This window comes from Jaculus jaculus, chromosome 1 (assembly GCF_020740685.1).
Source record: "Jaculus jaculus isolate mJacJac1 chromosome 1, mJacJac1.mat.Y.cur, whole genome shotgun sequence".
Classification (NCBI taxonomy): Eukaryota; Metazoa; Chordata; class Mammalia; order Rodentia; family Dipodidae; genus Jaculus; species Jaculus jaculus.
The window spans coordinates 295,291,552-295,350,408 of record NC_059102.1 but is presented as its reverse complement, the minus strand read 5'-3'; the positions used below and the strand labels follow the sequence as shown (position 1 = coordinate 295,350,408).

At 45.9% G+C, this 58,857-nt stretch overlaps 2 protein-coding genes and 1 pseudogene across 5 annotated transcripts; 1 reads left to right on the top strand and 2 right to left on the bottom strand.

The window, feature by feature from the left end:
* Window positions 1-18,609: 18,609 nt before the first annotated feature.
* Rnasel (ribonuclease L) lies at window positions 18,610-38,153 on the bottom strand. Of its 3 annotated transcripts, XM_045131966.1 has the most exons (8): window positions 37,957-38,153; window positions 36,972-37,242; window positions 30,650-32,293; window positions 27,731-27,816; window positions 26,009-26,214; window positions 25,632-25,764; window positions 20,556-20,686; window positions 18,610-19,572 (listed from the first exon to the last, which is right to left on the bottom strand). In XM_045131966.1, exons 3-8 carry the CDS (start codon window positions 32,127-32,129, stop codon window positions 19,404-19,406), a joined length of 2,205 nt encoding a protein of 734 aa, XP_044987901.1. In that variant the 5' UTR covers window positions 32,130-32,293; window positions 36,972-37,242; window positions 37,957-38,153; the 3' UTR covers window positions 18,610-19,403. The 3 variants fall into 3 exon arrangements, with proteins under 3 accessions (XP_044987901.1, XP_044988020.1, XP_044987951.1); XM_045132085.1 differs by lacking the exon at window positions 36,972-37,242; XM_045132016.1 differs by lacking the exon at window positions 37,957-38,153 and having other exon boundaries at window positions 36,972-37,944.
* Window positions 35,745-35,937, top strand: LOC123458056 (annotated as a pseudogene).
* Window positions 38,154-46,507: 8,354 nt separating the features above from the next.
* On the bottom strand, window positions 46,508-51,890 carry Rgs16 (regulator of G protein signaling 16). Of its 2 annotated transcripts, none has more exons than XM_045159622.1 (5): window positions 51,766-51,890; window positions 50,851-50,961; window positions 50,186-50,250; window positions 49,720-49,886; window positions 46,508-48,244 (listed from the first exon to the last, which is right to left on the bottom strand). In XM_045159622.1, the coding sequence occupies exons 1-5, from the start codon at window positions 51,807-51,809 to the stop codon at window positions 48,005-48,007; spliced, it is 627 nt and encodes a 208-aa protein (XP_045015557.1). In that variant the 5' UTR covers window positions 51,810-51,890; the 3' UTR covers window positions 46,508-48,004. The 2 variants fall into 2 exon arrangements, with proteins under 2 accessions (XP_045015557.1, XP_045015564.1); XM_045159629.1 differs by having other exon boundaries at window positions 50,186-50,247.
* Window positions 51,891-58,857: the final 6,967 nt, after the last annotated feature.

Genomic DNA, 58,857 nt, shown 5'->3' with positions numbered 1-58,857 from the left:
AAATCCTCAACTCAGAGCTGCTGTGTCCACATATACAATGAAGGCGGGATCAACTCCTTGGAGTCCTTGCTCCACGTTCTGCCACTCCGTGCATGTAGAGCCAAGTACCTCTAGAGTACCGGTAGCTGGGAAGGGATTTCTCAATAAGGGTCCTTCCTCACCTCCAACTAGGATAGGCCCTTTAAAAATTTTAATTTGGAGCTGGGCATGGTGGCATATGCCTTTAATCCCAGCACTTGGGAGACAGAGGTAGGAGGACTGCTATGTGTTCAAGGCCACCCTGTGACTACATAGTGAATTCCAGGCCAGCCTGGGCTAGAGTGAAACCCTATCTCGAAAAACCAAAAAGCAAGAAAAAAATTTAATTGGGGGGCTGGAGAGATGGCTTAGCTGTGGCGCATGCATCTAGAGTTTGTTTGCAATGGCTAGAGGCCCTGGACCACCCATTCTCTCTCTCTCTCTCTCTAATAAATAAATCAAAATAGAATATTTTTAATATTTATTTATTTGACAGAGAAAGAGGGAGGGAGAGAGAGAATGGGCATGCCAGGACCTCCTGCCACTGCAAACGAACTTCAGACATATGTGCCACCTTTTGCATCTGGCTAATGTGGGTCCTGGGGAATCAAACCTGAGTTATTTGGCTTTGCAGGCAAATGCCTTACCTGTTAAGCCATCCCTCCAGCCCAAAATAGAATATTTTTTAAAAGTGCTTGCTATGCAAGCCTGATGACTGGAGTTTGGGTTCTATTCTCAGAACCCACGTAAAGCTGGACACAAGCAGCACCAGGTCCATACTTCCAATGTGCTGGCGACAGTGGGAGGAATAAACAGGAGACTCCTGGAGCTTATGAGCCAGCTGGGCTGGCATTTGCAGCAGCAGAAAAAAAAATTAATTTCGTGCTATGCCATTTCTCAAAGAAATGACAACCAGTTACATCATTGCCTTTGTGATAACTAGTTTTTTTCCTCTTCTTTTAGACAAAAAAGCCCTAACACCAAAAAGAAGAAGAAGAAGAAGAAGAAAAAGAAGAAGAAGTGATCAAGTCAGTCTCTCAACAGAGGCAAATCATCCCTTCACTGTCTCCCATCACCGACAGAACCTTTTCTGGTGAGAAGTAAAATGCCCTGGTACCATATGAAAAGATCAAAAAAGACATAGAGTGACAATCCGGACACAGGAGCACCAGACTGCAGTGGGTGAGGTGTGAGTAGAAAGCAGAAGAGAGAGCCTATCTGCCCTCCCTAAGCCCACGACCTGTCTGTGATGCTCCTTCCATGGCAGGTGGGCTCAAGGTCTTAGTATGCCCTTCCATGACCTTGGACAAATCCTGGTTAGGGTTACTGATGGATGGATGGAGATGTGATTGAACACCACAGGAAGCAAAGTGCGACTATTCTCTCAGTGATCGAGGAGGGTCTTTGACAATGCATGGTTCTCTCATTGGCATAGTCACATCCATTGCCTCAGTAAATATTCACAAAAGCCCCATGAACACCCATGCCAGAAATCACTGAATTTTTTTTTATAAATTATTTATTTATTTGACAGAGAAAGAGGGAGAGAGAGAGAGAATGGGCACACCAGGGCCTCCAGCCACTGCAAACAAACTCCAGACATGTGCGCCCCCTTGTGCATCTGGCTAACTTGGGTCCTGGGGAATTGAACCTGGGTCTTTCGGCTTCACAGGCAAACACATTAACCACTAAGCCATCCCTCCAGCCCTCACTGATTTTTTAAAAATATGTTTTGTTTTATTTTACTTATTTATTTGATAATGACAGACAGAGAAAGAAAGAGGCAGATATAGAGAGAATGGGCATGCCAGGGTCTCCAGCTACTGCAACTCCATATGCATGTGCCACCTGTGCATCTGGCTTACGTGGATCCTGGGGAGTCCAGCCTCAAACAGGGATCCATAGACTTCACAAGCCAGCATTGAACCACTAAGCTATCTCTCCAGCCTCGAAATAACTGAATTTTTAAAACAGATGAAGAAACAGACCCAGAGCTGGTCAGTGACTTTCCCTAGACTACAAGGTGGGAAGTCAGAATCAGCAAGCACCACTTGCCATCCTTTGCCCTACCCAAAACCTGTGGTGAGCACCCTGAAATGTTCATGCAGTCTTCTGCACCCCAGTTTTCTGCGCCTGCCAACTGATGGAGTCTTTGTAATGTTTTGACCTGAGGACCTAACCTCTGGTCTGAAGTTTGAAGTAACTCAGTTTATTTCCTACCTCATTCAGATTTTCAACCTTATTCAGATTTCAACTTAGGGAACTTTAAAGAGCTGCTGATATGGCCTGATGAGATCGTTCAGGTGGCAAAGTGCTTGCCTCACAAGCGTGGAGACCCAGGGCTGATCTGCAGGAGCCACATAAAAATGTCGGCTGCAGTGGCGCAGGCTTGCAATCCCAGCACTGGGGAGAGGGAGACAGGAAGACTCCTGGACCTCACTGGCCTTCCAGCCTAATTAGTGAGACCCAGGCCAGTAAGTGACCCAGAAAAAGATGGACCTCATTCCTAAGGATGACACCCAAGATTGTCCTTTGGCCCCCACGTGCACCTACATACACTTTAAAAATGAAAACCTCCTAATGCATAGACCCCCAACCCAGACCGAGGGAATCACTCCAGGTCCCAGAATGTTGAAAAGCTCCACAGGCCAGCATGGTAAGGATTCATTTCAATGGGAAAAATCATGATGTAGAATTATGCCTACCCTTGTGCTAGTTTTAATTAAAACTGTACCCTGCCACCTAGACTACAGCAATGGCATCACTTGTATATGCAAAATAGAATTTTTCTAAAACCACATGGTGTAGGTTTTGAGTGTTAACCCTTCAGAGTAGACTTTCTGGACAAGAGACCTGTGCTCAGGGAATAAATAATAGAATGGCCACATCTGAAATGTGACTTGTACTTACAATCCAGTTCTTTTGTTTGTTTGTTTGTTTTTGTTTCTTCAGGGTAGGGTCTCACTCTGGCCCAGGCTGACCTGGAATTAACTATGTACTCTTAGAGTGGCCTCGAACTCATGGTGACTCTCCTACCTCTGCCTCCCAAGTGCTGGAATTAAAGGCATGCGCTACCACGCCCGGCCTACAATCCAGTTTTTATTAACAAGGGAATAATAGTTTCCACATAAATACATAGTGAATGTATGAGTAAATGAATTGTTCTCACTGCTGGGAATTTAGCAGAGAAAAATAAATTATGATGCTTATGACTTTGCTGACCTTAAACAGTGTTATTAGTAGAAAATCAAATCAATAATCAATTACAATTACGACTATATCAAGTACTATTTTTATGGAAATTTTTGTATTCTTGGTTCTTTAAGAACTTATTACTTTTTTTTAAGGAAATTCAGAAAGCCTTTCATAGAAAAGAGTGACTGAAGGAGACAGAAGAGAGAAGAAAGGGCAAGAGAGACTGAACAATCCACTTCCGCCTTCAGAGAGCATTTTCACATGCACGTGTCAGAGTGACAGAAATGTGAAGACATCTGTCCTCATTTCTAACTGATCCTAGTGTTACCTCAGAGAAGGGAGGGGCCCAAGTATATATATATATATATATATATATCTTGGGGTGGTAGTCTTCACCCCTATGTGGCAACCAGGTGTGCTAATCATTAGCCAAAATAAAGGGATGTGCCTACTTGCCACTGTGAGCTGCTCTCCTGTGCTTAAGGAAGGACACAGGAAAAACAATACACTTTTCCCCAGAAGCTCCCAAGGTCATTTCTAATTCAAGAGCTTAGTGGACATACCATTTCCCACCCTGGATCCAGACTGTGGGCTAGCCAGTCTCATGCAGTGGCTTTGATGGATGGGCCCAACCATGACCCAAAGAATCCAACCCAAGACGCCCTGGTGCCATTCCTTCAGAGTTCAAGGTTTTCCACAAGGCAGGTTAGTTTTAAATCCTGTCTCTGCTCCTGAGTAACTGTGTGATTGCCAGCAAATTACTTACCCTCTCCAAGTCCCAAAACCCGAGGGACTGTTTGTGACACAGAGCTGACAACAGATATCTCAAAGGGTTGTTTGAGGAATAACTTGAGGTAATACAGGTCACGTGCACAGACACGCAGTGGTGGGCTGGAGACATCAGTTGCCACCCCTTTGTGTCAGTAAGGTTTCTCCTTGCTGTGACAAATGCCCAGGTAAAATAAAGGAGGGAAGGTTTATTTGGCTCACAGTGTCAGAGGGCTCAGTCTGTGTTTGCTGGGCTCCATTGCCATGTGGTGCAGATGGTCATCATGATGGGAACATGTGGCAATGGCCACTCACCTACTGGTATCAAGAAAGCAGAAGGAATGAAGGGGCAAGGGCAGGATACATCTTTCCAGGACATGCCTCCAGTACTTCCTCCACCTAGGCCTCACCTCTTACTTTCCAACACCTCCCAATAATGCCAGTCATGAATCCTTCAAGAGATGCATCCACTGACTAGGTCAGACACCTCAAGGTCCGGTCACTTTTAAAAAGCCCGTTAGCGGTAGAAAGAATGTAAGAGCCAAAGGAAGGGCACCACTCCTTACAATGCAACTGCCCAGACAGAAATTGGCTTTGATATCTATGACCTTGCAGAGCCTAACAATACCTATACAAGACCCTCATAATAGGAGAAAATGATGATGACATCAAAATAAAAGGTAGAGAGAGGGGATATGACAGAGAGCAGAGTTATGAAGGGGAAAGTGGGGGAGCAGAGGGAAATATCATGGTTTATTATAAGTATAGAAGTTGTCAAATATATATATATGTGTGTGTGTATATATGTATATGTGTGTATATATGTGTGTATATATATATGTGTGTGTATATGTGTATGTGTGTATATGTGTATGTGTGTGTGTATGTATGTGTGTGTATATATATATGTATGTATGTATGTATGTATACACATATAGTCCATTAGCTGGGAACAAAACCTCCATCACATCTGGATTCAATCCATAACACCCTCTTTCTACCTTTTCCTAAAACTTCCCAGAACATGAGGAAGTAGTTGATATAGAATGGTATAGTCCATTCCAAGGGAAATTCTGAGTGCCTTTTCTCTAACAGTCCATATGATCCAGGAACATAGAGAGGCTAGGACATCACTTGTGTCACTTTATTACCCTGTCTTTCTGACCTAAATCACAGTGATCTGAGGATACAAAAGCAGTGTCATTGTCAACTTCTTGTTGCTGTGCCAGAAAGCACCTGACCAAAAGCAGTTTATGAGAGAAGGGGGTTTATTTTGACTTATAGACTCAAGGGGACATTTCATGATGGCCAGGGGAAACATGGTATGGGCAGAAGTTGGACATCACCTCCTGGCCAACATCAGGTGAACAACAGCAGCAGAAGAATGAGCCAAACACTGGCAAGGGGAAATTGGCTAAAACACCCATAAGCCCACCCCAACAACACACTGCCTCCAGGTGGATCCAACTCCCAAATTGCCCTCCAGCTGGGAACCTGGCAATTAGAACACATGAGCTTCTGGGAGACAAGTAGCTCAAACCACCACAAGAAGCTTCAACAAACCTGGTTCATTTCAAACACTCTCGAGAGTCAGGCAGTGTCAAGCTGCACACATCACTATGATGGTTTTGTCTGTTTTGTAGAGTGCTGGAAAACAATGCAGAGAAAAGTAATAAGGGCTACTAAGGGGGGCAATCATGGCCATTCAAACCCAAGATTATTGCAGAGCAAGCCAGCCAGGAGATCAAGGAACTAGACAAGGCAAAGAGAGCATCCTGGGAAATTCCAGGCTGACCATTTAACTCTGGGGGAGAAGGGGATGCCTGGATGTTAAATGCTTGTGGACCACCATGTGACTATGAGATACCTCAAGATCACCACTGGGTTTGAAGCAGCTGATTGCTGAATACTGTTTGGCTCTCATAGTAAGGAAGGGCAGCATGCTGCTGCCACTGTGGAGTGGCCATTGCTGTGGCTCATCACTTGGTCACCAAGTGTCCATCTGGCTAATAAAGAGAGAGTAAGGAAATTAGGAAAGGGGTTATAACTTTAAAAAAAAAAGATATCTGCCTCCCTCTCTCTTAGTGTCTTTATTAGTCAGAGGATGAGAACTGACAGAATGAATGATTTAAAGAGGAGTTTATGGGGGGGGGCTGGAGAGATGGCTTAGCGGTTAAGTGCTTGCCTGTGAAGCCTAAGGACCCCGGTTTGAGGCTCGGTTCCCCAGAACCAGATGCACAAGGGGGCACACGCATCTGGAGTTTGTCTGCAGTTTCTGGAGGCACTGGCACGCCCATTCTCTCTTTCTCTTTGCCACTTTCTCTGTCACTCTCAAATAAATAAAAATAAACAAAAAATATTTAAAAAAAAAAAAAGGGCTGGAGAGATGGCGTAGCGGTTAAGTGCTTGCCTGTGAAGCCTAAGGACCCCGGTTCGAGGCTCGGTTCCCCAGGTCCCACGTTAGCCAGATGCACAAGGGGGCGCACGCGTCTGGAGTTCGTTTGCAGTGGCTGGAAGCCCTGGCGCGCCCATTCTCTCTCTTTCCCTCTATGTGTCTTCTCTGTCTGTCGCTCTCAAATTAATAAATAAAAAATGAACCAAAAAAATTTTAAAAAAAAAAGAGGAGTTTATTGGATTAGTTTACGGCAGTCCAACAATGGCAGTTTACAGGCCCGAGGGTCAAGGAACTGGCAGCTGCTCAGTCCACGAGGTCAGATGCCTCAGCAGTCCCAATCCAGCACTGAAGGCCTGGATTTCAATCCACACTGGTCTTCAGTCCACACTGGTCTTCAGTCCACGCTGGTCTTCAATCCACGCTGGAAGGCAGCGAGCAGCTCTGGTATCCAAGTGGAAGGAAGGAAGGAAGGAAGGGGGGTCTTTTCACCTAGGGCTTCCTTTTATAAAGTTCCCCTCTGAGAGGGGCTACCCATTAGGGAGGAAGGGCTCACTCTGAGGAAAGGACTTCCTCCTTCAGTTAATACTTCCTGGAAGCAACCTCAGAGACCCGTTCCGAAAGGGGTTACTAAACAGATCAACTTGACAACGCCTTAACCATCACAGTGTCTACCTTTCCTGAGAAAGTGGAAGACAAGAATGCCAAGTGAAGAATCCCAATTTACCATTTTAGTGGCAGGGAGGAACAGCTAGAAGAGGAAACAGATAGGAGCAATCATGTCCCAACCAGAATGGGATGCAAAGGGTTAGAATCCGTAGGAGAAAGAGTGAGGAAGATGTCGAGACTGAAGTGCCAGAGATGCCCCTGTCCCTGGGCTTGCGCCTCTGTTTCACTGTCTTGCTGTGCAAAGCAAAGGCGCACACGCGGTCCTCAGATGCAGCGCTGTCCCTCTCACTGAAGAAACCGTGACCATTTGTTCTGCCGCAGAGTTGTCCTGTGAATCTGATGGCCTAGATGGTGATACTCGGAAACATGGGAAGGGAAGGCTTCCCCTGGTGGGAAATGAATCTGTGAAAATCAGTAATAGCGCACTCACTAGACTCTTAAGCAACACCTACATAAGGATACTGGGCCCAAGGAAATCGTTCCCCTACAGATTGGATCATCTCGGGAATGAGGCAAATCTGAATTCAGAGGATCTACTAGGACATACTCCCATGGAAAGGCTTTGAGGAAGCCTTCAGAGGTCCTTGGGGACTGGACATGCAATAAGCCATGTATGTCCAAGAGCCTCAAGCTATTATTTACAACTGAACTTAAATACAAGGTGTTGCACAACCCTTCAAGAATAGTGTGTTCAAGTACAGTAGGGCGTGGTGGCGCACGCCTTTAATCCCAGCTCTCGGGAGGCAGAGGTAAGAGGATCGCTGTGAGTTCAAGGCCAGCCTGAGACTACATAGTGAATTCCAGGTCAGCCTGGGCTAGAGTGAGACCCGAAAAAAAAAAAAGTAATCTTGGTAGCCCTGAGGAAGGACTTTAAGTCAGAACAATAGCTCCAATCTTTCTCTTCCACTCTTCTCAGGGTGGCCTCAAACTCAAAGTGATCCTCCTACCTCAGCCTCCTGAGTTCTGGGATTAAAGGCACGCGCCACCACGCCCGGCCTGCTCCCTCTTTTCATTAAGATGAATCATAAAACCCAGGTTGCAAACCATTACTACCTACCCCTCAATGTCCCTTCTTCTCTTCTTTAAGGAATACACTCCCTACATTTTAGGTAGGTCCCAGATTACCCAAGTAGAAACTAATTCCAATCTCCTTTGCAGCTAAGCAGGGATGTAGGATGCATAAGAAACAGAAGGAATTGCCATCTTTTCTCTCTTCCTTCTTTTTCTCTTGTGTCTGCAGTCATTTTCCCAATAATCATTTCTCCCCTCATGCCCTTTTTTTTTTTTCCAAGATAGGATCTCGCACTAGCCCAGGCTGACCTGGAATTCACTATGTAGTCTGAGGGTAGCCTCGAACTCACTGCAATCTTCCTACCTCTGCCTCCTGAGTCCTGGGATTAAAAGCGTGGGTGGGCCAGCTGATTTGCTAATTTATTCCCAGCTAGACTTTACTTGAAGTGACTCACTCTGAGGCCCCAATAGCCTCTCTGTTTAAATATGTCATAGAAAGATCACATTTAGCATATGCAAAATAAAAGGCCTGGTCTTCCCTATAAACCTGCTCCTCCTAGAACCTTCCATCCCTTATGAACATCAGCTTTGTTTCCCCATTCTTCAGGCCAGAATGCATAAAGTTGTCTTAGTCTCTTTCTCTCCTACCCACCTTAACCTTCATCAGAAAATCCCATTGGATTGGCCTTCAAAACACATCCATGGGCTGACTGTTTGAAATAAGTGCCACTGCTTTCACCTAAGGAGATGACACCATCTTCTGCATGACATATTTAATAGTCTCCCAATTGACATCCACCCCTGTTTTCACTTACCTTGTATATTCAGTCAGAGTGAGTCTTCTAAAACTCAAACTGAAGGGCTAATGACTCTCCCTGAAAACTAGAGGGAACTAAAGAGTTAATAACCAGGCATCTAAGACTAGCAGGCAATAAAGAAGCCACTGAGGAATTTGGCTTTGACAGGCCTGAAAACTCCCCTCACTGATAAACTTCCCTTAGCTCAGGAAGCCTTGAAGTACCAGGGACCATCTGGGAATCCTCCCTTACACAATCCTGGCTGAAGGGCCTATTGTGAACAAGGACACAAACAGCTACAAGTTCCTTATCTACTGCTCCTGGTACAGTCTGTTTCTTGGGATCCTCCTTGTAAGCTTGAACCCCAGCCTGACTCAGTGCTTCAGCCTTCATCCCACAGGAAGGTCGCTGTCCCTCGTTGTAATTCTCAATAAACAATCTGTCTACAGAGATCGAGTCTGGTGTCCCCTTTGCCTTTCTCTTATACCTTCCTTACACAAACATGTCATGCCAGTCCTTGAACACAGTCAACCAAGGGCTTCTTACACTCACTCGGTAAATACACAAACCCTGACCTTGGAGCCTCATTTCACTGGCTTCCTCCTTCTTTTCTCTCGTCCCTATTGCAGCCCTCGCTGGCTCCTGTTAGGTTGGGAGAGGCTCCCCAAAATTGAGTCACCAAAGACAGCAGGATAGCGACAGACACAAGGAAGTGGTTCATCCACATTCAAGAAACCATTCAGCCATCACCCCTTCCTTGCCTAACAATGGCCCCCTCCAGGTCATGATTTCCTGCCCCCTTTTCTTGTCTGATGTCACACCCTGGCTATCTCAGATCACCTCTAAAGGAACCTTTTTTTTTTTTTTAAACTTTTCCCTTCCTCACCTTCCCCCAACTGAAGAGCTTTATAAAGGACACTATCTGGAATCTCAGGTTGACTGTGCTCTGCTCTCGAGAGTCAGTTCTGGCAGCTTGTGTTTCTCCCGAATGAATAAAAAGCCTCCATCTTTGCCTCAGAGTGGTTTCTGTGGTCTTGGTCACTCCCGAACCTTACATCTTCCTCCGCATGATATACCATGCTTACATTCCTCACCCAAGTCTGCTGTGAGCATGCCTCAGGGCCTTTGAATTGGCTGTTCCCTGTCCTTGATCCATTACGTATCTCTACAGTTTACTCTCTTGCTTCCTTCTGGTTTTCATTTAATTAGCGCCCTCTGATGAGTTTAATATTTAACTTTCATCCATCCTCTCTGACTACCTAGCCCTTTACCCTGAATAACTTTTTTTTTTTCTGCATAGTACTACCATCGAATAAACTCTACCTTTGTTGCTACACCTCTACACTATAGCTCTCCACCCACAGCAAGCTTCAAGAGGACAGGGAGCAGGAAGTGATTTCCCCCCTGGGGTGTCTGTGATATTTAAAACGAGGCTGGGCACCCAGTTCTCCAGATGACTCATGCGCAGAACTCCGACTTCCTGGGCTGCTGAGTTGCTGAGGCTTCTGCACACCAGAAACAAACCTGCCTGTGTTTCACCAAAGACCTAGTTGCCATCACTAGACCTCCTGTAAAACAGGCAAACAAAACACTATCTGATTAATTCAACTTTGCAAGTACACATGAACTTTACAAAATATAAATACATTTATGTATGTATGTATGTATGTATATGAAGCTATCTAATATGAAAAGAGGACAGGATTTCCAGGAAACAGAAAGTGAAATTCTTCATGTGACTTACTGCTTTCAGTTCACTCAAATCCCCTCAAGTGTCTCATGTTAAATTTCATAGGCCAATATTGGTGACTAAGATAATGACAGTATTTTTAAAAATATTTATTTAAGCCAGGCGTGGTGGCACACGCCTTTAATCCCAGCACTTGGGAGGCAGAGGTAGGTGGATCCTCATGAGTTAGAGGCCACCCTGAGACTACATAATGAGTTTCAGATCAGCCTGGACTAGAGTGAGACCCTACCTCAAAAAACAAAACAAAAAAAATTTTATTTATTTATTTATTTATTTGAGAGAGAGAGAGAGTGGGTGCACTAGAGCCTACAGCCACTGCAAACAAACTCCAGACACAGGCGCCACCTGTGCATCTGGATTAAGTGGGTCCTGGGGAATCGAACTGGGGTCCTTTGGCTATGCAGGCAAACACCTTGACCACTAAGCCATCTCTCCAGCCCAACAGTATTATTTTTGATGCTTTAAGAATAACATAGATAAAGTGTAGCAGACAGCTTCAGGCTCACTGAGATGAACTTCAAGACCAGGCACAGTTATGGAGGAAGGGATTTATTGAAGCTTACAGAACCAGGGGAAGTTCCATAATGGCAGAAGAAGCTGGCCAAGCAGAGAGAGAAACCACAGCCCAAAACAAAAGGCCATACAGCACACTTCAGGAACTCCAGGTGGAACTAGGCACTTTGCATATCTTAAGATTAGAATTTCAACCCATCACCACACCTTAGGGCTGGACCCTAAGATCCACCCAGTGATACCTCCTCCATCCAGGTGGCTGCAGATCCAAACTACAAACTAGTAAAAAAAAAAAAAACACAACATATTGGGGGCCATCTATTCAAACTACCACAAAAGACTAGAAAAATGACTCAATCATTAAAGTGTTTGCCTCACAAACATAAGGGCCTAAGTTTGAGCCCCAGAATCCTCATAAAAATATTAGGTATAGGGCTAGAGAGAAGGCTTAGCAGTTAAGTGCTTGCCTCTGAAGCCTAAGGACCCAAGTTTGAGGCTCGATTCCCCAGGACCCATGTAAGCCAGATGCACAAAGTGGCGCATGCATCTGGAGTTCATTTGTAGTGGCTGGAGGCCCTGGTGCACCCATTCTCTCTCTCTCTCTCTCCCTCTCTCTCTCTCTCTCTCTCTCTCTCTCTCTCTCTCTCTCTCTCATGCCTCTTTCTCTCTGTTGCTCTCAAATAAATAAATATAAATTTTAAAAAATACTAGGTATAAGGGCATCTAATCCCAGCTCTAGGGAGGAAGAGACAGAAAGAGCTTTGGGCTCGTTGCCCAGCCAGTCTATGTATTTGACAAGCTCCAGGACAATAAGAGACCACATTTTATTTTTATTTTTATTTATTTATTTATTTATTTGAGAGCGACAGACACAGAGAGAAAGACAGATAGAGGGAGAGAGAGAGAATGGGCGCGCCAGGGCTTCCAGCCTCTGCAAACGAACTCCAGACGCATGCGCCCTCTTGTGCATCTGGCTAACGTGGGACCTGGGGAACCGAGCCTAGAACCGGGGTCCTTAGGCTTCACAGGCAAGCGCTTAACTGCTAAGCCATCTCTCCAGCCCAAGAGACCACATTTTTAAAAAGATAAATGGTATTCCTGAGGAACAGCACCCAAGATTGTCCTCTGGCCTCCACACATACACATATACCTGCACACATACAAATATGCACATATACACACATAAAAACAAATGAATAAAAGTAAATATTATTTATATCTAATCTTGAATTTTTTTTTTTTTTTTTTTGAGGTAGGGTCTCACTCTGGCTCAGGCTGACCTGGAATTAACTATGTTGTCTCAGGGTGGCCTTGAACTCACATCGATCCTCCTACACCTCTGCCTCCCGGGTGCTGGGATTAAAGGTGTGTGCCACCATGCCCAGCTAATCCTGAATATTTTTAGTTTAATTTTATTTATTTATTTGAGAGAGAAAGAGGTAGACACTGAGAGTGAGCATGGGAGTGCCAGGGCTTCCTGCCACTATAAGTAAACTCCAGATGCATGTACCACTTTGTGCATCTGGTTTTACATGGATACTGGAGAACTGAACTCAAGTCCTTAGGCTTTGCAAGGCAAGTACTTTAACTGCTGAGGCATCTTTCCAGTCCCTGGAAATGTTTTTTTTTAAGCCTCAGAAAAATCCCATTCCCTGCTTCTGCCCCACTCCTTCTCATCCCTGGCCAGAATCATCGCTTGTTCTTAGTCTAACTATATAGGCCATACAGTGACTCAAAAATGAAAACCATTGGAAGAGAAAAAGTCACATCATTCTTCCTGCTAGAATATTTGATTCCTGTGATATGAGAAAAGAGGAAGCCTAGCACCACCTTCACAAGACCCTCATAATAGGAGAGAAAGATGATGACATCAAAATACAAGACAGATTAACTGAAAAAAAAAAAAAAAAAACACCGGGCATGGTGGCACATGCCTTTAATCCCAGCATTCGGGATGCAGAGGACCACTGTGAGTTCAAGACCACCCTGAGACTACAGAGTGAATTCCAAGTCATCCTAGGCTAGAGTGAGACCCTACCTGAAAAAGAGAGAGAGAAAAAAAAGTAAGAAAGAAAGAGACTAATAGAGAGAAGGAGGGGATATAATGGAGTGTAGATTTGTGAAGGAGAAAGTGGGGGAAGGGAGGGAATTATAGTGTATTGTCTGTAAGTATGGAAGCTGTCAGTAAAAAAAAAAAAAAATTAAAGAAAAAGGAAGGCCAAAAACATTTTGGAAGCTGAGAGATTGCTTAGTGGTTAAGGCACTTGCCTGTAAAACCTAAAGACCACTGTTCAATTCTCTAGAGCCTACATAAGCCAGACTCACAAAGTGACACATGCACGCAAGGGGGCTCATGCACGCAAGGGGGCGCACGTGTCTGGAGTTCAACTGCAGTGGCTGGAGGCGCTGGTGTGCCAATTCTCTCTGCCGCTCATTTAAAAAAAAAAAAAAAAAAGGCCAGTCTGTTGAGCTTGCCTCAAAAGAAAAAAAGAAAGAAAAGAAAAGCTGGAAAAGTGCTGCATGAAGCTCTATGGGAAAGAGAGAAGTTACCAATGAAGATAAACAATAGTAGACACTCCAAGCCTTAAGTTTGGCCATCCTGGCCAAATGAGCCAATAGGTACAATAATGGCACATTTGTTATGGGGGAAACCAACCACTCTCTAATTGGACTGGAGGCCCACTCCATGGAAGGGAATACATGCCTGGTATGAACACCTGACAGGGGAAGTCATAAGCCCTAGGGGTGTAATGCCTGCTGCTGTCCGGCTAAATGCGTATATTGTGCTTACCAAACTGCCCAGTGAGCATTTCTAATATCCATACCCATATATTAATGCTACTCTCACTTTTGGTTAGAGAAGCTTCTTTTTTCAGACGGCAATGACCTTGGGATGACTCAAAAGGCACCATAGTGCTGAGAAGTGACAGAAGAGTGCTCAGCACTGAAACATCTCGATCACACCTTCCAAGGCTCAGGGTCCATTGTGGAAGAGATGGCAGAAAGAATATAAGAGCCAAAGGAAGAGTAAGCCTCCTTATAATACACTCTTCCAGACACAAAATGGCCTGGATATCCATGACCTTGCAGTGTCTGACACTACCTACACAAGGCCATCATAATAGGAGGAAAAGATGATGACATCAAAATAAAAGAGAAACTGATTGAGAGGGGGAGGGGTTATGATGGAGAGAAGAGTTGTGAAGGGGAAGTTGGGGGGTCAATTATCATGGTTTATTGTCTGTAATTGTGGAAGTTGTCAACTATAAAAACTAAAAAAAAAAATAAATTTTTAACCTGTCTTTTAAAAATTATTTTATTTATTTATTCATTTATTTTTTGGTTTTTCAAGGTAGGGTCTCATTCTAACCCAGGCTGACCTGGAATTAACTCTGTCATCTCAGGGTGGCCATGAACTCATGGCAATCCTCCTACCTCTGCCTCCCGAGTGCTGGGATTAAAGGCGTGCGCCACCACACCCGGCTTATTTTGTTTATTTTTACTTATTTATTTGAGAGTGACAGACAGAGAAAGAAGCAGATAGAGAGAGAGAGAGAATGGGCCTGCCAGGGCCTCCAGCCACTGCAAAGGAACTCCAGACGCATGCGCCCTTGTTTATCTGGTTTACGTGAGTCCTGGGGAATCTAGCCTCAAACTGGGGTCCTTAGGCTTCACAGGCAAGTGCTTAACCACCAAGCCATCTCTCCAGCCCTAAAATAAATAATTTTTTTTAAATGTGTGTAAGTTTTAGCCAAGAACTGGAGACAAAGGATTGGCAAGTGTTTGGGGATCTACTCTGGGGGAGGAACCAACTAGATTTAATGACTTGATTGTGGGAGGAGTGGAAGAAATAAAAAACAAACAAGAATAAAAAATTAGGAACAATTAGGAGAATGGTGATAAAATCAGGAGATGAAAGTTGAATTTCAAAACCTGGATATCAAATTCCCATTTGTGATGATGTTATTTATGACATTCGAGTCATGTTCTTGATTAGGTTGGGAGCATGCAGTGTTTAGGAGCTGAGGAGGAAAAGGGCTGGAAGGACACTGTGGGAAGGCCACCATGGGAGGGCACTAAGCAAGACAGTTTTATGAGTATGTAGGTGAACAAACTGTAGGGTGAGGTTAATGGAGACACAGGAGTGGTCCAGGGAATGGATTTGGCGTTATGCAAGTCTATGGTAACCTTGACCTTCGAGGCTGCTGTTGTGGAGCTGTTCTCTCTAAACTTTAACATTGCTTCCTGGAGGGAGAACAGAAGTGCAAAAGACCCAGAAACATAACCAAACTTAGGAGGTCCTGGAAGCTCACAAAACCGACAAGATTCTGAAAGATTCATGAGGCCCCTCCCCATAGTTATATAAGCCATAAACAGTTGGTGGCAGGGAGGAGACTCACTGGTGGAGCTGCCTACATTTGTGCAGGGAGCTCCAGGAATGTGACTTTCATGAGTCATTCACTACCTCTGCTGTGGTGCTTTTTGTTTGGTTTTGGGGTTTGTTTTTTGTTTTTTGGTTTTTTTTTTTGTTGTTTTTTTTTGTGATATAGCTGCCTCTGAGTCACCTGTACTGAAAGGAGCCCCTCACCCATGCTTCTGTAGGTACCCCCATGGTTCACCAGGAGAGACTTGATGGAATCATTTTTTGTACGTGCCAACAGTGCCTTCATCATGAAAGACATCACTGATGTCTCCCAAGGAAAAGTATACAACAGCTGCAGTGGAAAGGACCTTAAAAAAAAAAAAAGGCCTCTTACAAAGCTGGAAAAATGGCTTCGTGGTTAAGGTGCTTACCTACAAAGCCTAAGGACTCAGGTTCCCCACTACCCACATAAGCCAGATGTACAAGGTGACACATGCATCTGGAGTTCATTTGCAGTGGCTGGAGGCCCTGGCATGCCCAATCATTCTTTTTCCCTCCCCCCTCTCAAATAAATAAATAAAATGCATAAATAAAAATATTCTAGAGCCGGGCGTGGCACTCCAGAGAAAGAGGTAGGAGGATCACCATGAGTTCAAGGCCACCTTGAGACTACATAGTGAATTCCAGATCAGCCTGGGCTAGAGTGAGAACCTGCCTTGTAAAACCAAAAAAAAAGAAAAAAAGTTTAAAGAAAAAGTGGGGCTCGAGAGATGGCATAGTGCTTAAGGCTCTTGCCTACAAAGCCTAAGGTCCCAGGTTTGATTCCCCAGTATCCACGTAAGCCAGATGCACTAGGTGGTACATGCATCAAGAGTTGGAGGCTCTGCCGGGCGTGGTGGCGCACGCCTTTAATCCCAGCACTCGGGAGGCAGAGGTAGGAGGATCACCGTGAGTTCAAGGCCACCCTGAGACTACAGAGTTACTTCCAGGTCAGCCTGGACCAGAGTGAGACCCTACCTCGAAAAACCAAAAAAAAAAAAAAAAAAGAGTTGGAGGCTCTGGCATGCCCATTCTCTTTCTCTTTGTATCTTCCTCTTTTTTAAAATTTCTTTTTGTTTATTTTTATTTATTTGAGAGCAACAGACAGAGAAAGAGGCAGAGAGAAAGAGAAAGAATGGGCGTGCCAGGGCTTCTAGCTACTGCAAACGAACTCCAGATGCGTGCGCCCCCTTATGCATCTGGCTAACATGCGTCCTGGGGAATCGAGCCTCAAACCGGGGTCCTTAGGCTTCACAGGCAAGCGCTTAACCGCTAAGCCATCTCTCCAGCCCTCTATCTTCCTCTTTCTCTCTCTCTGTCTCTCAAATAAATAAATAAAAAATAAAACAATTTTTTTAACTTAAAAAAGAAGTCCTCTCACATTTGAACCCTGACCGTTGGCCAGCTCCACCTGTCTGTGCTCACATCTTTGGTATTCCAGAAAGACATACCCTGTGGACTCACCAACCTGGATTTCCTGACTCTTCTACTCACTACCTATGCAAACTATGGCATCTTACCCATGCTTTCTGAGCATTAGCTATTTCCTCTACAAAATGGGGACAATCATAACTCACAGCACAGTTGTGGACATCACTAAAGCACTGGACACTGACACACCAACCACATGCTTGGGAAATGGTGGCTTTCTTATTCCTGTCCCCCACCTCACCTAGGCTGACTGTCCAGTTCTGGGTGTGTGACCTCTTTCCCCTCCCGTCTCTGTGTACTGGCACCTCTGCTTGGCAAGGTCAGCCACACCTTGTCTAACACAGCGCCTATATGAGCTCTATCCTCAATGAACTCTCTGTTGTGGAGAAAAATGTTTGCTGACTGTCAATCAAAAAACCGCAGAGAATAGACGCGAAGAACAAAGCTTCCCCCTGTTATCTCTACAAGGACATCCAGGATCTACATTGCTCTAGAATTACTAACCGTCTGAAGATAGAATTCTTTTCACTTTCTTTTTTTTTTTTGATTTTTCAAGGTAGGGGCTCACTCTAGCCCAGGCTAACCTGGAATCCACTCTGTGGACTCGGGGTGGCCTTGAACTCGTGGCGATCCTCTACTTCTGCCTCCCGAGCGCTGGGATTAAAGGCATGCGCCACCACGATCTGCTACTTTTCACATTTTTAAAGAGCAAGATGTCCTTCCTTAAAACATACCCTTGGATTTCTTATTTCGTCTTTTCTATTTTAGATACTACAAGTCACTAAATGTCACCCAAAGAAAATCAGACTTAATAAGACGAGTCAAAATTTTATTGAGTATATTTTACACATGGGCATTTTGATTGACATAACCAGATCACTATAAATCAGATGACCAAAGTTGAATTTTAAAACCTAAAGCAATCATCGTGTTTATGAAGATCAGGAGTTCAAGGCCAGCCAAGGCTACATGAAACCCTGTCTTTATAAATTAAACAAAAGGAATTTGTTAAAGGTAAGATCATATTGTTCATGTACAAAGGTGGTTCATCATTATTCAGTGACTACTTCTCAAGCACTACTACAGGGCAGACATTTCCCCAAGCAGTGAAGATACAAACTCAAAAATAGTGACTGGCCCTAAGGAGCTTCAATTCCAGCAGCAAGAAAATATATCTGAGACACTTTTCTGCTGGGTGGTCCCCACACTCCAGGCCTGAACTCAGAGCCAGTTCAAAAGGGTCCCAGCCCCTTCAGACAGGCTTTCTCAACCTCAGCACCACTGACATTTTGGTTTGCATAACGTGGTGTTGTGGGGGGGGGGGGCTTCATGCATAACAGAGTGTTGGATCACATCTCTGGTATCTACCTACCCAGTAACTGGGCTCCCCCACCACCAAGCTATGACACCAAAAGCTGCTTCAGACACTGCCAAATGACCCAAGTGAGAGCCACTGCCTTATTGCCTAGACCTATACTAGCACTCAACTAATATTGAATAAATAAATGAACCTCCTGGAGCCCTCTTAGCATAGTCTTTTTTTTATTTTTTGGGGGGGGGTATTTTTATTTATTTATTTGAGAGTGGTAGACAGAGAAAGAGGCAGATAGAGAGAGAAAGAATGGGTGCGCCAGGGCTTCCAGCCACTGCAGACGAATTCCAGATGTGTGCACCCCTTTGTGCATCTGGCTAACGTGGGTCCTGGGGAACTGAGCCTCGAACTGAGGTCCTTAGGCTTTACAGGCAAGCGCTTAACCGCTAAGCCATCTCTCCAGCCCAGCATAGTCTTTCTGCGTTTCAGCCAGAGGAGACAAGGAATGCTAATTAAATTTTTTAAATTTCCATATTAGATATCACCATCACCTCACCCATTTATTTATTTTTATTTTATTTATTTATTTATTTTGGTTTTTCGAGGTAGGGTTTCACTCTAGCTCAGGCTAACCTGGAATTCACTATGTAGTCTCAGGGTAGCCTAGAACTCGTGGTGATCCTCCTACCTCTGCCTCCCTAGTGCTGGGCTTAAAGGCATGCACCACCACACCCAGCCTTACCTCACCCATTTATGCAATGCTCTGTACAAGTCTGTGTGGTCTTAGTCAAGTCATTCAAACTCTCTGAGCCTCTCGTTCTTAAATGAGGGTCAGTTCTGTTTTGCAAATCATTTGGAGAATTAAATGAGATAATTGTTGTAAAGCCTATGGCCTTTGGAGTCTCGGCACTCTGTCCTTTGATATAGTTCCTGCCACTTAGCTTTCCCCACTAAAATGGACTAGCATAGTTTGGACACATACTGCTTTTGTATAAATGTGTCAAACTTACTGTGCCAGAAACTATCAAGTCAACTACCCAACTCAGCCCTCTCAAGCAACCAGGTTACCCAGAAGTCCCAGAGAGTTGCGACTTGCCAAGGGCTACACAGCCAATAATAAAGGGTTCCTTAACTTGTCTCCGTCGTCACTCAGGGTCCACTGGCTCAGCCACCTCCAGCACACTGAGGCTTGGTGGGGATTGAGGGAAATGTTTTTGATACTCTGTGTCCTTTAGTTTCTTATAGACATAGATCACCAGGTCTGGAAATGTCTTCTGAAAATAACAAGAAGGATCTCCAATTCTCTCCTTTAAGCTGAAATGAAACACAGATAGTTTGGTCTATCTGCCCAAACTCTTCACCCAACTTCATAGCACATGGCCCAGAAGCATAGTGAACTTTCTGGATTATAATAGCAGACAGAAGGACTTTGGAATCTAAAAGAACAAAATTTGTCTCCTGACTCTAATAACTGGACAACTTTTGGCCACTTAATCTTTCAGAACCTGTCTTTTCATTCATAAAAATGGAAATAATAATCCTACAACCACTTATATATAATCCCCGAATCCAAAAACGTAAGCCTGGACTACAAGGGGTTTTTGCATGGATATGTGTGCTTGCAGCTTAGCATTTTTTGGCAGCAAGAGAGGATAACTAGCACAATTTGCTGTTTGCTTTTTTTTTTTTTTTTTTTTGGTTTGCTCATATGTGCGTAGTGTGTGCATGTGTGTACGCAGAAACGCGTGCTTTGTGCACATTCATATGGAGACCAGAGGAAGACACCGGGTGTGTCCTCCTCCATCGCCCTTCTGTCTTGTTTCCCTGAGACAGTCTCTCGCTGAGCCTGGAGCTCCCTGGTTTTCTATTAGTATGGTTGCCGAGGAAGCCCCAGCAATCTTCTTCTCTCCACACCTCTTATCATGTGTGCCCACCTTTTTATGTGGGTACCAGGGATCAAACCCAGGGCCACAAGCCTGCACACCAAGGGCTCTTGCCTCCTGAGCCATCTCTCCAAGCTCCTGTGTTCAATTATTATAACCCTGCATCCAATTGCCATGGCTTTCCTGTCTTCTGTTCAATGAGGTCCAGCAAAAACTAAAAAGGAAGATGACAGCTTGCCTAACATGCCTATAATTAATGGTAAGGCAGCAGTGAGATCCCTTTTCTAAACAGAAGATAACTGCTTTTCTTTGATTAAAATAAATTTTCTTCTTTCCATTCAGAATCATTTAGAAGTGGATTTTCTAGCTGTTCTCACGTCACACAGGCATTATAAGAATGAAAACAGTACTCACTTTTGATTTACTTCCTCATCAATATGTTGTCCTATGTTCCGAATGAACTTTAGCAGATCCCCCACAGTGTTCTTATATCTCTTTCCTTTCTTATAGAAAGCATTCATTTTGCCCATAACATATTTGTCAATCTAAAAAAAAAAAAACCCAAAACAGTACACAAAAATGGGATAGCAACACAAAACAACTCCTGATGGTATATGAATCCTATAAGGCAAAAAAAAAAAAAAAAAACCCACAAATTTAAACATAAATCACCTTCTACTAAAAGCAAAACAAACCAATAGAAAGAAAAATGATATATGCTACAACATTAATGTAGTTATGTTGTGTTTTTTAGTTTTATTTATGGGCATTTATTTGTGTGTGTGTGTGTGTGTGTGTGTGTGTGTACGCGCGCGTGTGTACATGCCAGGGTCCCTTGTCACAGCAAATAAACTCCTGACACATGCACCACCTTGCATCCAGCTTTATGTGGGTAATAGGGAGTTAAACCAAGGTTAACAGACTTTGCAAACAAGTGCCTTTAGCCACTGAATCATCCTCCCAGGCTAATTGTGTTGTGTTTGAATGAAAGATTTTTTATTTTCATTTATTTATTTGAGAGAGGGAGAGAGAAAGAAAGGAAGAGGGAGGGAGAGGGAATAGGTCTTCCAGGGCTTCCAGCCACTGAAAACAAACTCCAGACACATGTGCCACCTAGGGCACCTGTCTTACATAGGTCCTGGAGAATCAAACCTAGGTCCTTTGGTTTTGCAGGCAAGACCCTTAACATCTCCTTAGCCCAAGAGATTTTCTTTAATATTCTATTTTTATTTATATATGAGAGAGAGAAAGAGAAAGAATGAGCATGCTGAGGACTTTAGCCACTGCAAATGAACTCCAAATGCATGTGCCACCATGTACATCTGGCTTAGGTGGGTTCTGGAGAATTAAACCTGGGTCCACAGACTTTGCAAACAAGCAGCTTAACCACAAAGCCATCTCTCCAGCCCATGAATGAGAGAATTTTAAGCAACTATGTTTTTGTCTATGTTTATCAAATTTCCATAAGAAATGAAGCATATTAAGATATCTTTATAGGAATGTAAATTAGCCCACCACTATGGAAATCAATATGGAAGTTCTTTAAAAAAATAAAATTAGATCTACCATATAACCCAGCTACTCCATTCTTGGATATTTACCCCAAGTACTCTAAGTCACACAGCACAGAAATACTTGCACATCAATATTTATTACAGATAAGTTATGGAGCCAGCCCAGGTGTCCTTCAGCAGAGGGATGGGTAAAGAAAATGTGCAATATATATATGTATATATGTATACACACACACACACAATGGAATTTTTCAACCATAAAGAAGAAGGAAGACATCTCATTTGCAGGAAAATGGATGCAACTGGAGATAATCATATTAAGTGAATTAAGCCAGTCATCTTGTTTGTGCATCCTAGATGTTTTAAAAATATTTTTTATTTATTTATTTGCAAGCAGAAAGATACAGAAAGAGAAAGATAGAGTTTGGGCACACCAGGGCCTCTGGTCACTGCAAATGAACTCAAAATGCATGTACCACTTTGTGCATCTGGCTTAAGTGGGTACTAGGGAATTGAACCTGAGTTATTAGGCTTTGCAGGCAAGTGCCTGAACCACTTAGTCATCTCGCCAGCCACAGATTCTAGATTTTATATAGATGCATAAGATAATGTATGTGTATTTGTCATGAAAACAGAAGTGAAACTACCTAAGGTAACAAAAATGACTAACAGAGGATGAAAAAAGGGAAGAACGGTGACATACAGAAGGAGAATATGCTCAGAGTTCATTATAAGGTCCTTGTCCTTGTGGAGCTGAGGAGATGGCTCAGAAGTTAAAGGCACTTGCTTGCAAAGCTTGCCAGCCAGGGTCAATTCCCCAGTACCCACATAAACCAAATGCACAAAGTGGTACATGTATCTGGAGTTTGTTTGCAGCAAGAAGAGACCTCAATGTACTCATATACTCTCTCTCTCTCTCTCTCTCTCTCTCTCTCTCTCTCTCTCTCTCTCAAATAAATCAATAAAATTATTATACACACACACACACACACACTAAAATGTCCTTATGAAACCCAGCACCATATACAACAAAAGCATATGACAATTAAAACATTATTAAAGGGCTGGAGAGATGGCTTAGCGGTTAAGTGCTTGCCTGTGAAGCCTAAGGACCCCAGTTCGAGGCTTGGTTCCCCAGGTCCCACGTTAGCCAGATGCACAAGGGGGCGCATGTGTCTGGAGTTCGTTTGCAGAGGCTGGAAGCCCTGGCGCGCCCATTCTCTCTCTCTCTCCCCCTCTATCTGTCTTTCTCTCTGTGTCTGTCACTCTCAAATAAATAAATAAATAAATAAATAAATAAATAAATAAATAAATAAATAAACAAACATTATTAAAAAATAATCTTTGGCCATTGCGTTAGGAAATTCACTCATTATGCTAGAAAACATGTTTATCCTTGAGGCTCTCCTTCTAGATTCACACTTGGTTACATTTCCTCCATAAGGAGCTTTGTTCAGATGGAAAGCAGCCTTGGAAACCATTCCCAAAGTAAATGCAGTTGCCTGGTGGATTAGTTGGTTTTATGCAGTTTCTTTGGAATTTGTTGTTGCTGCTGAAGTATATTTTCAAAAGATTGCTTGCTTCTCCAAATTTCCTAGGGTAACTTCTTCCATGTTAGTGCCTTACTCTTTCTCTGTGCTTATCATCCTGGTAAGGTGTTCCCATGTTTTGAAAGAGTGTAGTATAAGAGGACAAAAGGGAACAACCATGAGGAGAGAGCCCCTGGTAGTTGGGGGCTCTGTGGAGATGGCCCAGGCCTGTGCAGAGCCCACGTAAGCAACGCTGAGTGGTGTAAGAGAGGACGGGAGCCTGAGACACTAACGACGTGCTGTCCTCTGAAAACCTTGGGTTCTAGTCCCGTCTGCCAAAAACAAATTGTGTAGCCGCAAAAAAAAAGGGAGTAAGTCACTAACGTCAACAGAAAAACATGTGAATTTTTTAAGGTATGACTTTATTGGATAGGGATGTAGATCAGTTGGTAAAATGCTTGCCTACATGCACAAAGCCCTGAGCTTGATTCTCCAGCAACACCTGGAACACCAGCACTGGGGAGGTGGAGGCAGCAGGGTAAGAAGTTCAAAGTCACTCTTGGCTACACTGCAAATTCAAGACCAGCCTGGGATACATTAGACTGTCTCAAAAACAAAAGAAAAAAGAAAAAAAGTACATGAATTTAAATCAAGCAGATTTCAATTTAAGTCAATGAAATTTGAGGGGAAATAAAGAACCAAAGAAATGTTTTTTGGCATTATCCAGCAGAGTTCTGTGTGTGAATAAGGGCTCTCTCCTTCTCTCTGAAGTGGATTTTGCCTGATTATTCTCATTGATTCATTAATTCCTCTAATAGTCATATGGTCATCAAGCATTATTATATAATCATCACCATTATCTGCTCTAATTTCAATTTCTCTGTTTCTATAAAGTTAAAGTGTGAGCTGAAGCCTTACAAAGGATTGTGGCACGCATACTCCATACCAGGGATATCACAATCATCAAGACAGTAAACTGTCTCTGCCCTCATGGAACCTGGAGGCCAGCAATGCAAACAGACATGAAGACAAGTGAAGGAAGGAAAACAAAATGAGAACCAGAAGCAAAGGCCTAGAGAAGCAGAGGCCTAGGATCAGGAAGCTGTTGGTTTCAAAGACATGAAGGTTCCGGATTCTCCCAGAGTGCCTTGGACATGACAGCGGGGCACCCAGCAAGAACACCACATCATTTCTGCAAGCTTCTCAGCCCCCATAGGAACCTTGCATATTCTAGTTTATGTGCCCAGACACTCTTATCAGGCCAACACACAACTGGTATTTAATAAATGTTAATAATAATCATGATGAAGGCCCTGGTAATAAGAACTAGATTAAGATGATGGTTCATTTAACTCCACAAAATTAAAATTAATTTAAATTCTACAGAACTTGTCTTGAGGAGGGAAAATTTGTGAGATCATCTTTTCTTCAGTTTATTTTCTCAGAATAATGTAGGTCTGCATGTGAATCCTCAGAGATAAGACCACTCATAAGCCGCAGAGGCAGCCAGCCTATACCTAAGCTGAGACCTCATGGGCGTACTTCCCTTAGCTTAGGCTCTGTTTGGTCCATTTCTTCTGTCATAATGTTAATAAAACTCGTGGCCAAGCTTGAAGGAATGGCTTATGGGCTAGGTCAAGGCCATCCTAAGGCACAGACTGAATAACAGTCTGTCAGGAGACCTGGGCTCTGATAGAGGGAGCAGAGACCTGAAAGAGGCAAGTGGGCTGGGGAAAATCACCTCATTCGCTACCTGGTGTGAACAGGATAATGATAGAAAACAAGTCAGAAAAATGACAGAAACAAGCCATTCTAGAAGCAGCTGCTGGGGAGTGAACAAACCAGGGGGAATATCAGCAAAGGCAGAGAAAACAGGGGAGAACCAACATCCACTGATGTTGACAAAAAGACCAAAAGATAGTTGACTGCCCACCATGAGATGTCCCATCTCTACATCTACTGGGGCCCAGAATAAATTGCTGCTGAGAAGTGGCAACATGAATACTGCTCTTACTGCTAGCCTGACAACCACATCCAGGGTGATGGTGACAGATACAGTGATCAATAAAAACACATCAAAGCAGAAATCCAGAGGCTACAGACAACTCAACACTAAATCAGACTGCCAGCAGGCCTACCATGGCTCAGGGAACACTGTGGAAGAGAGGCAGAAAGATTCTAAGAGCCATAGAGTGGGTGGAAACACCCTGAAGCATGACCCCCTGCTATACCATAAGAACTAAATGAGGTCTTCATGACCCCACAGTGAATACCATACTCCCAGTAAGGAGGAGCCCCCAGGGTAGTGGGAGCAGGGGCAAGGAGATAAAAGAGTATATATAGTTTGTTATAATTTATATAAAATTAAATCAAATTTTAAAAATAATATAAACACTACACAACCTCATTTCTGGAACAATTTCCTATACCATAGGAATAGTTCGTACCTTAGACGTCCATAAATCAAAACTTCTAGAAGTATTCGATGTCTCAGGTTGCAGTAGTTGAAGGAGATTACTTTCAGCTTTTCGGCATTTGATGTCAGATTCATTTCCCACATCCTGAAGTGTCCTGTAGCGGCTGAGGAGGATAGAACTATCATGATTATCTCAAACTTTCCACTCTTTCCATGATGAGAAAACTGAAATTCTATACAATGAAAGAGGAAGTCACTTTTCTTCCCACTTAGTCCTCAGAAGGTAAGACCAGGACCAGGATGTTAATGCCAACGTGAGAGAAAAGCCGAGGTGTACTGAGCCCAGGCCTGGCTGCTGCCCACACTACTCCACCTTCTCCAGGAGATACACGCTTGCAATTTACTTACTTCTCCCAAGTCCAAAAGAAGGGATGTCCCAGCAGGTCATTCAAACAATCCCTCACATTCTCCCCAGGACAGAACAGGTGATGAATGAGGTCTCGAGTCTCCTCATCTGGAGAATGCCGAATCACCTCTTCATTATTTTGAGCTTTCAGTGTTTCAAAAGGGATCTCACCCTTCTTGACCACGTACAGGACTAGCCGTCCCAGGGCCTATGCAGAAGCCACAAAACAAGCCAAAGATGCAGTGAGTTCTCTCTCTGGATAACCTTTGAAGGTGTAATCATTCATTTTGACTGTCGACTTGACTAGATTGAGGCCTGCCTAGAAGATTAGTAAAGCACACCTCTTAGGGTGTCTATGAGGGTATTTTCAGAAGGGATTAGGTTCTGACCTGCTAGATTTAACATCTGAATAGGCATTTTGGAGATGTTGGGACTGTGGAAAGTGGGGCCTGTTTTTGAGGAAGCAGGGACACTGGGACTGCTCCACCAAACCCTCAATTCCACAGTGGGCTGGAAGCTCTGCAACTGTGATCGAAATAAATTTTTGTTGCTCTAAATTGTTATCTCCAGCATTTTGGCCACTGCTACACAAAGGTAAAACATACAGAAGGTATGGTGCAGGCTAAGTGAAAGTGGAGGATGGGAGGAATTTCAAGGCATCTGCAGACTTCTAACAGAGAGAAGACACAGCTCTGTGCATAGAAAGTTCTCCAAGGCAGTATAGACATACAGTTTAGATTTGTGAGGAATACAAGATAGCCCTGGTCCAGAGATGTTGGGACAGACTTCTTGACAGCAGAGGGATTTGAGGTAGGTCTTAAATATACTGAAAGAACATAGAAAAGTCAGGCAAACAGAGAGTGCTTTACACAAAGGGGATACCTTGAGACTTCCTGGAAAGTGGGACTTTGGGTCCAGCCCTATATGAGGCATCAGTTAATGGAGCCTGTCCAGGTATGTAAGGACATAGAGCTGGCCCCAGAAATTAGGTCACAGCAGGAAACAAAAGCAAAGAAGGAAGTCAGCATAGAAGCTATCTGAATAGATACCCTTTGGGAAATATCTGAACCTGGAACCACCACATCATGAAGCCAGGGAAGTCTGGCTATTGGTTTACTATGCAGGAGAAAACTGTCCAAGCATGTCCCATGAGCTTGGGGCTTTGTTCCATCTGTGTCCTCTCAGGAACACCAGCTACTTCAGAGCCTTAACTTCTTGGCAGGTTCTGTCTCTTCTAGGCAGAGGATTGGCCTCATTGCTTCTAGGAGTTTCTGAGGCCTCAGGATCTGGTCTTCTTTGGTGTTCAGCATATAAATTTGAATAGCATGAGGAAAGAAATCTCATTTATTTTACTCTGTGGCCAAAAAAGGGGGGGGGAATAAAATATAAAACCCTTCCTGCAGGACCTTTGAGGTAGAAATACATCCTGGAAGTATTTGATTAAGTTACTTGTTTAGCTAGTGAGAGAAGAAGGAGATAATAAGAAGTACAGAGAGCAGCCACAGCAAGAAGAGACTCCACGCTGACCCAACCATTATGCCATCTCTGCACACTGGAAGCTCTGCTATAGAGAGATCCAGGGAGATGTCATTGCTTGCAGGGCAGTAAAGACAGTGAACAGGATGGGAGAAAGCTTTGGAAAGTCTTTACTTCCTGGCTAAATAAGCATGTTGCTGAATGGCCCTAGGAAATGAGTCAATGAACAAAGAAGAAGCAGAGATTACCTCCAAATCTCTCTGGACTTCTTGTGGATCTCCCATCCACTTGAGGCTATGATCAAAATCTGCCAGGCGAACAGCATTCTTGGAATCTAAGGAATAATTTCAAAGGTGCATGGAAAATATTTATTCTTCATTATGTGACAGTCAATGCATTTAAATAAATATATAGCTTCATGTACAATGTATTCTCTTTGAGACGGGCCAACAGTCCAGGACAGATAACAGAAAGCTATGAGGGTGAAATTAACCAGCTGCCCTGTCCTGCAGTTCCTAGAGGCACAGCACAGCCTTATGAAGGGGCTGCTGGCAATAGTTAATGTAACATGTTGTGGCCAACTAACAACTAACCAATGATGCTCCTGTTGCAACAGTGGCATGTCTGTTATGGGGGAAAACAACTGCTCTCTGTATTTGAAGCCCACTTCATGGGAGAGAATTCATACCTGGTACTGAAAACCTCATCACAAGCCTATGACTGGGGAGGTCATAAGCCCTGGGGGGAAGCTACTTCTATTGTTTGGCTAAATGGATATATTATATCCACCAAACTGCCCCCTAAATACTTGTGTTTATGTCCATATATTAATGTTGCTCTCCCTTTCGGCTAGAGAAACGTTTCTTTTCAGATGTTGGAGACCATTAGGGAGACTCACAACTCAGCAAAGAGCTGAGAAAAAAATGACAGCGACATATATGGCACTGAGAAACGTCTCTACCATACCCTCCAAGGACCACTGTGGAAGAGGTGGTGGGAAGAACGTAAAAGCCAAAGGTTGGAGAGAGGAGTGCTTTGGAATGTTGTCTTTCAGACATAAAGTGGCCACTGCATTCATGATCTCAGCGGCTGATGCTACATACACAAGACCTGCATAATATAAGGGGGGAAATCATGGTATCAAAATAAAATAGGACGACTGGAGAGATGGCTTAGTTGTTAAGGCACTTGCCTGCAAAGCCAAAGAACTCACATAAGCCAGATGCACAGGTGGCGCATGCGTCTGGAGTTTGTATGCAGAGGCTGGAGGCCCTTGTGTGCCTGTCTCTCTCTCTCAATCTCTCTCTGTCTCTTTTTCTCTCTCACTTTCTTCTTTTTTCTCCCTAAATCTCTCTCAGATAAAGAAATAAATAAAATATTTTAAAAATAAGAGAGAGACTAGTTGGAAAGAAGCAGGTGGGGGAGGGGGAGGGGACAAAAGAGGAGTAAAGGGAGGGGACCAGGATGAGGGTACATTGTGTATATGAATGGAGGTTGTCAATAAAAAAAAAAAAAAATGTTTTAAGAATGTCTTGGCCTAACATTCCACTCAGTAAAGCCAACCAGCATCAGGCCACTCTGAGTTTTAGATTGAAATCAATAATGTGCTTGTACCAAGTTAATGCTTCCTTGTTCCCATCATATGCTGCACCCTTCTTGAAGGAAGCCATGAACCCTCAGAAGAGTGATGAATGAATGGTAGAAGTCAGGAACAAGATAAAAAGATACGTTAGGGATTTATCCCCCGTAACTAGCTTGAAGGAGTCTGTGAAAGATGGCTGTGTGACCCCAAGTATTATGAAGGCTGATGTAATTGTGTACTTTTAGAATCTTTGATTCCAAATTTACATATTAAAGTTGTCTGGGAACCTTCAGTCTAACCAGCATGATTCTACTGAAGTATTCATCCAGCATAGCTAGGCATGGTGGCTCACTCCTATCATTCCAGTGCTCAGGAGGCTGAAGCAGAAGCCTGGATTTCCTAAGAACTAAAACAATGGGTGAAGAAAAACACAGCCCAAGTATTTCGTAGACAAGTGTCCCTAGACAGGGAAACAGATCTCACTTAAATAAATCCATAAGTGTAAAACTAATTGCAATTTTGGAACTGTTAGCAAAAAGTATAAAATATTCCATTAACATAACTAGTGGTGGTGCTGAATTGGAAAGGCAAGTGGAGTGGGGAAAACATGATTTTTTTTTTACTATTAGATTTAATGAATGTTGTTAACATGTTATAATCTTTTTTGAACACTTAAGCCTAATTGCTACTTAAATCACAGAATTCTGTGTATGGGCAGTTTAAAACAAAATCTGCTCTCTACCCTTAGGCCAGAAAGCCTCAGTTTTCTAATGTCTTTGGCCCATTTTTTTTTATTGTTATTTATTTAACAGAGAAAGAGGGAGAGGGAGAGAGAGAGAGAGAATGGGCGTACCAGGGCCTCCAACCACTGCCAACGAACTCCAGACACATGTGCCCCCTTGTGCATCTGGCTAACGTGGGTCCTGGGGAATTGAACCTGGGTTCTTTGGCTTTGCAGGCAAGCTCCTTAATCACTAAGCCATCCCTCCAGCACCCATTTTCTTTTTAAATCAGACTGCTTCCTATTCTCATAGTTGACTTCTGGGGGCTCTGCATATTTTGGTTAAGAATGCATTATCTTCTTTTCATTCTCTTGAGAAGAATTTTTTTTTTCAGTATAGAAAATCCTTAATTTTAGTGGAATCAACTAATCTTAATTTTTTTTTTCTTCATAGATCATGTCTTTTATATTTCACCTAAGATGTCATCACCACACCCGGGATTTTCTCCTCTGTTCTAGGAAATTTGATAATTTTAGAGTTGAGGCTAGGGATCGAACCCAGGTCTTTGCTGATGCTAGGCAAGTGCTCTACCACTGAGCCACATCCCCAGCTTCGAGCTTTAAGCGTTAATTAGGTCATGAGGTTCTGCCCTCACGGACGAGGTGCTCTCTTGCACTCCCTTGACCTCCTGCCTTCCACGACGGGGGACGGCTCAGCCACGGAAGGCGTCTTCTCGCCTGCACTTTCTGTTGCTCTGGCAAGCCTGCAACACTCTGCACGGAAACAAAGCTGTGTTCGGTGGGAGCTCCTCCGTCCCGGGGTGCTCTCTCTCGCTCAGCCTAGTTTGAGGCACGGGGACTCACCTATTAAGATGTTGCACGGCTGCAGATCCTGATGGGTGTACCCGCAGGTCAAGTGTAAGTGCCCGACAGCCTTGAAGACGGACAGCAGGACCCTGCGCGAAAGCCTGTCTTCCCCGCCCCCCGCGGCTTGCTGGGCGCCAGCCCGCAGGAGCTCGGGCAGCGTCCGCTCGCAGAGGGCCACGCACACGTACACGCAGCCCCGGCGGCTCTCGCTGCCGTGGAACGTCACCGCGTGGCCGCTGTGCGCGCAGCTGCGCAGACAGGACAGCTCCCGGAGCGCGCGGGCGCTGCCCTCGCGGAACAGCTTGACGGCCACCTCCCGCTCCTCGTAGAAGCCCAGGTAGACGCCCCCGGCGGACGTGTCGGCCACTTTGAACTCGTGGTCCAGGAAGATCTTGAGCTTGCCGATCAGGGGGCGGTAGATGCCGCGGAGCTTCCTCAGGGCCGGGCCCCAGCGTGGGCTCCGAGGGGTCCACTCCTCCTCGGGGGCGTCCACGTGCTCCGGAGCCCCGTACAGGAGGAGAAGCTCCGCCAGCGAGGGGTCGTAGTTCCGCCTGGCGATGCCCACGAGGTCCCCGCACTCGGTGCTCGCTCCCTCCTCGCACAGCAGCCGGACGACCTCCGGCAGCCGCAGCTCCACGGCCAGCAGCAGCGCCGTGCGGCCCCGGCCGTCGGCGGCGTCGAGCTCGACGTCCTCGCGGCCCAGCAGCCGCCGCACCAGGCCCGCGCGCCGGCTCTCCACCGCCAGCGCCAGCGCCGTCTCCCCGCCCTCGCCCCGCGCGCTCGCGTCGGCCCCGCGGTCCAGCAGCAGGAGGCCCGCGGCCGCGGCGCCGTCGTCGTCGCGGGCGCGCAGCAGCGCGTGGACCAGGGCGCTCCTGCCCATGTTGTCGCGCGCGTTGACTTCGGCCCGCATGTCGTCCAGGAGGGTCCTCACCACGTCCACGTGGCCCTGCTCCGCCGCGTCCATGAGCGCCGTGGCGCCCCCTTTCCCCAGCCGCCGCAGCTCGGCCCGGGCCTCTCGGCGCAGGTTCACGTCCGCGCCGTGCTCGTAGAGGAACCGCAAGGCGTCCGCGTGGCCGTGCCCGGCGGCCTCCATGAAGGCCGTGAAGCCATTGGCGTCGCGCTCGTTGACGTCGGCCCCGGCCGACAGGAAGAGCTGCAGCAGCCGCACGTGGCCGTGGACGGCCGCGGTGATGAAGGGCGTGGCCCCGTTCTTCTTCCTCGCGTGAGGGTCGGCGCCGTGGCGAAGCAGCAGCTCCGCGATGTCCACCCTGCCGCGCTGCACCGCGTTGTGCAGCGGGGTCCAGCCGCCCTGCTCCTCCGAGACGTTGACGTCAGCCCCCCTTTCTAGCAGTTGCTGGATCCAGGGGACGTCTTGCTTTTGAACAGCTTTAATCAACAGAAGATCGTCCTCTGTGGCCTTCCCAGTCCTGGAGGAAGTGGATTCCTCTTGGAGGTGGCTGTGACCCGTGGCCTCCATGATGGTAAATGCCTGTGGCTACAACTTTGCGCCTTTTCTTTGAAAAAAATGGACGCTTAACTTCTCTGGGACTTGATGGGAGTTTTTGGAGTGCCGATTGGGATTATCTGGCTAGGGCCAGTGGTATGAACAGAAGCAGCATGTTCAGTCTTCTGACCTCCCATCTGAACACAAGAAACAAGCAATTCATAGGCTCAGAACAGGGAAAAGACGTTCATCTTTTCTAAGTCTTTTTTGTTGCGTTGGTTTTATTTTTGTTTTTTGTTTTTGTTTTTTTCCGAGGTAGGAGGCTCACTCTAGCCCAGGCTGAGCTGGAACTCACTTTGTAGCCCCAGGCTAACCTCAAACTCACATACATCCTCCTACCTCAACCTCAGCAGTGGTGGGATTGAAGGCATGCATTACCATGCCCAGCACATTTCCTTTTCCAATATAGAACTTCTTAATTATAAAATACTATGGATATATGTAATTTAAAAATATTAAAAACACAATATGGAGACATTGTTCAACAGTGAAAGGCACTTGCTTGCAAACCTGCCAGTCCCCGTTCACTTTCCCAGTACCAATGTAAAGCCATATGCACAAAGTAGAGCATGCATCTGGGATTCCTTTGCAGCGGCAAGAATCCCTGGCTACCCATTCACTCTCTTTCTCTCCCCCCCCCCTGTCTATTTCTATCTCCTCACAAATAAGTAAAAATTATTTTATAAAAAATATGAAAAACAGCAATACCCTACCTCAAAAAATCAAAACAAAACAAATGCAAAACATAGCTTTATACTCACACCACTCAGAAATAGCTACTAGTCATATTTAATAGATTATTATAGTTTTTTTAAGTTGGAGTCATGTTTAATTTTGTATTCTGTTTCCATTATATATAATATGCATTAAATACTTGGTTTTTTAAATTTATTTATTTGAGAGAGAGAGGCAGAAGAGAGAGAATGGGCGCATCAGGGCTTCCAGCCACTGCAAACGAACTCCATTCACATGCGCCCCCTTGTGCATCTGGCTTACGTGGGTCCTGGGGAATTGAGCCTCAAACCAGGATCCTTAGGCTTCACAGGCAAGCGCTTAACCGCTAAGCCATCTCTCCAGCCCCTACATGTTTTATTTTTGTTACTGTTTATTAAGTATTTTAAATTACATTTTAAAATGAAACATTTTCAGGGAAGGATTATGGCAGAGAGAAGGGGTGGGATGAGGGTTAATCAAAACTAAAGATGTTCAGAATAAGCCATATGGAAGCCAACGTCTTTGTTAGCTAACTAAAAGCACATATAATTTGAAAGAGAGAGTTTGAGTACAAGCACCCTAAAGAGGGATAGAGTGTTGAGCCCAGAAGCCATAGGCGCTCACAGAAAAATCCCACTGCCAGGGTGCGATACCACCTAGTAAGTGGTTGGTCAGGGAGGCCCCTGAGTCCCATAAAACAACGCTCTTAAAAAAAAAAACAAAAAAAAAACACATTGTTATTTATTTATGAGAGAGAGAGAAACAGACAGAGATAGAATGGCATGCCAGAGCCTCCAGCCGCTGCAAATGAACTTCGGACACATGTACCACCTTGGACATCTGGTTTACATGGGTCCTGGGGAATCAAACCTGGGTCCTTTGGCTTTGTAGGCAAGTGCCTTAACCACTAAGCCATTCCTCCAGCCCAAAACAATGCTCTTGATTGCCACCAGAACTAGATGATATGACCCTATTGCTGAAGACTCCACCTGCTTCAGTTGTAGGACACAGGAATCAAGCTAGGACTGAGCCAGAAACCACCTCCCTGCAGGCTTGCTGTTATGGTGCTGGAAAGTGCTTCACAAACTGCGGGGGGAGAAAAGTAATCTATGGGGATTTGGGGGGAGTGTGTGTGTTTTTTTTGTTTCTTTGATTTTTTGAGGTAGCTCAGGCTGACCTGCAGGTCACTATGTGGTCTCAGGATGGCCTCGAAATCACGGCAATCCTCCTACCTCTGCCTCCCTGCCAGTCAGCCAAGAAGTGCCCAATAGTGCAATAATGGTATGATTGCTCTCAGATTGGATTTAAGCTCCACTAAGTGGGAGGAAATTCACGCCTGGTACTGAAAATCTAGGCAAAAGCCTATGGTTGACGTAAGCCCTAATGAGGAAGCTGCTACTGTTGTTTGGCTTAATGGACACATTATGGCCACCAAATTGCTGTGTCTAAAGTTATGTGTTGGCCTGGAGAGATGGCTCACAGGTTAAGGCACTTGCCTGCAAACCTTAATAATCTGGGTTTGATTTCCCAGTACCACATAAAGCACAAGGTGGCTCATGCATCTGGAATTTGTTTGTAGCAACTAGAGGCCCTAGCGTGCCCATTGTCTCCCTCCCTCTCTCTCTCTCTCTCTCGCTTTCTCTCTCTCTCCTTGCAAATAAGTAAATAATATTTTTTAAAAAATTATGTGGGGCTGGAGAGATGGCCTAGCAATTAAGGCGCTTGCCTGAAAAGCCAAAGAACCCAGGTTTGATTCGCCAGGACCCATGTAAGCCAGATGCACAAGGTGGTGCATGCATCTGGAATCTGCTTCCAGTAGCTGAAGGCCCTGACACGCCCATTCTCTCCCTCTCTCTCTCTCTGCCTCTTAAATAAATAAATAAATAAATATTTTAAAAATGTATGTGTATATCAAATATTAATGCTGCTCTCACTTTTGGTTGGAGGTTTTTCAGATAGCAGTGACTACTGGGGACACTCAACAGTACTGAGAAAAAGTGACATAGACAGTTGAGTGTTCATCACTGACATCTCTATTGTACCCTACAAGTTTCAGGAACTGTTGCAGAAGAGAAGGCAGAAAGAATGTAGGAGCTAAAGGATGGGTAGAAGTGCTTTGGAATGCACTCCAGACACAAGGTTGCATTCATGACCTCACAGTAACTGTTGCTACCTGCCCAAGACCTGCATTATATTGGGCCCATCAACATGTTATGTATGATGGAGGAGGACCCCCCAAAAAAACATCAAAATAGAACAGGGAATATTTGGGCTGGAGAGATGGATTGGTGGTTAAGGCGTTTGCCTGCAAAGCCGAAGGACCCAAGTTTGATTCCCCAGTACCCACGTAAATCCAGATGCATAAGGTGGTGGATATGTCTGGAGTTCATTTGCAGTGGCTAGAGGCACTGGTGCATCCATTCTCTCTCTCTCTCTCTCTCTGTCTCATCTGTCTCTTTCTCTGTCTCAATAAATAATAAAATATTTAGAAGAAAAAGAGAAGAGGGGCTTAAGAGGAGGAGGGGTGGCTAAGGGGAAAAAGGAGAGTGGTGGGAGGGGATTATGTAAATTTTTACCTAGCCAGGCCTGGTGGCGCATACCTTTAATCCTAGCAGAGGTAGGAGGACTGCCATGAGTTAGAAGCCACCCTGAGACTACGTAGTGCATTCCATGTCAGCCTGAGCCAGAGTGAGACCCTACCTCAGAAAAACAAATAATAACAATAATAATAATAAATAATAATTTTTTATCTAATAAAAAGGATTCATGACTCCATGGGAAACACCAATAACCCCACTAAGGAGGGCCCTCGGTGGACTGGGGACAGGAAAGAGAGAATATTAGAGTGTACCCTGATGGGAATTTGATCAGCATCTGATAGGGTCATACAGTAAAATTCATAAGCTATCAAAAGAAAAATAAAATTAACCATAAGGAGGAGGCAAAACATTCTCTCCTGAGCGTGAAGTTGGTTCTCGGTGTTGCTTTACAACTGCCACTTGCCATTTGATGATTGTTCCTGCTCTCCTTGGGAGCAGATAGAGAGAGAGGATGCAGTCTGAGTGGCCAAAAAAAAAAAAAAAAAAAAAAAGGAAATAAAACCATTCCATCAATTTGCCCAATTGTATTAAGAAATCAGTATACTGATTCCTTCTAATGGTGAGTTTTGTCTTTTTTTTTTTTTTTTTTTTTTTTTGGTTTTTCGAGGTAGGGTTTCACTCTAGCCCAGGCTGACCTGGAATTCACTATGGAGTCTCAGGGTGGCCTCGAACTCACAGTGATCCTCCTATCTCTGCCTCCCGAGTGCTGGAATTAAAGGTGTGTGCCACCATGCCTGGCGAGTTTTGTCTTTGTATGCCTATCACACTTTTCATGGGCACACATCAGCTTTTAAAATATATTTTTTTTTTAATTTTTACTTATATATGAGAGAATGGGTGCACCAGGGTCTCCAGCTGCTACAAATGAACTACAGATGCGTGATCCCTCTTATGCTTCCATGGGTTCTGGGGAGTTGGGGAATAGCCACTCAACCATCTCTCTAGTCCACATATCAGCTTTTAACCCAGTTCACCTACTTCACTTACTTAGTATTTCCTAATTTTTCTCCTTCATCCACCTGTCATGAACCTGTGAGATGCTCTTTTGCTAATAATAAATAAAAATAATTTTAAAAACCTCCAGGGATTTCCCATTGGGGAGAATAAAGGTCCCAGACCTTAGTGTGACCCTCAGAATCCACTACATTCAACGCTTCTTCTCCACCTTCATCCCTCTTTCTGTCATCATTTAGCATCACTTTCAGTTTCCTGATATTTTCAAACCTAGATTTCATGTTGAGTTATGCTTCTATGCAAATCATACATGCTTCTAGACAAATAATATATAAAGGCTTTCCTAAATTCGAGCTATAAAAACCCATCTTCACAAAAATTTAACATTTACTAACAATTCCAAATGATGTTGCAGAAAATTCAGCTCATTTGACCTTATTTTTTATGATAGATCTTCTGATATAGTTTTCATATAATAGAATTCAAAACATTTCATGGTTAGTTAAGAAAATAGACTGCTTTTTTCAATATATGTAAACATACTTACCAGTTGTTGATGGCTTTAAGAAAATCAAAGAATTCTTATTTAATAAGAAAAATACACTGCATGGTCTTTGTCCAGTTGTTTTTCTGTTGAGCTTGATCACTGTGCTTGCTGGCTTGGTGTATGTCAGCTTTGTGCCAGGGTATGTTTACTCCAAGTAGCAGTGGAAATATATGCATTCTCACTTCAGCTTTAAGTCCCTGGGTGTGTGACTTAAATGTCACTTCCTGGTTGTGTAATCTTAGATTGTTGATTCTCACTTATGTTTCTGAAACTAAAGACACCAATATAGTAATAAGTAGAATGCAGTAAATAAGTAGGATGTGTAGCAAATGTCAGCACTCGTTGAATGGTAGAGGCCATCATGTCTCTTTATGAAATTTTTGTTTAACAAATCCTATCCTGTCCCAGCCCATGTTCACATAAATGCTATGCAAATAGGAGAGCTGGTCAAGTCAGTTTGCCAGCCATCCTCAGTGGACTCTGGATACCTTAGATTCAATCCAGACACCAGACAGAGCCAAGCCACTACCCCAGCATTGAGATGACAGCATCTATCAGCTACAGGATCCACAAAGCCACTGCGTTTTGATCTGATCAGTCATGTGACATAGCATGAACCCCAGACAATGACATCTTTCAAGTGTGTGTATAGACGGTCCTGGCATTCCTGAACGAGGAGAGAGGGGAAGAAAAGCAAGAAACCAGGGAGGAAAGCGGGGAGTCTGGAGACAGCCGTGCCGCCAGCCAGGCTGCCTTTCACTTTCGTTTTCTCCCGTGCAGGAAGCAGAGCCGAAACCATGATGGATGGAGGGACAGAACCCTGCAGGGAAGGCTGGGGATCATGGGGCTCCTTCCAGGTGGCCAGGGGGTTAGGAATGCCTCTTCTGCTCCCCATGTGCCCCAGGCCCTTTCATTCCCAGGGCCCAAGGGATTTTGCAAAGAAATTCTCCACGGCTGCCAGTTCTCCATCTCCTGTCCATCTTACCTTCCAAACTCGGGCTTCTCTAAAGTTAACCCCTTTAGAGCAACTAATCCTTGAAGCTGATACCCCAGGAGGAGGATTTCCTTCTGGCTGCCACTGAGCCACCAGGGTGGAGCCCAGGAAGGAATGAGAAAGCAAGCTGCCACACCAGCCAAGGCAGGCAGGAAGCAGCCTGAGCAATTTTCACTCCTTGGAGGAAGGCATTCTCTGCCTGCCCTTGGATGAGGGCTCACAGTGACTAGTCTCAGCCTCTCTCCCTTAAAGTCGCAGCCCCTTGCTCCATCCATGGCTCCTCTGTGGTTTCCCTGTTATTGCAAACACCCTGTTGTCTTGGTGGGGAAAACGAAAAATAAACAACCCTAGTTACCATTCAATTAGTATATATCGAGCACTGTGTTGCCAGTGACTTGGAAATGTACTTGTTCTGAGCACTTTACAGACATTAATGCATATAATTAAATTCTTTTGAAATAACTACTATTTTTGCATGTATATGTATGTGCATGTGTATGTGTGCATATGTGGGATATACATATGTGTTCATGGTGCCCATGCATATGTGTGGTACAGTGGTTTACCATGCAAAGTCATAACGTTCTTCAAGCAGCTTACTTGTTTGTTTTTTCAGTTTTCCAAAGTAGGGTCTCACTCTAGCCCAGGCTGACCTGGAATTTACTATGTATTCTCACGCTGGCCTCAAACTCATGGTGATCCTCCTACCTCTGCCTCCCGAGTGCTGGGTTTAAAGGCGTGTGCCACCACCACACCTGGCTTAGCAGCTTGCTTCTTTTTTTTTTTTTTTTTTTTTTGTGACAGGGTCTCACTCTAGCCCAGGCTGACCTGGAATCACTATGTATCTCAGGGTGGCCTCAAACTCACGGTGATCCTCCTACCTCTGCTTCCCGAGTGCTGGGATTAAAGGCATGCACCACCACTCCCAGTTTAGCAGCTTGCTGCTTTTCTCTTTTTTTTTTTTTAATTTTTTTAAATTTATTTATTTATTTGAGAGCGACAGACACAGAGAGAAAGACAGATAGAGGGAGAGAGAGAGAATGGGCACGCCAGGGCTTCCAGCCTCTGCAAACGAACTCCAGATGCGTGCGCCCCCTTGTGCATCTGGCTAACATGGGACCTGGGGAACCGAGCCTCGAACCAGGGTCCTTAGGCTTCACAGGCAAGCGCTTAACCGCTAAGCCATCTCTCCAGCCCAGCAGCTTGCTTCTTAATGGGAAGAGACAGATCATAAATAACCTTTAAAAATTAACATATAAGGGGGCTGGAAGAACAGCTTAGCAGTTAAGGCACTTGCCTGCAAAGCCAAAGGGCCCAGGTTTGATTCTCCAGGACCCACATTAGCCAGATGCACAAGGAGGTGCACACATCTCGAGTTCCTTTGCAGTGCCTGGAGGCCCTGGTACACTCATTCTTTCTTCCCTCCCCACTTTCTCTGTCAAATAAATAAAATATTTTTAAAATTAACATATAAGGGCTGGAGAGATAGCTTAGTGGTTAAGGCATTTTTACCTGCAAAGCCAAAGGACCCAGGTTTGATTCCCATGGACCCGCATAAGCCAGATGCACAAAGGGCACATGTGTCTGGAGTTTGTTTGCAGTGGCTAGAGGCCCTGGCATGCCCATCCTCTCTCTATCTGTCTCTCTTCTCTCTCTCTCTCTCTTTCTCCCTGCTTGCAAATTAATTTTTTTAAAAAGCCAAAAGCTGCTTAACATGGTATGGTGACCCTAACTCAAAAAACCAAAAGAAAAAAAATGCAATAAGATTTCCCATTATGATATAGTCCCTGTCTGTACACTATGACATCATGACTGCTACCATCCAGTGCCCCAACATATCATGCTGCTTCCCATATCTATGTCTTTGTACATGCCACATTTCCTCTTGAGATAACTATTCCTTTTGCGTGTATATGTGTGTATGCATGTTCATAAGCAAGTGGCCATACGTATGTATACAAGTGCATGTCCACATGTGTATGCATATGTGTGGAAGATATGTGTGGAAGATGGATAGATAGATAGATAGATAGATAGATAGATAGATATAAATTGGTCTGGGGAGATGGTTCAATGGTAAATGTACTTGCTTTCAAAGTCTGCCAGTCCTGGTTAAATTCCCCAGCACCCATGTAAAGCCAAATGCATAAGGTGGACATGCATCTGGAGTTCATTTGCAGTGGTAAGAGGCTGTGGTCCCACCCATACTCTTTGTATCTCTCAAATAAATAAAAATATTTTTTTAAAATGTAGGGAGGACAGGAGCGACGGCTTAACAGTCAAGGAGCTTGCCTGGGAAGCATAGGGACTCATGTTTGTCTCCCCAGATCACTTGTAAGCCAGGTGCACAAAGTGACACAAGTGTGCAAGTTCACACATGTGCATGTGTCTGGAGTTCAATTGCAGTGGCTGGAGGCCCCCCATCAATTCTCTCACTCTCTCTCCTGCTCTCCCTCTCTCACATAAAAAAGAGGGAAAGTTACAAAAAAAAAAAAAAAAAAGGACTGGAGAGATGGCTTAGCAGTTAAGGTACTTGCTTGTGAAGCCGAAGAACCCATGTTCAATTCTCCAGGTCCCACCTAAGCCAGATGCAAGGTGATGCAAATGGGCAAGATCGCACATGCGCACTACATGCCACACACGTCTGGAGTTTGATTACATTGGCTAGTGGCCCTGGTGTGCCAATTCTCTCTCTCTCTCTCTCTCTCTCTCTCTCTCTCCCCCTCCTCTCCCACTCTTGCTCTCTCCCATTAAAAATAAACAAAAACAAAAACAAAAAAACAGTCTGTTGGGCTTTCCTCAAAAAAAAGTTTAAAGAAAGGGGCTAGAGAGATGGCTCGGCTGTTACTGGCACTTGCTTGCAAAGCCTGATGACCCAGATTCAATTCCCCAGTACCCACATATAGCCAGACACACAAAGTAGCACATGCCTCTAGAGTTCGTTCGCAGTGGCGGAAGGTCCTGGCATGCCCATTTTCTCTTTGTGTGTCTCCTGTCTCTCGCTATCTCAAATAAATAAATAAAACTTTTTAAATAAAAAATAAATTAAAGAGACTACTAGGATGAGGACTGAAGTTTTTCACAGTGTGGAGAATAAGTGCCATTTCAGAAAAAAGAAAAATTGAACTGGTCTGAAAGGGGCACTTTGGAAATTACTCTTGTATTTTCCTCACCCTGACACCTGTCCCTGAGGTGTTTGAAACAACCCCAGGCCAGAGCAGAACTGACCAGTTCTTAAGAAGTCATGCTGGTATGTTGCATTTTTATTTTACTTCCAAAATCCACTTCTATAAAGGATTTGAGGCCACTTATGAGAAAAAGCACTCTTATAATCAAGCCCTAAATGCAGAAATATGAGATGTAGCCGGGTGTGGTGGCACACACCTTTATTTATTTTATTTTATTTTTCTGTTTTACTTATTTATTTGAGAGGGACAGACAGAGAATGAGGCCAATAGAGACAGAGAGAGAATGGGCACGCCAGGGCCTCCAGCCACTGCAAACGAACTCCAGATGCATGTGCCCCCTTGTGCATCTGGCTAACGTGGGTCCTGGGGAATCGAGCCTCGAACCAGGGTCCTTAGGCTTCACAGACAGGCACTTGACCACTAAGCCATCTCTCCAGCCCAGCACACACCTTTAATCCCAGCACTTGGGAGGCAGAGATAGGAGGATCAAGACCAGCCTGAGCTACAGTGTGAATTCCAGGCCATCCTGGGCTAGAGTGAGACCCTACCTCAAAAACTAAAACAAATATACATACATACATACATACATACATACATACATATACATATACATATACATATACATATATATATGATGTGACAAACAACGAAGGAAAACGACTTGTGATCCAACTGAAAACTTGGATCAAGGAAAGGTTGAGAAGATAAACCCTCACCCCTATTAAGGAAATTCATCATCTTTTTTAAAATTACTTTATTTATTTGAGAATGACAGAGAGAGAGAGAGAGGGAATGGGTGCACCAGGGCCAACAGCCACTGCAAACAAACTCCAGATACGTGCACCATATTGTGCATCTGGCTTATGTGGGTACTGGGGAACCGAGCCTCGAACTTGGGTCTTTAGGCTTCACAGGCTGTCACCTTTTCTCTTTACCTAACAGCTTCTATTTTTGAAGTTAACTTCATCCCTAGGAAGTAAACAAATATTGGTGTAATTTCTATACCACTGAGCTGTGTTAGCAGCTATGTTAATAATTCTAATTTCATCAAAATTCCACGTTATTAAAATTAAATAATAAACAAAACTACCTTGAAACAAATCTTACTCATTCCATAAAATTCCAAAGGAAGAAGGCAAACTTTAAAAATTATTGAAGTCCCACAGGCAAAGTATAAAGCTGGCATTGCCTGTCATGGCCACAGGGAGGCAGCAGAGAGTGAGAGAGGAGCAGGTTTGCATAGCTGACCTGTTAGAAAGCATCGCTGGCAGAAAGCCAAGGACATGGAGGAGGACAATGATGACCTTGGGTCAGAACATGTTGCATATGGAGTGCCTCTGGCACATCCAGGGAGAGAAGTCTGGTAGGAGATAGGGAATTGTAATTAACTGTTCCTTTTCTGAATTTGGAATTAACCCTTAACTTGGGCTGGAAAGATGGCTTAGCAGTTAAGGTGCTTGCTTGAGAAGCCTAAGGACCCAGGTTCAATGCCTCAATACTCACATAAGCCAGATGCACAAGGTAGCACATGTGTCTGGAGTTCGGTTGCAGTGGCTGGAGGCCCTGACGCGCCCATTCTCTCTCTCTCTCTCTCTCTCTCTATCTATCTATCTGCTCCCCCAAATAAATAAATAAAATATTTTAGAATTAATCCTTAAATCAAGGACCAGTTTCTAAGCACTTATAATGTGCAGAGCTCTTGAAGTAGAAACCTGGAGCTGAGAACATGCCTAAGGCCAGGACTCTGCATTCTGCAAGTGAAGGCAACGGCTCTTGAACACATTTCAGGATTTCTCTGCTCTTGTTAGGGTGAGCACCCGAAGCAGTGGGATGTGGAGACACAGCACCCACAATAGGACCCAAAGGGTCAGGGAAGGCTCCCCATATAGACTCTCAAGCCAGCCTAGTCTATAACCATGCCACCTTGAATGTGCCAAATCTTGACTGAGAGACACACACCAAGGCTGACTAAGGAGCCATAGGTAACCCAGAAAGCTGGGATGCAGCAGGGAGGCATCCAGTATGCAAAAACAGGTGCATCTAGGTACTTCAGGAGATTTAAGGGGCAAGGGAGCAAAAAGCATGCTAGCAGTTACTCTGTTTTGAACTTCCACCAGGTAGGGTCACAGAATACATTCAATAAATCCACATTAAAAAGGCAAAAGGGAGCTGGAGAGATGGCTTGGCAGTTAAGCGCTTGCCTGTCAAGCCTAAGGACCCCTATTCGAGGCTCAATTCCCCAGGACCTACGCTTGCAAGATGCACAAGGGGCACATGCGTCTGGAGTTCCTTTGCAGTGGCTAGAGGCCCTGACGTGCCCATTCTCTATCTATCTATCTGCCTCTTTCTCTCTGTCTGTCACTTTCAAATAAATAAATAAATAACAATTTATTTTTTTTTTAATATTTTATTTATTTATTTGAGAGCGACAGAGACAGAGAGAAAGACAGATAGAGGGAGAGAGAGAGAATGGGCGCACCAGGGCTTCCAGCCTCTGCAAACGAACTCCAGACGCATGCGCCCCCTTGTGCATCTGGCTAACGTGGGACCTGGGGAACCGAGCCTCGAACCGGGGTCCTTAGACTTCACAGGCGAGCGCTTAACCGCTAAGCCATCTCTCCAGCCCTAAATAACAATTTTTTTTAAAAAAGGCAAAAGGATGGAAGGAAAGTAGACAGGAGGAGTGTTACTTTATCCCTGAGCCTTCCCTGCGTTCCCTTTATCCTCAGTCATAGCCTTCTGCCTGTCTTACACAGATGGACTCCCCACAGCATAAAGGACTTCCGATCACCTATGGAGCCTGCTGCCCAGGCGTACTTCCCCTGCCAGCCCGGAGCTGTGGGTGTGCTCCCAGCATCCTTCCTAGGACCCCAATGTCAGAACCTCTCCGGTCAAACCCCCAAGGTTCTCGGATGCTACGGGGTTTATACTTTATGTGCTTGAAGTCTGAGCCCGCTCATGACTTGACTCACACTAATGGTAAGAGAGAAGCAACTCACAGCATGGGTCTAGATCTGTGTGTAAACAAACAGGGAACTGTAATTGTTCACTGCACACGAGACAGCCTCCCTCCTTTCTTCTTTCCTTCCTTCCTCCCTCCCTCCCTCCCTCCCTCCCTCTCTCTCTCTCTCTCTTTCTTTCTTTCTTTCTTTCTGAGGTAGGTCTCACTGTGTAGTCCAGGCTATCTTCACATACAATCCTCTTGTCTTAGCCTCTCATAAGCTGGATTTACAAGCATGTTTCACTAATGTCATGGCAAGAGAATCATTTCAAGTGGTGATGGTCAAACAGAGAGATTTGAGGAAGAAAGTGAACAAGAAGGTGACTGGCAGGGGAAGCAGATTCTGACTCCCCATCTTTCAAGCCCAGCTCCCCTTGCATGCCCTCACCCGGCACAAAGGAACAACATCGACACAGAATGGCTTGATGTGCATCTGCTACACATCTAGGAAATTATAAAATTAAATTATAGAAGAATATCATCTGTTACCTTTTTTTTTTTCCCTGAGGTAGGGTCTCACTCCAGCCTAGGCTGACCTGGAATTCACTATGGAGTCTCAGGGTGACCTCGAACTCACGGCCATCCTCCTACCTCCGCCTCCTGAATGCTGGGATTAAAGACGTGTGCCACCATGCCCAGCTTGTTACTTTCTTATTACTGGGACAAAATACCTGACCAGAAACAGCTTAAGGAAGGAAAGGGTCTCTTTTCAGCAGACGGTTTTGAAGCGAATTTCCATCATGACAGAGAAAGCGTGGCATGAGCAAGAAACCAGCATCCCATCAACATGTCAACAGAGAAGAAGTAGAGAGCAGCGAGCCATGGTGCTCAACTATCCTTCTTCTTTAAAAGAAAATTTTATTAATTTGTTTACTTGTGAGAGAGAGAGAAAGAGAGACAGAATGGGCACACCAGGGCCTCCAGCCACTGCAAATAAACTCCAGACACATGTGCCACCTTGTGCATCTGGCTTTACACAGGTACTGAGGAACTGAACCCAGGTCCTTAGGCTTTTCAGGCAAGCACTTGAACCACTGAGCCATCTCCCCAGCCACATCTTTCTCCTTTTTATACAGTCCAGGACCCTCAGCCCATGGAATGGAACTACCCACAGTTGGGGGTTGAGTCTTCCCACCTCAATTAACCTAAATCTAGAACATCCCTAGACATGCCAAGAGATTTGTTTCCATGGTGATTCTAAATCCTACCAAGTTGACAACCAGAGATGACCCATCACAAACACTGGCACATGTGACCTGCACAAAACTGGAGTTATAGTTAGGATGTGGAATGCCACCCTAAAGACTTATGTGCTGAAGGCTTGGTGCAATGCAGCCATGTTGCAGGTGGGTGGATCCTGAGGGCTCTGATCATTCTTGATGGGCTGATGGGAGGTGACAGCAACTTAGGAGGCAGGAGCGGAGTTGAAAGGAGTGTATCCTTGGGAACTGTGCCTTTTCCTGCTTCCCAGCTGCCGGGAGGTGATTTCCAGTTGACTACTTTCTACAAACCCTGGACGCGTTTGCCTGATACAGTAGTGACGCGTGTTGAGCATACTTGAAATAGCAAACTATACCTACTGATCCCGTACTTCTGCACCAGCATTGCCTCCTAGCAGAGACTACGTGTGTGTGTTTGCGCACGTGCGCACATGTCCCCAGTTCTTCAGACGTAACCTGAGAGCTTTCCTTATGGATTTAAGTTTGGATGACAGCAAGCGGTGACGGTTACCTGGCATGGGTATGGCTGGGGACAACGCTCCACTCGTCTGAAGATTTTAAGTGGAATACATCTAATCTCCTAACAGCAGTGCTTCCCACCACACACGACAGTCGACTTCACCACAGCCCAGCAACAGCAGGGCCCAGTGAACATGGAGGGCGACTTCTGAAACCATGAGCCCAAATCGCTCCCTCTCTTGATTTCCTCGGGTATTTTGTCACAGCAATGGAAAGCTAACACAAGTGACAATGCTATAAAAATCACTGTCTGTCCATAGCAATTTGTTCAAGGGGGTGCCCCATCGATTCATGGGATATTACAGGCAGGGTTGGGAATGACTTAACGCTGAGTCCCAGTCAGGTAGACAAAGAGCCAGACTGTGAAATGACATCAGTCAATGCAATCCACAGGACCTCCCGGCTCGCAGTGAGCCGCCACCAGCTAAAGGAAGTTGCTTCAGCCCTCTGGTTCTGCCAGCTCCCAGGTGAACAGTGCGCCTTCTGCTTGTTCTCCGCCTGAGTGGTTTGGTCTCATCCACCTGTCTCGGGGAATCCCCAGAGGCTAGTGACCCCACAGGCTCTCCACTACTTCCCTGACCCCTTTCCCAACAACAAAGCCCTTGGAGACAGGATGTTCTATTTGGATTTTATTTTTTACAAGAATATAACATGCTGTAACAGGAAAACAGAGATTGCATTCATCAGTCATATCAAGGAACCCAGCTCCCTTTGTCAACAATAAATAAATATTTAAACAGTGAGGAGTTCCCGACAGGCCCTCAGTGGTTCCCAATGTGCAGAGGTAGAGTCTGGGGGTGGGGGTGGGGGGTTCAATCAGGCAGCAACTTCTGAGATTCTCCAGTACAGGCAAACAAATCACAATAAATAACACCAACAAGCGACAAAAATAATATGCTGTAACAACTGGCACAACATCAACACTACATTATACTTAAATAACTTACTCCTGAACAGCTCAAGTGCAGAGAGAACAGTGCCGGAAATCCTGGGGCCCGAGGGGGCTTGCCTGGGGAATTCACTACCGTCCTGGCATCTGCTGGAGGAAGTCCTATCATGCAATGTTTGTTCCATAAGGCCCAGAAGTAACAGACAGATTCTGATTTCCTGGCCTACCCTTCCAAGCTACACTCCTAGCCTCTGTCCCAGAGTCACCATGGTCCCCGACCCATTTCTCTCCCCAGTCACAGTGTGCATCTCACATCCGTAAGAGAAACAGGTTTCCCTCCGACCCAAGGACATCTTTTTCCCGTTCTCATACCCACAGGCAGTATTGGTTTGATTGGGCTCTGACAAAGGATCTGTTTCTTATGGCCCTTTCCCCCTTGTTTCAACCTCACGGCAAGCATGCTGGCCTAGCTCCCAGGGGAACATCCCACCTCCCTCCTGTGGGCCCACCTTAGGACGAACACAGGCTCAGTGAGGCCTCTCACAGGCTAGGTAGACCTTGTTGTACACACAGGGTCAGGAAGTCACCAAGAGCATCCAAGCTGGGGTCACATGGTCTCTTTTCTGGGCTCATGGCTGACCTGGAAAGTGGCTCACAAGATAGTTTTTGAGGTATAAAAATCTCACTGTGGGCAAGGAACACACTGACTCCATTGACCTTGGTGAGACTATAGGGTGGACACAGGAATTTTAAGAAACCTAAGCTAAGATTCCACACTCACAGCCCCTTCTGTGCCTGGCCCAGGACTTAAGAAAACAAGATCTGACCAAAGCCAACTGATCTCCAGCATAAAGCTGACCTGACTGTCCCTCACTCTTGTTTTCAAGTTTCCCAGGTATCCCCAAGATAAGTGCTTGACTGGCAAGTAGGACAAAAGCCAGTGTTCACTGACTGCTCCACCACTATTCTTTTCCCCAGAGAGCCCCATCATCAGTCCTCAGAGGCAGGTTCTGGAAGCTGTGGAGGGGGGCACTTCCAGCCGGTGCTGAGCCCACAGTATTAGGAGGAGAAGGCGTTCTTTGTAACCATGCTGCAGGACAGTTCTTTCCTTCACTGTCCTCTCGCACTTGCTGGGCAGAACCTGCCTCCCATACAGGGCAGCTGCCTCAGGGATGGGTGACTCCACCTCTCTTGCCGCTGGCTTCCTCGCTGCCCCGGAGGCTCAGGTGTGAGAGGGCTCAGCCAGGCTGCAGCTGGACGTGGACATGGATGTGGACGTGGACGTCGAGGAGGCTAAGGCTTGGGCAGCCAGGTCTCGGTAAGCAGGTGACCTGAGGAAGCGCGGATAGGAGTCCTTCTCCATCAGGGTGCGCGTCTTCCCCTGAGCCACATCGAAGCACATGGCCGTGGCTGTCTGCAGGTTAGTTCTGGTCAGCTCCCGGGTCTCATGATCTATGTTCACCTGTGTGATGGGAGGGAAGGCAAGTGCAAGGTCAGTGGGGGCCACAGGAGGGTAAGGCAAGGGGTCCGGTGGGCATGTGGGGCCATGGAAGGAGCACACACGCTGACATACTCACCAAGGAACCCAAGGTCTCCTAAGCCTCTCACTAGCCAACTTTTCAACTCTGGGGCTATTCCCACGTCTCATCAACAACTCTGAGTTAGCTGTGAGAATGTACCATGCAAGTCTAGTGGAGTTTTAGCCACCCTGACTCACGTCACCATGTGACTCCTGGATGACTGCAAGAATTCCTAAGTGACCCTTTCCTCTCCCCTCTCTCCCACGACCCTGCCATCTACCCAGCACTTTTTAAACCCCAGTCGGCCCGGGAGCACCTCAGCTGTCTGTCGGCGTCACCGAGGAAAAAACAAGCCAAAGCGTTTGTGTCTCCATATGTGGTCATCTGCCTGACCTCGTCTCTACTGCCCCTGCTCCACGGGTCATCTGCTGTGCTGTGACTTCAGTGGGCCTGTGCAATTACTGAACCCCGTGGCAAGAAATCCTTCCCTCCCTTAAGTCTCCAGTGTTCTGCTCATATGTTGTTTCATCAAACATCCCACCCCAATTTCTCTTTCTTGAATGGGAACCCCTCACCCGACTCCATACTTCCAGAATCTCCTGACTCTCATTGCCGGCTTTATCTGTCTCACAGCATAAATCCTCGGACCTGAACTATTTTAAATTGGTTGCTGGTATCTTCTTCCATTAGAATGTAAGTTCCATTAGAGATTTTGTTTCACTCACTCTTAATTTTTTGTTTATTTTTATTTATTTATTTGAGAGCGACAGAGAAGGAAGAGGCAGAGAGAGAGAGAAAGAATGGGTGCGCCAGGCCCTCCAGCCACTGCAAACGAACTCCAGACGCATGTGCCCCCTTGTCATTTGCTCTTCTATCCCCTAAGACTATCAAAGTGTTCTGCATGCAACCGGTGCTTCATAAATCTCTAGGGAATAATGTTTAAACAGAAGTGGTCAGAAAACAAAACACAAAATGGTGCAAAAACAAGGCACTACTCTTATCTTCCCACAAGGTGGCACTACATTCCTGAGCAAACGAGGCTGCCATGCAGATGCCGCCCCAAGAGAAGGTGAATTGCAAAAGCCATCCCTGCAGAACAGAGGCTGAAACTGAGCCAGGTTACTCAAGGTCCCTGTGTTGACGCTCTAAAAATAACTAATTTACAAATGTAAGTATGGACAGAAGCCAAATAACCTGTCTACCCATCCTGCGCTCCAGGGTGAAAGCACCCAGCAGTAGCAGATAAAGCAGAGCCTGACCTCTGGCCACAGAGGCCCTCTCTTTTTTGTGGTCCAGAAGGCCACTGTCCCTTCAAAACCCAGTTATTCTGGCACTGGCCCCCACCATCCCCGATTCTCATCGGGGAAGGGGCACGCAGGGGGCAGAGTCACCAAGCAGTCAGTGTTAGGGTGCTAACCTCTTTAGGCGCCTCACTGCGAATGAACTCGTCAAAGATGCGCTGAGCCCTGGAGACCAGCTTGCTGGCCGAGCGGATCTTCTTGAACTCCTCACAGGCCAGCCAGAACTCCAGGTTCTCCTCACTGAACTCTGTCTTGAGGAAGGCACGGAAGGCAGCCACTCCATCTGGGATTGGGGGAGAGAGAGAGAGAGAGCAGAAGATAGGTCAGAATGGGGGCCAACAGGAATAAAAGAAGAAAAGACAGTGATTGCAGTTAATGGCTCTATTTTTAGAATGCAATTTTCTTTAACAAGGCTCTGCCATTGTGCTTTGAATAGAGGCTGGCACACTGGGGGCCAGTATTATTATTATTACTACTACTATTATTTTGCCCTGTTTTCAACATTGCTGGGACCAGCTCCAAACACATGGACGCACATGTGCCTTCCACACACAGACACAACGGGGTCTTGCTTTGACTTACTTTTACTGCTCAACAGCAAGTCGAAGGACTCTTTCCATCCCAATACGTCTTCTGAGAAGATTCTGCTGGGAAGAGAAAAAGTCACAATTTTAAAATGAACTGTTAAAAAGTCAACCATCAAAATCCTAGTATGGTTATCAAAACTGACCCTCTCACTGAGCTGGGGTGGGGTAAGAGGTGGAGTTATGTAAAGGACAAGTCAGCAACCAGGAATGGAAGCCGGGGCCACCGGTCCTACACCAGAATCTCTCAAGTTGGCTCCTCTATACCCAAAATTGCTTCTATTCCCCAGACTCTCAGCTTTGGTTTGCACACCTCTTACCTCCCTCCCCAAGAAAGTAAAAGGCCTCACAGTGAGTCTATCCATTCATCATCCCATAGCCTAGCACAGCACCAGGCTGATGTTCAGCATAAAAGGTGCCTGCCCTGGATGCGTGTGCAATGACATCTTCAGGTGGGAGACATTCACGTCCCACGTGCAGTCATCTGCTGGTGGACTTTGAGCCCTGGAGCTAACCTACCTGCTCACAGGAGCCAAGCAGAGCAGTGAGCCCCATTAAAACCTACAGAGAGGGGCTGCCAAGGTCCAACTAGCATGTCCCAGTTTCTCCTGGTCTGGCTTCTCAGGGTTCCCCCACCCATGGACAGCAGGACGGGGGACTTACCTCTCTTTGCTGTGTTTACTGCCCCACTCGAACTTGCCAACGCTCCCAGTATCAGAGCCCAGCTCTGATTTGTGAAGAAAGATCCCTAGACGTGTCTTGAACTCTTTGGCTCTGAAAGAAAAAAAAAGAAAAGAAAAGAAAATGAACACATAGGGTTCTATTTGCCAGCACAGAGAGTTCACTGGGTCCCAGAGGAACTTTTCCACGTAAAGTTCGGCTTCAAGAGACTGGGTGGGGGAACACTTGCCTAACCCCATGTCCTAAACTATGCCTTTCTTCTCATGGTCATCAAGCCCCAGGAAACAAAAGCAACATTTAGATTGCTTCCTGGGGCGGGGGGGGGGGGGGGGAGGGGGCGTCTTAACGCTTTTCTGGCTTTACAAACTGCACAAGCGGACGTTTTCCTACGTGAGTCATGGATGGATCTCCGTGCCTGTTTGGTTAGCTGAGGCGGCTGGACATCCTCGACGCTGCTCAGTATTTCTGCCACCAAATCCTACACCTTTGCCTTTTTCCTTCCCTGCGTCACCCTCCAGCAAGGAGGGGATACTGCTGGCTGCTCTCTAGGGAAGTTTGAGGTGCCTGCGCTGGGACAAGATAAAGGGCCATTGCCTAGCTCCGGGCTGGAGAAGGGGAAACAAGTGTTCAAGGAACTGAGTTATGTCTGGAGTTGCTAATGCAGTCTTCCCGCAGCTGAGACTGAGCAGAAGAACTTCGACTGCGGAACTCTGCGCTCACTAAGAAGCTATAGGCGGTGGCAGCAAGCTCGGGGCTCCGTGTCCCCCGTCCCAGATCGTGGCATCAACGTGGGCTACACCTCTCCACTCAAGTCCCTGGCACCCCACTCCCTAAGTGTTAGTGGGTTTAACTAATACTTCCCCCCTCCCCCGGGACGGCTGAACAAACTCCTCTTACCTCTCCAAGCAGGTGGTGGGGAAGGTGGCCAGGGTGCGACACATGGTTGCGGGCGCAGGGCAGCACGTCGTGGAGAGGATGGTGGTGAGAGGCGCTGGGCTCGGGAGGGCCAGGCAGCGGGTCGATGTCAGCACTGCACGCGCCGGGCCCGGGGCTGCCGCGCCTTTTATCCCTTCGGGGAAGGGGCGGGGCGAGGCGCCGGCGGCCAGTGGGAGGGCGGGGCGGGGCGTAGGTGACCAATGGGAGGGCGGGGCGGGGCGCCGCGGGCGTGGAGACGGGCCGGGCGCCCGACGGGGCGGGGAGCGATGGGCACCGCGGGGCGCACGCGGGACTCCCCCACCCCCGAGGTCGTCGGCGTGGGGCCCAGACGCCGCGGAGGAGAGACTGGGAGATGAGACGCGCGCACCCAGCTTGGCAGCGGGGGTGTGGGGGGGGGGAACCCGCCGACCTCAAGCGAAAACAGGAAACCGAGACGGAGGTGCTGACGGAGACAAGTTTGCGGCCCTCCAGTCTTGGAGGGCGTGGGGCTGAGGAAGCTGTTCACCATCATCACCTCAGTTTTGCGGATGAAGAAAACAGAAAGAAGGAGAACTAGACTCCCTCAACATCGAGGATGGAACTAGCAGACTTGTTGGGGAGCACTTATTTATATATCAAAACTTTTGCAAAGATGCTAAGTTAGTTGCTCAAAGTTACATAGCAAGTCTTCCGTGCCAGACAATATCTCTGTAACTGATGGTGAAGTTGCTAGATCAATGGCCCAATCTCTGAGCTAAAGCTAATAAATATGTGCCTCTCCTCATACTCCCATAAGGCATTACAGCTACCAAAAGGCAGCATGTGAAGTTTAGGGTGCAGATTCTAAAGTTAGATTTTTTTTTCCCCAAGTTTCAAAACGTGGCTCTAACTATTTCAATGGGAGATCTCAGGCAAACTTCTATCAGTGCCTGTTTCCTTGGCTGTAAGATGAGACAACATTACACTTACTTCATAAGGCCTGTGGGAGGACTGAAGAAGTGCCTCCTTAGTTGGAGTTTCCTGGGAAACACTGGCAGTCCAGCAGTTTGCAGATTTGCTGGCTAGAGGTCTCAGAACTGGGAGAGAGTGGAAAGGCACCTGGATCAAGGGGTGAGTGAATGCCATGCCAGGAGAGACCCCAGCTGCTCCCCAAGGCTGCTCTGGAGTTCAATTGGCACCTCCCGACTGTCTACCTCTGAAGTAAGGTGATGGCCCTCTATACCCCTACAGTGATGGTTTATTTCTCAGGGTAGGAAGCAGCTGCCCTGAGAAATTGACCCAATGAAACCAGGTGGCTCCCTATGTCAAGAGCAACTGCAGGCACCTCCACAGACCCTAGACTGGGGAAGGTGGCCACAGTCCTGAAGCGGGGATCTGGGTGGCATGCCACAGTACTCATGAGTATACATAAACAAGGTGTTTAGACCAGGACTTAGCACCTGGTCAGTATTCCACATGACTGACCTTCCAGTTTTACTTACTGGGGGTGCTGGACACTAAGGAAAAATAGTGCTTGTGCCGTTTGGAATATAGGTTTGCATTTCTTTCACAAGCAGTATCTTAAGAGTTGCAGCTCCTGGGCAAGGCCTGCTCTGTGCTCCAGGAAGTGAAGGGGTAGAAAAGCAACAGGACTGGAGATATAGGTCAGGAGTAGAGTGCTTGCCTAGCATGTGCAAGAGTCGGGGTTCAGTCCTGGGTACCTCAGAAGGAGGACAAGAAAGAGACAAAGGAAAAGAGGTTCCCACCAGAGAGAGTTCAGCAGGAAGCCTGAGAGAAGGTGGTAGAGAAGCTGGAAGGGGGGAGGGGAGGATAATAGATGCCCTTCGCAGAATGTAATGTGGGGTTAGTCAGAGTGGATTCTCCTCATTGAGCTGGGGCCTGTGGTGTGTGACCCAGTTAGTTAGTCAAGACCATGCACTGTGAAGAGCCAGTCACTGCCCTTCCCCAACTTCCCTGAACTCGGGGGAGAACAAAGGCAGGCAGGACACAGCCCCACTTCACATCACACCACCAACCCAGACGCGGTCAGCCTCGCATCTGCGTGCCCACCGGCATCCTTGTCCTTCCTGCCTCACTGACCCTGCTGCTGGACTGGTACCCGGCAATGGATACCTTCTGGAAAGGCTGTTTCTCAGCCACCTTTTGTCCACGGGGTAAAGCGGCCCGCCCAGCTCATCAGCAGGAGGGTCTGGTTCTGGAGGGAGCGGGCAGGTAGGCAAGGGTTGTCATTTCAGCTGGTGCTGCTTGTGCCCTCAGGCACGCTTTATCATGCAGCTGCCAGGCGGAGACGTGGGTGTTATCTGTGACACAGCCTTTCTCCATGTGACAAAAAAAGCCCTGAGTTTATGGATGGATCAAACCCATCGTCTTGCCCATATTTGAATCCACCCCGCCATGGCCATGTGAACAATACCAGAACTGGTTTGTGCAGACAGCCCGTTCAGTCCTCCCGGCCAGTCGGCAATCTTGTGAATAGGCCACAGGAGGTTTTTAATTTACATTTTCCGAGAACAAAACAGCAGTGCCTAGGGCGCCCTTCATTAAGTACACTGAAACTAGAAAACAGCTGAAGCCAGGGCTGTCTCCGGATTCCTGAGCTGGCACGGTTGTTCTCCGGTTTGACAAAGAAAGCAGAGACAAAAGGGTGGATGCGCAGTGCAGACGGGTAAATCAGAGAGCACAGAACTCCCCAACTGAAGATGAAGGGCCCTCTCCGAGTTCAACCTGCCTCTCAGTTGCCATGGTTACCTCTCCAGTTTCTAGGGAGAAACTTTTTGAAGTTCACAATGTATCCCAAATTCTCTTCCCAGCAGGTTGGTTCCTATCTGCAATTTCAGTAATGTGATTGACTCCACAGTTGCTTGTGAATCTAGCCAGTTGAACTCACTTGTGAATTACACTGGCTTTGACAAAACCTGACCTCATTTTCGCCCAGCATGTCCAATGCAGCTGCCATCTCTTTAATGGAGGGCATGGGGATACAGCTTGGCAGCCTGGGTCATCTGGGATCAGCAATCTGAGCCAAGCTGGGGTCGGGATTAAACATCCAACAGCTTCCCAGTCATGCTGCCTTCTGTCTGCCTCAGCCCCTCTGCCAGCCTACCTATGCCTCCCTTCACAGTAGCAGGGGTCCAGATAGGACCTTTGTCTGCTGAAAATGGTCCAGTGGTGCACATGCGTAACTCCAGCATCGGAGACTGGGACAGAAGGATCCCAAATTTGAAGCCAGCATGAGTTACAACACAAGACTGTGTCTCAAAAAAAAAAAAAAAAAAAAAAAAAGGAGGGGGGAGTTATTGAAACACTTTTTCCTATTCTGATTCTTCCCTAACCTTCAAGATGCCATAATCAGGCCTAAAACACAAACACATGGCGGAGGAGCAGTTGTTACTAACAGAGAAGAGAGGGTAGCGGGATAACTGAGATTGGGCAGTATTTTTAGAGGGGGAGGGGGCCCGTGGCCCTGGAAGACAGTCAGGTTTAGACGTTCATTGGGTAGGACGATCATGCTTCAAGTGGGAGCAGTGGCTCAAAAAAAAAAAAAAAAATCTCTTGTAATTCAGACATACAGCAAATGTGCAAGGCAATTTAGACATTCCGTAGACTCTAGCAGAGCTACTTGGGGTGATGGAACACAACTGGTGGCTATGGTGGGTTTCAGAGCATCAAAATAGCAGGGACAGCATGTCTCCTGAGGCCGCAGGGTGAGGAGGCAGCAGTCACCTCCAGAGAATGTGCGTGACACAGTCCCTGGGAGCATTTCCATCCACCTCTCCTGGGTAGAGGTTGGCCAAGCGCAGTCCGGGTATAGGAAGCGTCCATTTCCCATGATGGCCTTGGGGACACAGGGCTCACTTTGGCTGCTATGTCTTCATGGTGTGTGTGCTATTTCTGTCCTTGCCTTCTTGGGCTTGAAGGATGATGTCTAGACACCACTGCATAGCATCCAAGACTTTTATTCCCTGGTGTCAAGTCCTTGACCCTCATCCAACCTAACTCAGCACTTGGCAGGTTACCATGGACACCATGCCTTCACCTGCAAGACCACGAGTATAAATCCTCTTAGCCAGGACTTCCCTGGAAAGACCCTTCAGTCCTGTAATTCTCATCCAAATTTTTTTCACTAATTTTATTTATAGATTAAGACATAATTCACCTAACAGGCACAGATCTGAAGTGTATAATTCTATGATTTAGACAAAGGGTATAACCCTGTAGAATATAATTCCATTGCTACAGAAACTTCCCTCATAACCCCCCCCCTTTTTTTTTCCCAAGGTACCATCTCACTCTAGCCCAGGCTGATCTGGAATTCACTATGCAGTCTCAGGGTGGCCTTGAACTCACGGCGATCCTCCTACCTCTGCTTCCGAGTGCTGGGATTAAAGGTGTGCGCTACCACACCTGGCCTCTCATACCCTTTCTATCCAGGCCTACCAAAAGATGGGTGGATGGAGGGAGAAGGTAGGGGAGAGGAAAGCACACAAGTCTGAGTCCTAGGACCATAGATTGGTGCTTATCCAAATCTTCCTGGCTTTTCTAGCTATTTTGAGACCTAGCTCGCGCCTTCTCCCACACCACCTCATCTCCAGGCAGGACTGCCAAGGACCTTCATGGACCCTTCTTACATATTGTTCATTCCTCTTCTTACTCACAGAATGCTTCCCAGGGTGTTTCTCCTGTGAGCTCCTGGAGGATGGAGGCTATGGCTTTTATCTTTAGCTTCTAATGCCACTCACAGTTCAGCCGGCTGCCCATAAATGTTGGCAAGGTAGATGACCTATAAGCCAGATAATGGAAGCTAACATTAATTGAAAACCCACCACGGGCCAGGTTCTCTTCTTTATGTTTGACTTGAATTATCTCTATCCATTTCCACATGTGACCCCGTAAAAATGGGTAATATATTGTCATTTTACACGTGAGCAAACTATGGCAAACATTGATAATATGCCTGTGCTCACAAAGCTAGGAAGCTGTCACGCTGGTTTGGATCTCAGATCTCCTAACTCCTAAGGCTGTGTCTCTGAGCATATACTGCATCTGCTTGCTATGTAGAGTTTTCTACAACTCAAACAAGGCTCAGGTGAGAAGGCCGAAGCACCTCCCTGGGGACAATGGCAGGACGCTCCAGCTCATCCTTCTGTCTTCTATAATTCAGTTTCCTTGTACCCTCTTCCTACATTCCTTTATCGCTTACTCCATTCCTTTCTCTCCACTCACATTTTCCACTTTCTGTCCTTGACCTTAGCTGTGGTGTCGTCACTGGCTCTGGATTTTTCTGCTTCCTCTTAGTCCCTTGTGTCTGCAGTTCCGGCAAGTGGCTGTAGAAAGCCCCCTTTCTCTATCCAAGTCCCCCAGTTAACCTCTGACCTCTTCAGTCCCCTGCCGCTCTTGTTAGCTCATGGCTCCCTATCCCCTTTGCTTCTGGAAGAGCCTGGTGCCCATCTGGAAGGGACCCCAGTGGCAGCTTCCTAGGGAGCCAGACCACCAGCTTCCCAAAGACTTTGGGATACTTTGTACCCGAAGAACTTTCCTCCTCATCTTGCTGAGCCTCTGACCGTGGTAGATGGAGCCTGGCTCCCTAGAATTTAGGTTTGTTTTGTTATAGCATGTTGACTTGAACCTGACCTTCATGAGCCTCAACCTTGTTGTTTCGTGGCTGGATACATGTAGGCTTGTCTGCCTGGTATGATGTCTTCTTTACTCTACACCATAATCAGCCCATCCACCTGCCTCTAGACTCCTGAATCCCCCAACCAAGCTCCCTAGCCTCTCCCTAGCTTGCCCACCCCATACTGCCTCAGTTCTCACTAGCAAACACGCCTGCCCAGCACTCTTACCCTCATCTTGATGCATTCCTGGTATCAGTGGCCTCAGTGGGGCCCCTTCTACCCTAATGCAGCTATTTCCAGAACAGGAGAGTGACCTAAGAACCCGAGGTCTCTTCCTCTTTATCACCATGTGTCCCGTTCTTCACCTTTGTTACGAATGTCACTTTTGTGACAGCATCACACTTCCATTCATTAAGACTTAGAAACAAAGTTTGGCAAAATGTAGATTTTTCTGTTAGGCATTTTTCAAGAAGCCATTTTTGAGTGAGGTAGATTAGAGGGGAAAAACGGATGTGTGGCATTTGCAAATGACTGAAAGGTAATGGCTACATTTCTCACTCCCCAATTCCTTTGCAGATTGAAGATGGAGATTTTCTCAGAACTGGAAAGTCAGACATTAGACAGCTTCTGCACATGCTTGTGCCTCTGTCTCCAGAGGAGAACCAAACACTGGGGAATCAAACATGCCACCCCCAGGCTGGGCTTCACTCTCCTATTGGAGTCTCCAACCAGGGGCACCCCACTCTCTGGGAAGACTGAAACAGCCTGTTGGTTGTCTGTGGGAGAACGGAACATAGCACTGAGCAGAAAGCACTTTTTCACACTCAAATGGGGCTGGGGGAGTGAAAGAAGAAACTTCCCGTTGTTAGCTATTTATACCCTAGCCCTTCCACCCTTATTTTTCTGGAAACAGAAAATCAAATCATCCTGGTTCCAAGGACACTCAGGGTCCTCTCCTTGGTTAGGAACTGCCTTTGAGACGCAAGTGTTTGCTTAAGCAGGGCTAATGACCACAGGATGCCTCAAAACCCAAATCTTTTTAAAAATATTTTTGTTTGTTTTATTTATTTGAGAGAGAGAGAGAAAGAAAGAGACAGAGAGAATGGGCATAGCAGGGCATCCAGCCACTGCAAACAAACTCCAGATGCATGCACCATCTTGTGCATCTGGCTTACATGGGTACTAGGGAATCAAAGCTGGGTCCTTTGGCTTTGCAGGCAAGTGCCTTAACCACTAAGCCATCTCTCCAGCTCCCCAAACCTTTTTTAAATTTTTAATGTTTATTTATTTATTGGAGAGACAGAGAGAGAAAGAAGCAGACAGATGGGGAAAGGGGAGAAAATGGGCACGCCAGGGCCTCCAGCCACTGCAAACAAACTCCAGATGCATGCACCACCTTATGCATCTGGCTTATGTGGTCCTGGGGAATTGAAGCTGGGTCCTTTGGCTTTGCAGGCAA

Bases quoted from the DNA above. Each gene is read 5' to 3' on its own strand.
- Rnasel (XM_045131966.1), bottom strand. From the start codon at position 32,129: ATGGAGGCCACGGGTCACAGCCACCTCCAAGAGGAATCCACTTCCTCC. The intron at 27,817-30,649 runs GTGAGTCCCCGT...ATTATTCCTTAG, and splicing joins GCCGTGCAACATCTTAATAG to ATTCCAAGAATGCTGTTCGC. The intron at 26,215-27,730 runs GTAATCTCTGCT...GCTTCTGCATAG, and splicing joins AAGTCCAGAGAGATTTGGAG to GCCCTGGGACGGCTAGTCCT.
- Rgs16 (XM_045159622.1), bottom strand. From the start codon at position 51,809: ATGTGTCGCACCCTGGCCACCTTCCCCACCACCTGCTTGGAGAG. The intron at 50,962-51,765 runs GTAAGAGGAGTT...TTTTTCTTTCAG, and splicing joins CCCACCACCTGCTTGGAGAG to AGCCAAAGAGTTCAAGACAC. The intron at 48,245-49,719 runs GTTAGCACCCTA...CCCATCACACAG, and splicing joins GCAGTGAGGCGCCTAAAGAG to GTGAACATAGATCATGAGAC.